This window comes from Xylocopa sonorina, unplaced genomic scaffold (genome assembly GCF_050948175.1).
Source record: "Xylocopa sonorina isolate GNS202 unplaced genomic scaffold, iyXylSono1_principal scaffold0014, whole genome shotgun sequence".
In the NCBI taxonomy this organism is placed as follows: domain Eukaryota; kingdom Metazoa; phylum Arthropoda; class Insecta; order Hymenoptera; family Apidae; genus Xylocopa; species Xylocopa sonorina.
Genome location: NW_027490090.1, coordinates 180,704 through 244,859, shown reverse-complemented (window position 1 = coordinate 244,859; position 64,156 = coordinate 180,704). Strand labels below are relative to the sequence as shown.

At 39.9% G+C, this 64,156-nt stretch overlaps 2 protein-coding genes and 1 pseudogene across 2 annotated transcripts; 1 reads left to right on the top strand and 2 right to left on the bottom strand.

Moving 5' to 3' along the window:
* Positions 1-14,596: 14,596 nt before the first annotated feature.
* LOC143431875 (histone-lysine N-methyltransferase SETMAR-like) lies at positions 14,597-15,424 on the top strand. The gene is made up of 3 exons (XM_076908853.1): positions 14,597-14,696; positions 14,740-15,328; positions 15,370-15,424. The coding sequence occupies exons 1-3, from the start codon at positions 14,597-14,599 to the stop codon at positions 15,422-15,424; spliced, it is 744 nt and encodes a 247-aa protein (XP_076764968.1).
* Positions 15,425-17,100: 1,676 nt separating this feature from the next.
* LOC143431874 (uncharacterized) lies at positions 17,101-18,236 on the bottom strand (annotated as a pseudogene).
* Positions 18,237-27,185: 8,949 nt separating this feature from the next.
* Positions 27,186-31,870, bottom strand: LOC143431873 (uncharacterized). Its single transcript, XM_076908852.1, has 7 exons — positions 31,803-31,870; positions 30,353-31,752; positions 29,975-30,243; positions 29,373-29,927; positions 28,236-29,272; positions 27,794-28,153; positions 27,186-27,702 (listed from the first exon to the last, which is right to left on the bottom strand). Exons 1-7 carry the CDS (start codon positions 31,868-31,870, stop codon positions 27,186-27,188), a joined length of 4,206 nt encoding a protein of 1,401 aa, XP_076764967.1.
* Positions 31,871-64,156: the final 32,286 nt, after the last annotated feature.

Genomic DNA, 64,156 nt, shown 5'->3' with positions numbered 1-64,156 from the left:
TTTGTAATTTTACAATTAATTCTTAATCTTTATTATGTTCATCTCTCTGCAGTGTCTTTTAATAGTTTTTTAAATGATTGGCAATGTAAAAAGTCAGCAGAGATAATTATTTTATTTTTTTAGCTTCATGTATAGTTTTTTAAAATTCAATATTGACAAATATTGTTGATAGTGTCCAATCATTAAGTCGGGCCTAATAGCTAGGACTTTTACCTTATATGACTAGATATGTATGTTATAAATATTGACTTCATTGAAACAATTTGAAAGACTGGAGAATAATTAGTTACTTAATGTGTTTCATATGTTTGTAATAAATGGAGGTTACATGTTACAAATTAACACAATTTATACAAAGGCAGAAATTACACTCAATAGTAGATACTACACTATCCTCTATTTTTTTAAATTCGTGTTAACAAAATTCTATTAAAACATTTCACAGTTTAACCTAAAACTGTTTATACCTTTTTAAAGAAAATATAAAGATGTATCAATTCATGAGAAAGAACAGTTATGTTAAAAGGGCTAACATGATTTTAGCTTTGTATTAAATAGAGACTTTTTGTATTGTAATTCTTTTGTATGTTATTTGTTGATATATGATTATTAACTAACTCTTTGTTTGGTAAAAACATGTTTATCATCTTATCGAAAATGCATGCAAGTGAAAAATTGAAACGCCTGTTGAGTATGTGACATTTAAAGATAAGCATAAAAATATTTACATTTGTTTGAAATTTTTAAAAATATATTTTGGAAATAAATTATATATTACATATATAATACCTAAATTTAAATCATAACATGAATTGATGTTCGCATTGGATATTTCAGAACCTGACTCACCTACTATTAACTATTGTTTTGTGTTTGATAAATTATGTATCTTATTTTTTCCATATATGTATATTCATTTTGTAATGGAATATTGTTATTATTGCCTCAAAATCTTTCAGCTATAGCGATCTCTTATGCATTTAATATTTTTATGGTTTGCTTTCAAGGCGTCTTCTGATGACTTTCCCACAAGTACTATTGCATTTGATATATGTAATATCTGTTGCATGAAATAATAATTTCTGCAAGATTGCCAATCTGTCGTATCTCAACTGTATAACAATGAATATAACAATCTTGTTTTATTAATTTTTGTAAACTCTATTATATTAATTTTGTTTTCACGTTAAATAACTTCTAAAACTGTAGCCAAACTGAAGATCAGTTTATCCTACTTTAAGCAAATCCTTATTTAAGTACATTAATTAATAGTCACATTTTTTTAATTGCTTCTAAATTCTTTTTGTTGAAGATTTATTTATTATGATTATCTTCCCTTACTTGCCATGTTTTAAAGGGCAAACCACTTGTGATATATCAACAATTGTTAAAGCATTGAATCAGAGATGGATAAACGACAACTGAAATTTATATTGGACAGACAATAATTGAAATTTATACTGTTGGATTCCACATAAATGGAATTATACTTATTAAATCTCAGTTTATAAATGGTCATTTAGAATAAAAAACACCTTGTGGAGGGTTATTCTATTAACCTATTCTCAGCTAGACCATTTTTTTAAATACTTTCCATACAGGCCGCTTGTGTTGTATGTGCGCCATGCTTTGTATTGTTTTGTTTCTGGCATATGCCTTACAAGGTTTAAAATAGTGCAAAAATCATAACTATCAAGGAAAGAGTGTACAGTTTAAGATGCATAACATAACAAAGCAATAAATTTATTTTGAACATTACCAAGCAAGTTGCATCCTCACATATAACATTTTTGTATCATGCCTATATTAGTTTAAAATAAAACATTTTAATTAAAATCAAATTCGTATAGAATTACAAAGGATGTTACAGTGAACTTTGTTAAAACATATAACCATATTACCAGCTAACCAATTTAATATTCCAAGAAGATCGATAAATGTTCAATTTTTAATTACACAAAAATTTTATTTCTAACATTATTTTAATATTATTAAATTAATAGTAATATTTAGAAGCATTACAATTTCAATTGCCTAATTTTTCTGCATCAAAAACAAACACTTTTCTACCTTTCTTAACATTGCTTTCTGAAATATTAATTTTTGTAATTTGCTATTCCAACGAGAATGATACTTTCTTTAATACGCGTTTATTCGTATATTAAATTAAATATATACTTTTAGACTGGTGAAGGACTTATTATGCCGTAAAGCGTATGAAAATATAATTTTATTAAAAAAAAAAAGTTGCAAAATTTGAACATAATAGTTCGAAGTTCATCTTTTACGCTAACTGAAATAAATAACCAGCAATATTTGTTCTGAAAACAATCGTTCTCTAAATTTTTAATTTGTGACGTTAACACGTCACAAACTATTATAAAGAATGAGAATAACGGTTGAAAGGAAAATTTATGAATGTAAAATAGTTAATAACTTTCTATTGTTACTATTTTTCTACGTTTTCTTATGTTCCGTTAATGCTTAATATATGCGCATGCGGAGATATAATTTTATTAAAAAAATCATTGGGAAATTTGGGCATAATTGTTCAAAGTTCATCTGTTGCGCTAAATGAAATAAGTAATCAAGTAATATTTTTGTGAGAACACTTGCTCCCAAAATTTTTAACGAATATTTCCTCTAATTTTTTCAATGTGTTTCATCAGTTAGGAAGGAACAATATATTGTAATCTTGTATTTATAAATTGTATACACAAATTGCAAGAGTGCATTTCTGGGTATTTTTTTTTTTAAATAACCGTGCACGTAATCGAATGCATTTGATTCTGGCAGGTAATCATGCTTCTAAATATTTAAAATTGGATGATGCTACAAATTCTGTGAACTCTGTAGAATTTAACGCGTCGAAAACATTTAATATCTCGTCAAGATAATTTATACAGTTCTGCGCTTTCAATGTTCCATAAATTTCATACTAAAAAATTGATTAATGGCGCGCATAAATTGTAGAGGTGTTGAATTAATGCAATTGCTGCCTTATTGTTTAATAGATCCAAAGAATATTAGTTATATGAAAAGAAGAAATAACTGGTTGAGGTCTTGTGGACTTAATTGTTGCACTAGCTTGATGAATCTGGAGATATTGTTTCTATAAACACCTTTTTAATGTTTAAAGCCTCCTTTGCGTCTTCTATTGACTCTGTTTCTTCGAATTTGACTACAACTTGAGTAAAAACAATGCTTCCTCTGTTTTTTAAATAAGAATTTACAGTTATTATGCATTATTATGCAGAGGTGTATCAAAACTCTCAAATCTTTATTTTAATACGAGAAAGAGAAACTCGATGGATATTAATTCCAGGAAGAATGATTAAAATTTGAAGTCGCTAGGTACCATTTCAGAGTTCTCCAAACGGTGGTAATGGAATTTAAAATCGTATTAGTTGTAGCGATTATAATCTACTATGATTCTTGGTTTTAATATTGATGCCCTCGTTTCAACATCCTTTTTTTTCTATATATTCGACAGAATGATAATATTTCTTTTGAGCACCTAATATATTGGATGCGTTAGCCATTGTATTATTGATTTCCTTTACTGTTCCAAATGCGTTTGTCTTATTTTGATGTAGGAGTATTTGATGTTCGAACTAGGATGAACCATAAAGTGACCTTCATTCAAATACAGTGGTTTTTTTAAAATATCGTCGAAAGTTTTTCCGAGTAGAAACAATGCTTCCTCTGTTTCTCGACTGAGAAGTTACAATCTTTATCCTTTTTGCAGATTGAGGTGTTAGATTAAGGCAATTACCGCCTTGTCGTTGAATAGATCCAAAGAACATTCTACGAATCACGAACATAACTCCTAAAGTGATCAAATACTCGATTAACCAACGAATTCAGCACGAACTCGGCGGAAAGAACGCTCAAGACCGAACAGTCACGTACTTTTGACCGACTATACTTCATATGATATCTTTTTTTCTTTTTTTTCTTTTTATAGCTACCAATCTTTAGGGCGTTTTGCTGTTTCGTCGTATTTTGTTAGTTTATTGATATATTTTAGGTTGGTGTCGTCCAGCCTGATGTTTTTGTCATATGCTATTCTTTTCTCGAAATATTTCCTATCATATAAGCAGATTAGTGGTTAATTGGATGGGTTTTGGATAAGGCTTTTTTGGTCTAGGTGTATGAAGGATTCAGGGGGGTGTGACCTGTTTGGATGATTTTCAAATGGTACTGAGGGCTTGGATAGGATTGCGAGTATATATGGCTGTTAGTTTTTATTGGGTGTATGTTAGCTCAGTGGTTTCTTATGGTTTTTATAATGAATAGGTCTAGTCGTATTATTTTTGCTTTACTGTACAGTTTGATGTTACTTATGTTTTTGTGTACTTGGATTCGGGTGCTTTGTACATGTTGATGCATATTCTAAGGCACTTTCTTTCGAATAGTTGGAGTTATTCCATTTGGTTTGCGCTGACGTTGAATCACATTTGGCAGCCGTATGTGAGGATTGGTAGGATTAGGAACTTGTAACAGAGTATTTTGACTTTTCTGTTTATGTATTTGGAGTGGAATAGACGTTTATTGATCAGGTATGCGCATTTTGCTTTTTGTAGCTGTGTTGTGATGTGATGGTTGTAATTTAGATTGAAGTCTAAGTGTACGCCTAAGTATCGTACTGCGTTTTTGTGGGGGATTTTTATGGCTGGGTTTTGGTTGTCTGGTGTTCTGAATTTTGTGGCATATTCCTTTATGTTGTGACTTGTGTAGGAGGTGCTTCAGATGCTCGATCTGAATAGGATAGTTTCGCACTTTTTTGTATTAATTTTGAGCCTCCAAGTAAGAATGTTATCCAAGTAAGTGTATGATATCTCATACAACAATGTCTTTTGTCAGGTTCACTTCTTTGTGAGCAGATGTGGCAATCCTTCTATTCTTATCTGCCAGCAGTTAAAGCATTTCACTCAAACGTGTTTATTATTATTACTAATTACTTTTATACTATTTAAAAGTAATAATGACTTACGCAAAAAATCTGTTTGGTTTTTACTTCCAACAAAGACTTTACACCATGTTTTAGAATTAGTTCTGGTCAACGAACTTAAAATATCGAATAATTTATCAAAATGATCAATTAATTCTACCGTTCTGCCGACCTAATTTGGAAGTAAACGGGCAAGAAATAGTGTGTACATACCTGCAGCTATATCGTTACTAAATACTTGTACAGCGTATTTGACTTTCATTTTGAAAAAGTTATTCGGCTCAATGTATGCTTTTGATAGTTTTGGAGCCGATTTAATACATTGTTTACTATCTCGGTTATAAAATTGGACAATATGCAAGCAGCCTGCAAGTAGCTTTTATTAAGTGTAACGTGTCAAACATGTAAGCCACACTCTGTTCATTAACCGAAAACGTGGAATTTTTAATGGATATTCCTAAATCACGGGACAACTGTACAAAATTAAAGACGCCATGCACCATAGAATGAACTGAGAAGCGCCATCGCGTTGCATCAATCTCTAGAAATTACATATTTTGTAGTATAGAAGCTGATAAGCATTATTTCAGTGTATAGAAATTTACAATGTATTTACTTTGAAACATTGAACTGAGGAGCGCCAACGCGTTGTATACAACTTTAGAACACAATTACTTTGACACGTAGACACTTAGAAGCGTCATTCTGCACCATAAGCACCGTAACCGTTCAATTTAATTATTATATCAAATATAAGATGCTCTAATATGTTACTAGGGCATGCAGACTCCACGAAACAAAAGTAGCAGTTTTGGATGTCCGGTAACCTCTACAATTTTTCGAAGCCAATTATTTCATCGTGTGATACATTATAGAGTAAGTGAGCCTTGAAACTCATTTCATCTGCACATAATAAGCAGTGATGCTTTGTAAGTGGCAACGTTTTTATTTTTAATTCAAAAGCGCGAAATAATTTGTTATTAATTATGATCTCCACATGGAAGTTACTCGACGGTTTCATGGGATAGACGACTACAACAGCAATAAAATTGTATCTCTTCGAACAAGAATTGTCGCACGTTGCGCAAAATCTTAATATGCAATTTACAATATTAAAGCTCTAAAGGTAGAACAATAAAAATTGGACGCTTTTATTTACGCTAGCATTTACGCTAGTTCTTTTTGGTTTGTTGGCTCGGTTTAATATTCGTCTTATTGCTCACACTCGTGCTGTGGAAGTGTTTGGATGTCGGGTCCTCTTCTTTCAAGATCTTCTGGGTTTTCTTAATGGGCTGGACCGTGCGTTTCGGTGTTGGTCAGTAATTGGTTCTCTCCTGAGGCTTAACCCTTTCGCTACAGCAGTGAACGGACCACCGTACCGCCGGAGTAGCGGCACTGAACGGAGCACTGCGCCGAAATGCGTGCGTATCGCGCTTAGGTAAACTGGTGTTCGAACTTACATCGTTCGGTGCAGCCTTGTCATTCTCTTGATTGTACGATTCTTTAAGTACTATACAAAAATATTTGGAGATTTTGCAATTATTATCAATATAAATGTATTTAAAAATTAACAATTACACTTTACAAAAACAAATTAATATTCTTAATAATTTAATTCACAGTGATAAATTTGAAAACAAGGGTCGACACATAATCCCACATTACAGTTTTTCATACACCGTTTCGCGTCTTCTGTCGTTCGCATGGTAAACGACACACCTTGTGAAAATGTCGTTCTGTTAATCTCAATGGATTATTATTCCCCGTTCTATGTGGATGACTCATACTTTCATGGTACTTTCCCAGTATCTCCCTAATTAGTTGCAATTGAAATCTTGCTATAGATATTGGTTGTTTCCTCTTATGTTTGTACAGACAATAAGCGTTCCAGACACAAATGTCTGTTCAAAGATTTCCGTGTCGAGTTTACAGTGCTTATGACCATATTCGCTTTATCCACTGCTCCCATTGAATTATTATAATCTAACACGCATACAGGTTTCTGGATAACTTTTTCTATTCTGTGCCTGACTAACGTTTTAAACTCTGCTGTATGCATTGTAGAAATCATATACACCTTTTTCTTATCCATCCATTCTAAGACCAATAAATTATCGGATGATCTAAATGCTGCTTCCCCCTTTTTTAATCGTTCGGCAATTTTAGGCATTACTTTTCTCCTTTTGTTTACAGTCGCGCACGCGTTTGTGCCATTATGATGCAAAAATTTAACACGTTCCGTCCCGCGTAACCCGTACTTGGGTTACGCTTTTCTTGTTCAAGTTAAATATGATTTTCTGTTGCATTTTGAAAACAAATTTATTGAAATAAGTTCTGGGGTATAAATATAGAATATACAACATGAAAATTTAAAAAATACACAAATAACACTCTATTTTTTATTAATTTATATAGGATAAGATATTACATTATACTATCTCGTATGATATTCGTTGAAACAGTCCAAGCACATCTGTGGCGATTTTGGGCAATTCAAACAATAAGTTGTCGTTTTTTTAAGGTTTTTTTTTTGCTTGTTGGCGTCCTACGTTTTTCCTCTTCTGTTGGTAACACAGTACGCACATCCTTCTTACAGGCTTGCCCTGCTGATTCTTGCGAATCTCCAAGTAGTGAGACAGATTCCTTCTTTCGTGTCTATTAGTGTTGGGCACAGTATTTTTTGAGGACAACCATTCTGTGACTAAATATTCACGGAATTTTCTTATCTCTATTTTTTTTTTGTGTAGCTCTCTGATACACTATATGTGCGTTTACGATCGTTGTCCCTAAAAGTAAATATATTGCTAATTTGCGATACCATTTGATGCCTTTTCGTATATTTGTTGCATATGACACCATCTGGTCGCTTCTGTCGATGCCCCTTTTACCAATATTGTACTCTATTATCGCCAAAGGCTTCATTTTCGAAGGACGACCGCGATGTGTAGAATCAGAGCTTCGAGTCATGATGGGAGGATGTTTTGTGGATAAGATTCTGACATCGCGAACATCTCTCCATTTTAGTACTACAATACCATTATGATCTTCTCGTGCCACCGTTTCACCTCTTTTCAACGGATACGACATTACAAAACTTGGCATATTTATTTTATTACACCTTACCGTTCCAACCACATGCGTTTTAGAATGTAAAAATTTATGTGCTAATTCATAACTAGTGTAAAAATTATCAACAAATAAAGTACGTCCTTCGTTCAATAATTTGTCTGCAAGTTCAGTGCAGACACTTTCTGCTATGCCAATTTTTCTTTTTCCGCTGGTATCTCGTCCAGAATATATTTTTGAAGACCATGTGTATCCTTCGGTGGAGCATAGTTCGAACAGTTTTACACCGTACTTATGTGACTTTGTTGGAATATACTGCCGAAATACTAGTCGTCCCCTCTACGGAACCATTGTCTCATCGACAACAATTTCTTTGCCTGGAGAAAAAACCTTCTGATAATTAACCATCAATATGTCTACAAGTGGTAAAACTTTTCCAAGTCTGTTATTTTGTACTATCGTTTCATAGTTAGCAAAATGCAAGTTTGATAGCAGTAATTAAAAACGATTGCGGGACATTATGCTGCGCGGCAATGAAAAATTGTATATAGGATCCGTTGACCAACATTTCTTTAGCGGTGTTTGTACTAGACCCATCCAAATCATCAATCCAATAAATTTTTTAATTTCTTCGGAAGTGGTGAGATTCCATTTATTTTGTCCAGCGTGACCAGTCATTTCATGTTCAAGTAATTTCTGCTCTGCATATCTATTAGTTTCTGTGACTAAAAGACTTATTACTGTTTCATTCAACAATAGCGAAAGAACTTCACCTGGGCTAATGTCAGACGGCAAATCCAACAAAAGCCCGCTTTTTCCAGTGAACGGAAATGATTGTTGCCTACTATCGAACTCGTTCCATTGGATATTGTCCAATGAATCATTAGCTGTATCCAATTTCTCTCCTTCGTCTAAAACTAGTTCTGTTAATAATTCTTCAATATCTTCACTTGCATATGATTCATCAGTATCTGAGCCTGAACTTGACGAAATTCTATTTATAACTTTTCTTCCAAAATTCACAACGTTTTCATCACTACGCTCACTATCAATTGTACTTTCGCGCCGTCCAGTGAACATTTCTGGGAGAAAAAGTATGCTTCTCAACTGAATGATCTAGGATAACTGCAGTGAGATCCATTGCAGACCTCTAGTCGAAACGCTTATCGCTTTCAAAATCCAAAATAAACTTACACATAAGATTATTTCGTAACAAAACAATTTATAAATTTCATAGGTTGATAGTAATGTAAATAAAGATAATCGACAATGCACGGACCTACTAGAGTTACATTGTTTATATTCCCGCATATCTCTCCGCTATCGTTCTAGGGGTGAGATTGGCGTTCTAGCGCGCCGACAGTAAAACTTGGGCCGACAGGAAACTCAACGAAATCACGCTTGGTACGGAACGTGTTAAATAAAGCGGGACTCGTATACCAGTTATTTACGTAAAGGGTATGGCCCTTTCCTAGATGCGGCTTCATAAGGGTTTCCACAATTGCTCTGGATTTTCCAATCTCTAGATTTTCTGTATCCACCATGGTAGATGATCCGGCATAAATTATTAGGTCTACCACGTACCCTGTTTCACAGTCGCTCAAAATAAACAATTTTATACCAAATCTGCTTCCCTTCGATAGTATGTACTGCTTAAACGAAAGCCGCCCTTTATACAAAAGCAGACTTTCGTCAATGCATAGCCGTTGATAAAGTTGAAATGATTCGTTAAATGCTTTCCGTAGTATATCAATGACGTTTCGTATTTTGAATAAACGATTATTAGTACGACCAACATCATCGATGAAATGTAGCATTTGTAGTAATTTGAAGTAACGGTCTCTCGTCATTACTTCCTCAAAGATTTCGCTACGCAGAAGTTTATCTTTGCTCCAGTACTCTGCTAAGGATAATTTCTTGTTGTGTGTCATCAATAATGTCACAGCAAAAAAACAATATAATTCGACTAGTCCTGTTTCATCTGACATATTTACGTTATTATTATTTTTTCGAGACCAATATCGATTACTTTCCCTTGCAATCAACTCTACGAGTTCTTCAGAAAGTAAAAGTTGAAATAAGTCTAAGATTTTTGCGGATCTACTAATTGTTTTTTTATTCCTGAATCCGCTACCGTAAACTTATGTATTTTGGGGACGAATGTTTTTGACGTCCATACTTGAGAGTTATTGTCATGGGTTTCAATCTGTTCAGCTTCTGATTCAGAAGTACTACATACAGCTCTTCTATTTATGCGTCGGATTACATTAATTTGATTTTCAATATCTGAATCACTGTCGAAATCAGTTAAGTCATTAGAGGATTGAATTCTTGTCGAGCTTCTCTGTGACATTCTAATGAGGAAGATACAAAAAGATTTTAAAAAATAAACTAAACAGAGCCCCGAGTAAAATTTTCAAATAAATGTTACAAACCTTGAAAACTTAACATCTGCTGTCCAATTTCTTCTAATGATTTAAGGATGATTTCTTGTTACGTCATGCTATTGTTCAATACAAACACTTCACTCTCGAATAGAATACAGAAGAAATTTGCTTTCACGTACAGAATATATACATTTTCAAATATACATATTTCACATTCAAAATATACCTTTACTCAGATTAATTCAAGACGATTGAATATTAGCCACTGACGGCTTGAATGAGACTGGAGCGCGATTCTCGCCCCGATGTTTCGAAACGAATGCATGTTTATATTTCACTTGTCTAAAGAAGCGGAAAAAAAAGATAATAACACAAATGTGATCGATGTATACTATTTGTAAAAATAAACACATCGCGGGGCTCATGGTCAAATGGTCAAGTGTTATACATTGACGTCGTCTACAAGCGACGCTCGTACACACAGATCGTTGCGCGGATGTCGTCTATAGGCGACCATCGTAGCAAAAGGGTTAAATCTTCCTGAGAGATGCTTTCTACGCCACATTTTCGCTGGCCACCTTAAGAATTTCCTCGTTATGTCAGCTTTCCTCAAGGATTCTTCTTCTGCATTCTGTGGCCTAGTCTTGGCGTTGCCAAAGTCATTGGGATTGTGTTGATTCTTCTCTGTGGGTTGTCAATCATGCGAGTTTCTGGTGTTTCTCTTTCAAAGCTTCCTTATCATTGTGCAGTGCTTCTATTGTGCTTATCTCCTGGAGGTCTTCCCGTAAAAAGGATGGTCCGTTCTCCTCGCTACCTTTCTTTTCAAGGATTCAAGGATTTCAAGGATTTCTAAGTTAAATGCTGTCATGTGGAGCGGTGTAGATATGATGCTATTAGATTTGAGTATTTTTCCAGCTCTTAGTGTTTCTGTATAAAGACGTAGATCTGCGATGACAGGCAGGGCTCTTATATCAAAGTTAGGTCAAGGAGAATCTCGTTGAAGTGTTCAAGTGTTTAATTTAGATCAAGGCTATAGTTCTCCTAATTTATATGAACATAAACACGAGCGATATGAATTAAATCTTGGGAATTATATTTGAAAGTTTTCTGCAATCTTTTAAGTAGTAGTACATTTTCTGTTTGAACTGGATGTTTTTCCAAAAATTGAAATTGATTTTAAGATATACAGGATGTGCCATGATATGTGCATCAATTAGATGCAATCATTAAAGTAATACTTTGCATTCGGCTCCCATTCAGATCTTAACAATATAAACTATTGTTAAAATAGCAATATTTTAGTACTAGCTTCTATTTTCTAATTTTCTGTTACTGGGAGACGTTGGCAATAGAAACTGTGGCTCAAGTAGCATGTTTAAATGATAGAAAATTAGAAAATACAATGTGTTGCTAAAATTAGAAATTAGAAACCTACTGCAATAGTTTATAAATTAGCAATAGCTTCTATTTTCTAATTTTCTATTATTGAAATATGCTAGCAATGGAAACTATTGCTAAGATGGCAATGTTTAAATAATAAAAAGCTAGAAACCAGGAAATTAGAACACAAAAGCTATTGCTAAAATTAGACACTAGAAACTAAAATTTGGAAATATACACTAATACTGAACTATTGCTAAAATAGTAATATTTTAATAATAGAAAATTAGAAAATACAAAATTAGAAAATAGAAGCTGTAGCTAAAATTAGACTATAGAAACCATTGCTAAATTATTGCTATTATATATAAAATAACAATATTTTAATTACTGTAAGATCTATAGAAACTGAAATAATCCCATCGTGCCACATGGATTGAAAAATGTACTTGTTATTACATTTCGAGCTCTAAAAATGTCCTACCATACATCAAAAGCTGGGACATTTTTAATCCCACTGTGCTCCAAAGAGTTAACTCTAAGTGCTCCAAAAAATTAGGTTTATCTCATGTTTCTTCTTTTAAACAAATTCTTATATTTTTTAACTGATTTGCTTTGTTGAAAAAAGTGGAAAACTAACTCAGATTGTCAAAATTTAATATCGTAATAATACGTCTACGTTCTTGTCGACCTAATTACATCTCTATTACCCTTACAATCGAAACTCTTCATTTTTATCGAACTTTTTGCTTTTACCCAGAGAAGTACCTCAAAAAATACCGCACAAATATGGACTTGCGATGGAAACGACTTAAAAAAATTCCAGGAACGAAAATTGGTATTTTACATGTTGCATATTGGAACGCTAACTATCGCGATTGTTTAAGGTCAGGGTTTCTTAAAATTTTTAATATGAGGAGACCATAATATTCACGAACATTTGTTCTGGGACCTCATAAACATTGCTGGCAAATATTTTTTGCAATTGTAGCCGTAAGACAATGTGAAAATTTTCAATAAAAATCATTTTTAGCTACTCCAATTGGGCTCGCGGCCCACGGTTTAAGAAGCTCTGATCTAACGATTATAAAATGAACGCTTGATCGGAAAAACAATTGTTTGCAAATAAAGAAAATCGTTTTACATAAAAATAACCTAGAAATATGGCTACTTTTCTATTTGTCCGTAATTGCTCGACTGCTGTTATTAAATGGTGACTATTAGTATAAAAAAAGGCGTCGATACGATTTTAATTCTCGAACGTGTAATGCAGTAATGAAACTGTACTATGAAGCATGCACCCTCAGCAAGAATAAACTGGAACTTCCTGTAGGAAGAAATGCTTCCTCTTCTATGGATTATTGAAGCTGTGTTAGAAGTAATAATAGTCCCCAAATTGATATAAGATGAATTGTATTAGCAGCAAGAGTTCACTGAAAAATACAGAATCTTGCAATCACATTTTCATTGCTATCGTGTAAATTATTGCATAGTCTGTGGAAGTAAAGAAGTAAAGTAAAGAAGAAGAATAAAGTGAAGTGTAAAGTAAAGAAGAAAAGAAGAAAGACAACAGGAATACGACATGGTATTTGGACAAAGGAGAAGATTATTGAAGATCTACTATTTTTTAAAAAGTTTTTGTTCTCCAACGAAGAGCTACTGAATAATCCACATACACAGTACAGAATAATCCTCATTGGATGAGAATAGTGGATGAATAAAGTAGTTTGAAGTCTTAATACTTACTATTTGGAATTTTTAACGATCAAATTATTGATCTGTATTTCTTCGAGTTATATTCAAGGTCTTTGTGTGGAATAAGCTGCCATATTTTGAAAAAACGTTAATTCAAGCCATTTTTAGAATGAATGGTTAGAACTTAATGGTGCTTTGAGGCGTACGCAAGGCAGAACAACGCTCGACTTCTCGATCTCAATTTTAATATATAAATCAACAGTAACAATAGTGATAATAGGATAAAATATTTATTATCGCGGGAGCGGGTGCTGTGGCTACAATTCTTTCGCATCACTATGCGACTGTATTGGAAGCTCTAAACGAACACAGAGCTCTCGACGAACTCCAAACTCTGAACGAATTCACGGTTCTTAACGAATGAACGAACTGCTCTGAACGAACTGAGTGTTCTAAACGAACTGCCGCGAGAGCGAGAATGTCACCCCTTAAAAACGCGTACAGCAAAGAATGGAAAAACCAAGAACGAAAGGATGGCTGCGCGGACGAGAAAAGTGACCGCTTCCACGAAAATGCAAGGAACGGAAATTGGTCATAAATAAACCAAAGTCAAGAATCTACCGTACACGACTGGGCAATGCCCAGTGGCGACGAATTCTTGAGGAAAACAAATGCTTGGCCTGAAGGATCGGCACAAACCAGATGGATGTCGGGATTAGGATAGCGCGTGGACCTGGTCGCCAAGTGCTATAACCCGCAGTGACCAGATCTGTGCTGAGTCTTAGGAACGCATTGTGATATAAACCGAAAATTTACGACTCTAAAAATCACGGAATCGTAACTGCCACAGTTTCATCCTATTATGAATACACTCATTATTTTATTAACAGTAAGAGAATGTTTAAACAATGCAACAATGAGAAGATGTATTAGGTTGTCCGGAAAGTTCTTTTCACGGTTGACACTCAGGACCTTATCTCGCTCCGCTTAAGAAAACAAACATCTAGATCACTCTACCGTCAATCGTATTGTCCTTAGTTATCCTCTGGTAAGTCAAGAGAACAGATTTCGACGTTAGTAAAAAGTGTATAGAGTGTTTTTTGCGTGGTACAATATGGAAGACGGAAAGGTGCATTTTCGTCATGTTATGCTTCACTGTTTTAAAAAAGGCAGTACGTCTAAAGACACTGCAAAGGAGATTTGTGACGTTTATGGTAAGCGTTCTATAACTGTTTAAACAGTCCGGAATTGGTTTAGGAGGTTTAGAGCCATCCACCACCGATACTGACCTCATCAAGGCCTACATCGATGAAAACCCAAGATCTAGTGTTCGTGAGGTAGCAGATGCTATAAACATTCCGCGAACAACAATTCATGAACATTTAAGAAAGCTTGGGTACGTTAATCGCTACGAAGTCTGGGTACCACATCAACTGACAGAGAGCAATCTTCTGAATCGGATCTCGACATGCGATTTGCTAATCCAACGCAATGAAAGAGAACCATTTTTGAAAAAGTTAATTACTGGTGATGAAAGTTGGATTCTCTACGACAACACTGCGCGCAAACGATCTTGGTCGACTCGAGATAAGTGTCCTCCAACCATAGCAAGACTTGGACTTCACCCGAAGAAAGTGCTGCTTTCAATTTGGTGGGACTGGAAGGATATTCTCTATTACGAGTTACTTCCGGAAGGACAGACAATTAACAGTGAAAAATATTGCACACAATTAGAAAAACTTAAGGACGCCATTAGAACGGAACGGCCTGAACTGGTGAACAGACGTGGCGTTGTGTTCCATCACGACAGCGCAAGGCCGCACGTTTCTTTAGCGATTTTTCTAGAGTTTGATTGAGATGTTTTACTACATCCTCCATACTCCCCAGACATTGCACCATCAGACTACTATCTGTTCCTTTTCCTAAAGAATTTTCTTCGTAACTAAGAATTTAAATCAATAAACGAAGTGAAAAATGGCCTCGAAGAATATTTTAATAGTAAACCAAAAGAATTTTGGAAAAATGGTATTATGATGCTCCCAGAGAGATGGTAAAAGGTGGTACAACAGAAGGGATCATATATCACATAAGAAAGGTACATAGAAGGAAATATATTTTATACTTACCGCCCATCAAACAAACGAAAAGAACTTTCCGGACAACCTAATATAAACAATATTTTCAGTTCGATTGATTGGACGTGGACCAATGATACCCTCTAAAATACATGAAAGAGAGAATTGCGTAAATCAGAATTGCTATAATTTTATTATGAATGAAAAGGAGAAAAGAAATTGTAATGTGCAATACAGTTTTGAAAATTCGCGTCATTATTTCGTGGGCAGCTTGTAATTCGACTGGCTTCGTTTGGCTTCGACCAACTTCGTCCGACTTCGATTGAAGGAGGACAGAGCTACGAAGTGCTGGAGGTGAAAGAGAGAAAGAAGAGGAGCGCACGCGTAGTAGCCTGTCTATCGACTGTAAGAACTGTTGAAGGTGAGAACAGAAAAGAAGGGGAATACATGCATAGTCACCTTTCTATCGAGTAAAAGGACTGCTGGAGGTGAGAGAGCAGGACAGAGATAAGGACTACTCGAGATGGGAGTAAGAAAGAAGAAAAGCGCATTCGTAGTTACCTTCCTATCAAGTAGAAGCATTGCTGAGGGTGTGAGAGGGGAAGAAGCAACACGCATGCGTAGTAATCTTCCTATCGAGTTCGAAATGCGACATAACCTTTTGTTTAAAGTATCATGAACAAATATATTAATAAAAGCAGTTGATGCACAGGTCACTATATATAAGAACAGAAACAATTGCGCTTGCGTTCAACCGTTCGTTTTACAATAATCTAGAACGATACTTCGGAACTGAAAATGAATGGTTTGAAATTACACGATTGATGAACAAATCGATCGTAATCTGTTTTAAAGCTTTTTTCGTTCTTGCGATTTTTTATCATTTCAAGTACGTATATTAAATCTTGCTAATACAAAAATGGAAATATTGCATTTAAGAAACATGAGTATAACCTTAAAATATTGAACGTAAAGATTTTTCTCTTACAGAGGCATTCTCATGAAGAATTATAATAATATCATGGGATACTCCTGTATATCAAAGTTTAATACTAAATCATTATTATCATGCGATGATATATTTAATATGAGCTGAGCATGCTAGCGATTAAGGTTATATCTACCATTGGTAACTGTTTACTTTAACAACTTCTCATAATTTCTGCTATTTTAACTACTTTTTGTTTGAAGAACTTTACTTTATTATTACAATATAAGGAGAAATTAGTCGGAGGAACCCAATTGAAGGACTCTAGTTTGGATAGTTCCTGAGGAATAGAATACAACAGTTATCGGGAGGCTTCAGAAGTATATTTAGATACAAGTAATAACTACAGAATATCTGAGCTATGGCGAAAACTAGCTAGTATATGGTTGAGGGTGACTGAGTCAAGGTACAAAGATCAGCGAACAAGTAAGGGACAGAGGACAGGATTAGTAAGCGGATACAAGATAGAAGGATTGGAATTTAGGAACTATGATTAACCCTTTGCACTCCGAATACTAGCTACTCAGCGCCACTTTGTCTATTTTTTAGAATTTTCTAAAGTACGATAACGTTTGAAGTAAACCCCAATATGCACTGCAGGCTGATACTGTGCACGTTTGATATTATTAATTGAGCTCTTTGTGCTAATGGTGCCTTTTCTGCTTGATGAAACGGCTTCGGTGGGTTGTTAGTTGTAACTGTTTGTTGTAACTGGTCGCGAAGCGTTGCCTTGAAAACTGGCTTTCACTGGTTGTCTCGGTATAGGTACTCGGTCGGAAAGGCGTTGTCATTCTCTTCTTCTCGAAGATAGCGTTCTATGTCTATCGCCTCTTTTTCGGCTTCCAACAATGTAGTTGGCTTAGTTGACAGTATTATTCTGCCAATTACGGATGTAGATTCTTGGAACTTTGCGGTTCAATGTTTCAAGCATTATACGTCTTGTTAATGGTTGCGGATATCGTTACTGATCGCATATGTCAGTTGTATATGCGTCTGAATCTGATGTTAAATGACTGCAGACTCTCGTCCCTACCTTGTTTTGAATCGCGCAGCTGATCCTGGTATTCATCCGAGGTGACGTAAGTGGCGACGTTTGTCCGTAGAGCGTCATATACAATCATCGTAAATAGAAATTGGAATGTTGCGTATACCTTGTGCTGCTTTTCCTATTATCTTCTCTACTTTGATTGCTTTCAGTAAGGGATCTTTTTCGTTGCATCTGTTTCTTATGCCACGAACCTATTCGATAAAGTCTTCAACTCCACCATCATCTTTTCCGTTAAGAGTTGGAATGTATCGCACTGCGTCTTTTGCTCTTAGCATAGTGACTGATGCTGGTAATTCGTCCTCTTCGTCCTCTGACGTGGGTGGCGGTAGTTCGAATACTGGAGTAGGCTGTTGTCTTGCAGCTGTCGGTTGGTCGAGCGGCTGCTTTTGGACTGCTGTCCTTATGCTTTGTCGACTTGACATGTCGTCTGTGATTATTGAGTAATATTCCGTACCAATGGTTGATACAGCTGTCCGTAGACTGGCTATATTCTGCGATTTTGGTCGTTCTTTTCTCGTTTCCTCCCTTAACCTGTTCTAATTGCCTTTCATATCGGCCATTTATAAGTTGTGTTTTTTGTTTTGCTTTTGCATCGCATCGACTATAGCGCGTACGTTAAGGTCAATCCATGTGGAAGCGACATTGGCGATTTTAACACATTGCGGACAGGACACTCCGATGTGCAAGTGTTCGCCTGGACGGGTAGGGGAGTATTTCGTGCGACACTAGTATACGAATGAAATTGCGTTTGCAACAATTATATAGTTCATTCCATATAAACAAATGGTTGCTAAATGATTTACATGTCTGTTAGACTTTTTTTGATAATTTCAATTTTATTTTTTAAAATCTTCTAGAGTATGATATTTCTGAAAACAGTTGCCTATACACATAAATGGTTTTTTCGGACATGTGTCACAGTAGATACGTGTTTGTTTCCTTCCTCCTTTTATTTTCGATTTGAGCACACAATGCAGTCCCTGCTTTTTCCATTATCGTCATGACGAATGATGTATAAGCCATTATTTAGACTTTTTGACTCATTAATGGTAGACGGATCCGTATTCCTTTGAGATCCATCACAAACATCGCTAAAGAGTTGATCGACGAAGCGTCGTACAATCTTCAGATGTGAAATTGGCTCTCGATTGTTTTTCGTATGTATACATTTGTACATTATACATGCATTTACAACACACATTTCGAGACCCCAAAAAACAATTTTTAGGGCTCCCGGGTCCCCCCGCATCTCACCAATCGGGGAATGTGGCGGGAGTGAGGCCCGGGTGCTGGAGAGTCATGGCGAGGGCATCCGCTGTAGCGGAGTTGGAATGCGCTCCAACTCCGTGATGCGCGCTCTTAGCGCGTTATTCTCCGCCTCTAAGGCGAAGATACGCGCGTAAAGGCCTTACATTTCGGTCTTTTCCTCTCCCATAAACGGGGAGGATTCTCGCCGCTGCTGCACCTCTTGAAGGAGGGCGAGCCATCTACCGTCGAATGAAGCTGCCTTTGACATTGCTGGACTTCGCCGCGGTCCACTTAATGTCATTGGCGATTATATAGGTCCTTTCGGTCAAGAGCCGCCATATCCTCCTCCCTAAACCTCCGGACATAATCGGCCACTTCGGGGATGCGGTTGGCCGACTTACCCGGAGGGAGCCCAGGCTCCTCCGAGTCGCGACTGAAGAACTCAGACTCTTGCTTGAGTCTGAGCCTCGCCTCTTCGACCCGGAGGAGATTTTCCTTCGCTTGAGCGAGAGCTATATAGTCCCCCGTAGTAGGGGGGGGGGGGCGACCCCTCCTCTCTCGATGCTCCCCCAATTGCTTGAGGAGCATAGCAGAGCGTGTTGGCGGGAAGGGGGGGGGGGGGGGATAGGTCTCCGCGGAGTCACTATCTTTTTCCTACCGTCCCGACAATACTGATCTAACGGTCATCTAACGGATACTGACGAGGCCCGAGATCGGCTGGGCTTGTCCAGCGTCCAAAGGCGCTATTTTCCTCTGCCCGGGACGAGGGGCGTATGCTACTAACAGCAGCAAGACGCTCCACTCCTCCGGGACAGAGCCTCTAATCGCTTGCGTCTCTCGGCGACAAGCCGGAGCTGCGGTATAGAAACGCCTCACTCCGCACTACTTCCGAAAGCGCCCTCGGGGCTCCGACCCCATTATTCCCCTCCTCTTTCTTCGCCCCCTGCCCCGGGTTTATATTAAAGGTTCCATGATTTGTCCTACGATTGGGATCGGGAAAAATGTCGCTTACAGTCGCCATACCGGGTGAAGGCTTAACCTTTTGCACTCGAGGCCGTTTACGCGCGGACCTACCAGCAACTCGAGACGTTTTTTAGCGCTTTTCGTGACTTTACTACCGCTAACATAAAATGATTACACACGCAAAGTAACATACAAAACTTTTATATTTTAATACTTAATGTATCTTTACATGTTTACAAGGATAATTTGTTTAACATTATTCTTTGTAATTTTGTTTTGTGTGATATTTTATGTAACAATTGCCAAGATGCATGCCCGGCTTATCGGGACAAGTATCACAATAGTACGTTGTTTGATGTCTTTTGCCAGGTGTACTTCGTTGAGAGCAGACTTTGCAATCCTTCCTAACTCCTGTTAGAATATTGTGCAGCTTTCCATTTAAGCGGTCGTTTTCAAAACTGGACGTTGAGGTTGAAGCTCGAGCACGTGCTTGATGAAAATCTCATTCGTGCTCAGTTCGTGCTGAACTAAGGTTTTCGCATACCTCAAGTGACAAAGCGGCTGTTCTCCTCTCTGCTGTTTAGTCATTTTATAAAGCAAATATGAATTTACTGAACAAATTTCAAGTCCCCAAAAAAATAGTTTACGCCACCATTTCAAGGATTTTCGTAAGAAACAGTACGTTCCGCATAATTGATCTGCACGATCGACACCACCCATATATTTTATATAATTTATTACATTAGGCTTCTTGACCGTAACTTCAACACCACCTCGTAACATTCTTCTCACAGAAGTCATTCCTGCATTGTTCCAATTTGTCAAGCACGTGACAACCCTTTTGTCTTTCCATGATAAAACTAATGTATTTCCCTTGCGGAATGCTACTGTCGATTTCCTGCCGAAATTTGGTTTTTTGATTTGATTTGGCAAATGCTTCCTATTTGTTAGTATTGTTCCTGACAAGTGGCATTTCAATTTCAATAACTCTTCAGCCAGGATAAAGCTGGTGTAGTACCGATCGGTGAACATGTGGTGTCCTTGGCTACCAGGTACTTTCTCCAGGAACATCGTATAAAGCTGCAGCGGTATTCTTGCAGATACCGGAAGGTCAGGCCTTATCAATTTCTCCGTGATAAGGCTTCCATAATAAGGAAGAATACCACAGATATAACCAGTATTTGAGTCTGCCATTGTGTAAACTCTAATACCCCATTTCGTTGGTTTCTTCGGATTATATGTAATAAAAGAAATCCGGCCTTTGAACTTGATAGTAGATTCATCCACACAAATTTCTTCTCCCGGTGTAAAATACTTCAAAAGCTTGGAATTTATATATTCTAGAAAGCAGCTTACTAGCTGCAACCGGGTTCTTGGACTTGCATCTCTTGTTGGGATTGTTTTTAGATGAAGCATCCGAAAAATCTGGCTGAATCTGTCTCTCGTAAATTTGTTTGAATAAAAAGGTATGTAACTGACATCATTCCGTGACCAGTACTCTTGCAAATTGGCGAGCGGCATTGTCCCCATATTTATTATAACGCCAATAAATGCCCATATTTCTTCAGTAGTCACATTCTTCCAAGTTCGCCATATCGAGTACAGTGATAGTCTTTTGTTTTCTAACTTTCTTCTAGCGTAATTATTTGTTTCTGTAACTACTTCATTTATGAGTTCATCGGTAAAAAATAGTTTAAAAAAAATCTAACGGTTCTTTCGTGTCTGCCAATATGTGCGGTCCTGCAGGATTGTTGCCGGCTATAAACGGTATTCTCTGGGGTATTTCTTCGGATTCTGGACAGCTAATCCATTCGGAACTGTCGGATTGTGGGACATCTTCAGCAACACTGTCATTGTCACTGCCACCTTCACTGTCTGTTATTCTTATTTTTCGACTTCTTACACCTCTTACTTCCTCATTCTCTTCATCACTGCTCGCGTTCTCTGTTTCGTCAAGCTCTCTGTGTATAGCTGTAATTTCCTCGTTTAGCAACTCTAAATCAAACTCATCTTCACTAGAGTTTATGTCGTTATCACGATTCATGGTAATGGGGATCAAAAACTTTAACTTTTCTAGACTCTTTGCCACGGCTGTCAGGTTCGAACTGAGACCAAAAATGCAGTCCGGTTCGTGGCTGCGTACTAATTTCAGATAAGAAAGTTTTATCTCCATTTGAAGGGATATCATTTTACACTTCATAAGATTATACAAAGAGAGCGTAGGAACCCGTGTCGAAGGAACTAAACGTAAACAACTATCGCCGCGCATCAAGTTACCGCAGCGTACGAAGTGGTGAGCGACAGTCACCTCTCGAATTGCGGCATAAAATCGCGTGGTGAGTGAGACTCACCTCTCGAGTGCAAAGGGTTAATACCCCGGGGAGCGCCAGTATCCCCGTGGTGGTCCCTAGAGACCAGTGCCCCCATCGTCCAAGCCCAATCGCGAGAACTGGGCGAGCCCCTTCGCCGCGTGCCGCAGCTTGAGGCTAGGGACTTTTTATGGAGGTTTATCCCCTCCTGGGCTCGCCAATGAAGGCAAGCCCCCCGCTCCGGCGGAACATGACCATCGGTTTACAGTATTACGACGGGGGCAACACCACCCCTGCCGAGGTATGGGATCCCCCCCCCTACCAGGACCAGAACTGGCCGTGGCCCCAGGGAGAGGGACCGCTTCAACCAATTTCACTCCTTTAACTTTGGGCTTTACAGACCTGCCAGAATTCGAAGATCCCACCGGCATCGCCCCAGAGCATCACGCAGGCTACTAAGTATCCACAATCCCCGAAAGCCAGAGCCCCGTTAGCCGCCGGAAAATTCCGGTGTTACCAGGTTCCACCACGTGGAGGTGGGGATGGCACATGTTGTCACAAACTGCAACAACTTTAGAACCCACTCCAACCTAACCTATTTTATTTTTTTAACGCAGGGAAATCCTCATGAATACCATGGATTTTTTGGGAAATCCATGGTTATGTCGGACTCTTACCGACTAAAACTCTGCGGTGGTCTCTCTGCACGTCGCGGAGGATAGCCGGGAACTCTTTCGAACACTTCCAGCTATCCACCTGTGCCCAGATCAAAGATCTTCAATCTTAAATTCGCTCTTTTTCGAGCTCGTCCTTTTAAAAGGCACCTGCCGCGCCCACCACGGTCGATGCCCTCGTCTAAAGCGAGCGTTAAATGGCACGTGCTTAACCCAAATCTGGGGCGTGTCTCGCTCGCTAAACGGTCCCTTGTTTATGACCCCCCCCCCCCCATCGTAAAACGTCTAGACGGAGGGTCGCCAAGAGTTGTCCTCTTCTTTAGGTATTTTTTAATTCTTCCACACCCGAATTCCAATTACAAAATTTAGTTATTCGTAGTTGTATTGAATTCGCGTGCGTTTTCTACTTCTCTTACTTCGTTCCTCCGTTCGTATCTTCTCGCCCGTGGCGACGAGATGGACGGTGGCGTCGAAGTTTCGCTTCCCGGTGAGTACTTTGAAGCGACTTTCACCTCGAAGAAGTGAAAGTCCCCTACCTTGAAGCAAAACGTGGCAAACATCCACGACGTCGGCCACGTAAGACTCGTCGAGCAGGGAGCGTATGCTCCCTTTCACGTTCGGCGGCTTCCTTCGCGGCCATAACTCTGTCGCAAAACAGAATTACGGCCCGCCAGCATCTCTAACTTTTCAGCATTTTTAGAAGAATGCTATTCAGTCAGAGATCCGTACCAATCTCCGCCGCAAGGGCATGACCGCAACGTTTCCCACGCTGAACAAAATTCCAATATGTGTTGCGCCGTGTCTTCTTGTTCCTCACAATGGAAACACGTAGCCGCGGCGTCTTTTCCGATCTTCTGCAGGTATTGAGCGAAACATCCATGTCCCGTCAATACCTGCGTCACTCTAAAGGTGAGCTGACCTTTCCTTTCTTTCACCCATTTTTCCAACATGGGTAGAATCGCCCCCACGGTTGTTTTTTATGTCTAAAGAAATCGCGATAGCGACTCCCTCATTTTCGATCGCGTTCTCTGCGAGAGTTTTCACTCTTTTAATCGCGTCGATCGTCGAACTTCCTTCTCGAAAGCCGTACTGCTTGTCATCCAGATCCGGCCCGACATGCGACAGGTGCTCGACGAGTCGATCGTGAACTATTCTTTCGAATAATTTTCCGATTTCGTCGAGCAAGACTATCGGTCTGTATGCGGACGAAGAGTCTTCGGGTTTTCCTGGCTTCCTGAGAAGGACCAATCTGCCGATTTTCCATCTTGTGGGAAGCATCTCGGTCTTCAAGCACATCAAGCAAATTCATTTCTTCAGTCTTGAGTCGAGGATGCAACATGTCATGAACTACGCACGTCCTGGGATTCCATCTGGTCCGGGCGCAGTGTTCTTCTTTATTATTCTTTTGATGACGCGGGCCATTTCTTCCTCGGAAACTTCGTATTCCTGTGACTAGGTGATCGGGTCGTTAATTCTCGAATTATGTAACATATTCGTAGAATTTTGGCTATTTGTCGCCGACGTTGGGTCCTCCGACGTTGGGTCTTCTGACGGGAAGAGCATGTCGACGACTCCTTCCAGGAACGAAGTCTTCATTATTTCCGTCAACGGGGGTGTCTATGGTCGTAATTTATTCATCACGATTTTATAAGGACGCCCCCATGGGTCCTCGCGCAGAGTTTCGAGCAGCCCGTCGCAGGCTCGTGCTTTCGACATTTTTATCGCGGCTTGCAACTCTATTTTCCTCTCCTTATAGATTTGATAGAGTTGCTGTCTTCTTTCCGGAATGGAATTTCGCCGTTTCCGGTATCTCGTGAAATTCCTCCGTGCGATCGTGGTGTCCGCTTGGAGGCGTGATATTTCATCACTCCACCAGTAAACGCGGTTACGAGGAGGGTTTGATTTTAATTTCGGCATACTTGCATTGCATGCAAGCGCGTCCGCCTTTCCATGCTGGTCCTCTCCTGTCACTTCAAGAATGAGGGCTCCTGTGAGAGCTTTCTTCGCCCTCACTTCTTCGATTCCAAGATCCTTCGAGTTTATCCGTTTCTTGGCCGTAGCCATAACGTCGGCATACGTGGCGGCGCTCCCTTGCGGGAGGGCAAGCGTCACGGCGGCCGTTGTCGGATTCCTTGGCGTTTTGGTCTCCTTCTTTTGGTTTTTTGTTTCCTGTGCCTGCTGCGTGTTTTTGGCGCCTTGTGTAGGCGCCTCCACTTTCTTCGGCGCGTCCTTCTTTGTATTCTCGGCCTTCTTGACTTTTCTGCCGAGGACTTGAGTCCACGGCGTTTCTTTTGCAGTTTTATCCGCAACTTTTGTGTTGGTTGCGGATTTTCCGGCGTTTTTGGCCGCCTCCCTGGCAACCTGCTTGTCTTGAATTTTCTCCATCCTCTTCTGGATGGAGGAAATTTTCTGGCGCGCGGATTTATTCTTCGCCGGCGCCTCGTCGTTCTTATTTGTCGGCGGAGGCGTTTTCTTTGCCTTTTCCGCCGTTTTGTCCGTTTTTTTCTCAGATGCGGTCCCTTTCGGTACGGGGCTTTCCCCTCGAGAAATATCCATCGACCTTTATGGTGGAGTAGTCGACTCTTTGGGCGCGAATCGAGCTTCCGCTCGTGCCCAGAAATCGTTCAGCCGGTCGCTCACCAGCTCGCCGATTTTCTCCATAAGGACGCTCCAGTCTACGTCCTTTCTCAACGAACTTGGCGCAGGTTCTTCCTGGCAGAAATCCCTTGAATTTCCGCTATTTTTCCTTGCTGCAATCGGCGAGGAGGGTCCTCTCGCCGATCGTTCTTCCAGCGCGGCGAGGCGTTCCCTCAACCGCGTGTTTTCTTCCTCCATTTCTTGGAGTCGCATACGGATCACGTATGGCTCCGTTTCCTCGTTTGGTGGGGGACGTTTTGTCCTCTGAACCACCACGGTGATCGCCGCGCGTAATATGCGCGCGGCGATCCTCATTTGTCTCTTAATCGTCTCGTTTAACTGGGACGATTTTGCGGCCACCATCTCCACCTGATTTGCGGCTTTTAATGCGGCAGCCGCTAAATCAGACGTCGACATGCGTCGCGCTTCTTCGTCATATTCCTCCTGCGGAGGAATGGGATTTGTGGATTTTCCCGCGGGCGGCTGGACGCACTCTCCGTAGAGAAGCTCTCTCGAGAGAGCTAACTCCGTTTCTTTTTCGATCTCTAGCTTTACGGCTTTTTTTGCCTCGGCTAGTCCGATGTATTCCCTCGTTGTGGGGGGACGCCTCCTCTTCACGGACGATCTGGAGGACGTTTCTGACGATACCGTCAGGATCGACGTCACAGAAGCGTCCGAATCCTCTTCTTGGATTATCCGCCGCTTGGCCTTTGCTCGTCGCGGGAGAACCGTCCTCTCGAACTTCCTCTCTTGGAAGTCCTCCGTGTCAGAGCTGGTCCGGGTCTGGATCCAGTCTGAAACATGACCACTAGGGCCTGCTCCCTCTCCCCCAGTCGCCGTGGTCGCGTAATCGCTCGAGGCCATGCTTGGCGCGCCAAGCAAGGTGTCGCGCGTTTTAATTTTACGCGAATCGGCCGCGCACAGGGATATTTTCTCCCGGGAGAAAATCACTCCGCGCACTGTCGTTCACTCCAGTGTGGAAAAAACCGCACTTTCCACCGAATTGTTCGCACTTCTTCTACTCACCGTTGCAGCGTAATTTCTTTCGCTGGGCCAAAGATGGCGCCACCTCTGTCCACGTTCGGCGAGCGTTTTTCTCCTTTTTTCATTGTTCTTTCCCCGCGGAGGGTTAAAACAACGTCCAAACAACACTTTTTAAATGGTTTTTGACACTCTAAGTACTAAAAAATCACTCGAAAGGGGCGAGAGAAGCTTCTTTAGTCGCAAAACGTGGTGGCGTGGCGTACGTGCCACGCCCGCTATCCAAGATGGCGGCGGTTACGCCCTGGCTTCTCTCAGCTGTTTTTCGTAGATTTTTTTACTTTTCTTCACTTTTCACAGTAACACGTGTGATACATCGTCTGTTGGGTGTCCTGGGAAGCGGCGAAGGTCACTTTCCGGCACTTATTCGCGGCGAAAACGTCACTTTCGCGAGGTTTACCGCCGCGCCACGTGGCAGGGGAGACGCTTACTCGTATTTCCCCTTTTTTCCTCTTAATTTCGCTACTTGCTCCTAGATTTTACTCTCGGAGCTTTCACGAAACACACACGAAAGGATGAAATCAAGGTTTCACCCTTTTTCAACTTAGAGTCGCGTTTTCACTTCCAGGGCTTACGGAGCCCACCGAAACACGTCCGTTCATTATGGCGGCTCGAACGGGACTCCCACTTAACCTAACCTTTTTTTTTTAATGTAGGGAACTCCTCATGGATCCCTCGGAGCTGGAGAACTCCGGGAAGTTAAGGCAAACGTCTACGATGTCAACCACGCAGGACTCGCCGAGCAGAGAATGTGCGCTCCCTTTCGCGCTCAGTGAAAATCTGCGTCATTCTGAAACTTAGTGCACCATTTCTTCTCTGTAACCACTTATTGATTATTGGACATAAGGCTCCTATAGTCCAGTGATTCGTATGGCGGCTTAAGACCGTTTTCCACTTCGTCATTGTTATTTTGCGCGCGTCTGCACGCAAATCTCTGGTGTTTGGACCTCTTCTTACCCCTCGCAGATTATCGTATACGTAAGAATCTTCTTCTGCGAGGAGTTCGATGGGCGCCATTCCCGCCAAAGCTATAGCTGCATCATACGATATGGTTTTATATCCTCTTATTACCCTTATCGCGATTCTCCTCCATGGTTTTTTCACCCTATTGATATTTTTCTTGCTTGCGGTAAGGGCAGAGCACCATATCGGAGAACCATACATAGCGATGCTTCGCACGACGCTAGCATACAGTCTTCGAACATTTTCGTTCGAGCCACCAAAATTTGGCATTAATCTGCTAAGTTTAAAGATAGATTTATCCAATCTTGGCGCCAGGCGGGCGAAGTGATTCTCAAAATTCCATGTTTTAATCTCAACCGATTTACCGGCTACTTTTACTCTCTGCCCGCAATTTGAGCTCCTTTTTCTTTCGAATGCGCTTACGAAAAGGAGAGCTTCCGTCTTGTCGACAGATTAGTTGTAGCCCGAGTTCCAGGAATTTTGACGTTACTGCCGCTATCCCCACTTCAGCTCGGCTAATGGTTCCATTCTTGCTTTTTCCGATGGAGAGCAACATCGTGTCATCTGCGTAACACGTAATGTGTACCCTCGGCGGAACTGACTCGCAAAGAGTTCCATTGTAACCAATATTCCACAGTAATGGAGCCAAGACTGATCCCTGTGGAACTCCGCGATCTGTGATTCTAGTTATCACTTTACCGTCGCGATTCCGATAGATAATCGCCCTTTCGTTCAAATAATCAATGAATTATCGCCCGTAAATAATTAGGAAATTCATGCATTAATAATCCTGTACGGATGGCCGACCATGAGAGGGAATTGAATGCGTTTTTTATGTCAAGCGACACAGCGAGCGCAATTCCTTCCATTTCCGTGGCCGCTTCCGCGATAGATTTTACCCTCCTTATCGCGTCTATCGTGGAGCGGCCCTCTCTAAAGCCAAATTGGCAATCTGCGAGGTCTGGTCCATCCGATTTCAGATGCTGGACGAGTCTGAATTGAATTATTCTCTCGAAGATTTTTCCGACTTCGTCCAGGAGGACTATCGGGCGATACGCGGACGGTGAATTCGCGGGTCTTCCCGGTTTATTAAGCAGAACCATTTTGCCTGTCTTCCACATTTTTGGAAACTTTCCGGTCTGCAGACATTCTGTATAGATTCTCTGCAGCCGGGGGCCGTAAAAAACGATCGCTTTCGTCCAAAATCGACCTGGGATCCCGTCCGGACCGGGTGCGGTGCATTTTTTCTTAAGTTTCTGCACCGCACGCGCGATATCCACCATTGTCACTTCCTGATTAATGTCACGGAAATTTCTAAAGCTCTCCAGCAGGTTAATATCACCACTTATAGAGTCTGTATCTCCTCGTGGGAATAAACTGTCCACTACCTCCTCGGGAAGCTCGTTACTCATCGTTTCCGTGATAGGGGGAGCCCATGGTCTTAATTTGTCCATAACTATTTTATATGGGCGCCCCCATGGATCTTTTTGCAGTGTGGATCGCAATTGTTCCCAGGATCGAGACTTTGGTTCCGAAATTCCGAGTTTAAGCTCGTTCTTTTTGCTTTTATATTTTTCGCAGAGCTGCTTTATTTTTTCCTCGCTTCTGCTGTTCTTACGACCTTTCTCTCTTTTGTATTGGCGGCGTGCGAGCGTGCATTCGGCTCTGTTTTTCGAAATTCCTTCCGTCCACCAATACACGGGTCTCCTCTGCGGGATCGATTTAATTCTCGGCATGCATGTATCGCATACCGAAGATAGTGATTCCATCGGGTCGTCTACTTCCTTTTCCACATTTATCGGACTTTCGTCCACCGTTGTCCATGTGGCAGCGATGGCAGCAGCCTGCAACAAATCCTCGTCCAGTTTTTTAACGGCCCATTTTTTTCGGTTGGTTATTCCGGATAATTGGACCGTGATCCGACAGGCTCTCTGTTAAGTCGACCCTCCAATCTGCAATTTTCCTTGCTGCGAGAATATTTCCGAAGGAGATGTCCACTATACTTTCCCCCTGTGGGCGGGAGCAAGTGGCCACCGCACCTTTGTTTAATAAAATTAATCTCGCAGCACTGGCCCACTCCAGAACCAAGTGACCTTTTTCCGTTGTATTTCTCGAAGACCACGCAGCCGCGTGTGCGTTAAAATCTCCGAGAACGAGCACCGGGCGATTTTTTGTTTCGTTATCATTTAAAACCACGTCCAGTTCGCCTAAAAAATGCTCGAATTTGGATATCGGCCAGCTTGGCGGTGCATAGATGGCCATAACCAACCACTCGCACCAGTTTACCGCCACGAAGCCGTTTCCTGCAACCAGGGGCGTAATTGGCTTGTATGCCGACAATGTGCACTGCGCGATTGCGACTTTTCCTGTCGTGTCTCCAATCCAGTACGGACTTTCAAGAATACGATATGGTTCAGCGATAACAACTAGTTCGATCTTGCGATTTTTCATTTCGCTGATAATCAAATCATGAGCTTTGGCCGCATGATTCGCATTTATCTGGAGGATATGGCACGTATCGGCGAATTTTATGCCGTATCCATCGCCTCCTCCTGGCTAATTTCCTTCTCCTGGTTTTCCTCTTCTATTTCGAGCGCTGCGAATCTATTTTCCACGGAGATTCCTCCTGTAGCGAGCTCGATTTTTTCCCCTCCACTGGTTCCTTTGCTTGTGGAGGGAATTGCGTTATCCTTAAGTATCATGGTTGTATCGCCGGTTTTGTGGAAGAACTTGGTGATCTTTTGCAGACCGTTTAACCTCTTGTCTTTGTCTTTGTTCTTGCTTTCCTCGTTTTTTAAATTTGTCGTGCTTCTTGCTGCAATTTTTGCAGATTTTGCTTGGTTGGCCCGGGCCCCGCACGCAGTGCCCCCAGCCCCAATTCGCCTTAGCGGCTCTGCACTCGCCTGCACGGTGTCCTTGCTTACCGCACCTGTAGCATAGTTCGCTGCGATCTTCCAGTGCCGTACACGTCTGCGCGACGTGCCCGGATCCCCAGCACTTATAGCACGCTTCTTTCCTGGTGTTTAATATCTGCACTTTGACGGTAGTCCATCCTATCGTGATTTTGCCTTTTTCGGCAATTTTTCTAGCTGCCGCGATAGGGCATTGCACCCATACGGTGTTAAGGCCCGTGTAGGTGCGTCTTAACGGCCCGGTTTTAATGTCGGTTTCCGCACATTCGCCAATTGTTGCTAAATTCCTGAGGACTTCGTCCTTCGAGATAGAATCCTCTATCCCGTGCAAACGAACTTCTCCCTTCTTCGTTGGTGTTGAAATTGTAACACCGTCTTCGGAGAGCGCAGCCCTCAGTTTCTCGGCCAGTATTGCGGCCTTGGCTTCGTTACTTTCTCCAGTTATCTCCAGAATCAAGCCCCCTGTCCTGGCTTTCTTCGGTTTGACCGACTGGATGCCAATTTCCTCGAGTTTTACCCTTTGTCTCGCCGCAGCCATGGCCTCCGCGTAAGATTTTACTTTAGAATCGGCGTTATTCACAGGAACTGTGATGACCACCGCAGCCGTTTTTGGGACTTTTGCCAGTTTTGGCGTCTCCTTTTTTGTTCTATTTATTCGCTCGGTCCTCGATGAGGCTTTTGTCATCAAATTATTATTATTATTTGATTTCTCGGATCTCGTTATTTCCACCGAGCTTGCCGCACTCTTCGCCTTTCTCCCCACGACTTTGGTCCATTTCGTTTCACCGGCAGATTTGGAGGCTTTTTTCGCCTCCTTGACTTTATCCTCCGCAACTCTGGCCGCCGGAGATTCTCTCACTCTTCTGTGGATGTCTAACATCCTCTTGTTTAAAGGTGACTCAACTTTCGCCTTCGCCAACCTTCTTTCTTCTTCGCGCTTTCCTCTGCACACCTTTGCGTTTGATACCAGGTGCGATGCTCTGTGAGGCGCCATTTTCTCTCGTATTTTGCTTGTATCTGCGATTTCTGTTGTTTTCCTCGCTTTTAGTGTGCTCGAGGCCACTTTTGTTTGCGAGTCCACATTTTTCTTCTTGACTAATTCATTCTCAATCTTCTCGAATCTACTCGAAATGAGCGTATCTATGTGCTTGAGAATTGCGTTGAGTGGAAAGTCCACTGCCCGTGCTGTTCCGTCTGAACTCGTCGCGTGTGATTTTTCCTTGCTTTTCTTCGGGCTGCCACTCGGAGAAGAACGGCTGTTATTTTCCTTTCCTGTTCTGTTTTTGCGTTCGTTCGCCATTTCGGAAAGTTTATCCGTTAATTCGGATAGTTTCGCACTCAGTAAGTCCACTTGCTTCCTTAATTGTGCCTTTTCCACCGCCAGGGAGCTGATTCCCCCTTCCATATCATTGCTTAAAGAAAATGGTTATAATGAGAGGTTGGCAATAAAGAAACCATATACCATAATGGAGTGACTTCATTTTCGTCGACGAATCGAAATTGAACGCATCTAGTTCGGATGGACGACATATGGCGTGGCGTATGCGAAACGAAACTTTAAAACCAAAAAATTTGTTACGAAGGACAACAGTGTAGCTTTATTTCAGTGCTATATTTATTATATAATGTAAACTGTTACATAGTGATGGATTATGTTATACAGACATTTGTACGTACCACGTGTATGTGTATTAGCGTATGCTTGTTGGATTATTTCAACGTGTGAATGTAGAACCAAAAATGAATCTTGTGTTAAGAAATAGAATCACATCTTTTATGTGGTACAATATACGAGTATTTTTTCCACAGATTGTATGTATGTAATCAATAATATATAGTATCATTATACACGTTCACTATTAATCTATGAACGCAAATAGTAAGGTAATCCGGGAGTTAATTAGGCTGGATCAATCACAAGGTACTTCTGTACGACTGTAACTGTCGAATGCGGAAAAACAACACCGATATTGTTGGAAATGGGTTTAGAATATAACTAATGCCAATTTATAATTTATGATATTCTTTACCTTTTTTAAACTTTATTTTTTTTAAGCCAGAGAGCCGATGACTTGAAACATTGGAGACTAATGTTGGAGAATTTCAAGGCTCTATCGTCTTTTATATAAATGGAGCTTAGTAATACGTACGTCGTAAAAAGTCCCATCTCATCTCATTTGAGAATAGTAGACTAATTTTTCTATTTGATTTCGCTACTGTCTCTCGTGTTTCGAGAATACGATGAAAATCCTTATTTACATATAGTAAGGCAATAAAGTAAACAAATCTCGCATCATTACAGGTATGTCTTATTATTATAGTAATTTTAGGACAATTTAGCAACAGAGCAATAACGGTTTAAAAGCTAACTGCTTTCAGCCTATAGTTATACTATTTACGTTTACTACATACTATTGCTATTTACTCTTTACGTTTCAGCATATATTCGTGAACGTTCGAAATATCGTTGACGTTTGAATGACCTAACTCGTTATTATCTTTAATTTCCATGGGTATCGCCTTAGTAAAGATGCGAATGGAGTTTAAATCAGCGATCAGTTGATATCGTTTGCCTTTATATGATATTGTAGCGGTAGTCACGTTCGTTTTATCCGACCGTTCCACCGCTCGATCAGCTGCACACGCAATCATATACATCATTGTGCCAGATACGTTACACTTTGTACTTACTACCAACTTTTCGTCGTCCTCTCTAAACGCGACATGAACATGTTTACCGGATGAAGCTACAATTGCCCCGGTTAAATTTGGTTGGTTATAAGTATACGTGGTCCCTGAACTATTAATCTTTTTCCGAATATAACTAGTATCCTTTAATTCGTGGGCTGTGGAAATGCTGGAATTTGATGTCTGGAAACCTTTCTGATATTAATTTTAATCGTTCCAAGTAATTGTCGGGTATAGTATCAGGTCCGTTTATTTTCGAATCTATAATGTCCGGCACTTTATTCTTCCTGGATAACAGCATATCGAATATCACGTACTCGTTTTTTTCTTTGAAGATAAGTATCAGATTCGTTTGTATATCCTTTTCGATGGTTAACGGTAAGATAACGAATTGATGACCATCGTGTACCAGTATAACGCAACGCGTGACGAGTACAACCGTTCGTTTGAATTTCGACACTTGAATTTTGACGTAATTGACATCGTCAACATTTTTTTTTATCAGTCTTGCATACGGTGTCTAATGTTTTTCAGCTCGTAGTAAATGGTCATAGAGTAATTTAATTTCATGTTGCACGATGAAGCGTAAAGCTTGTATGTCAGCTGGGAAACGATTCTAAATCTTTCGTATATTCCAATAGTATACCATCAGGCGGCAATGGGGTATTACTTCTGTCACGTTTTTCATCCCTTTCAATCGTGTCTGGTTTTACTAAATCGTTAAGCATGATAAACCCGGAATATGTGGCAAGAAAGCACTTTAACGCTTCTTTTGAAAATTCAACAGCGATGTTTGCAGTTTCGATTTCGTTTATGCATTCCAGAGTTAGTTGTAACATCACTCTTCTTTGTTTTTGTCCCTTAGTTCATTATTCTTAAGGGCTGTAACAGATTTGCTACAGTTAGCTTTGATGATTCGTTGTCTTTTGCTTCGGTTCAGCAGTTCTTCGATAAAGCTCAAATAGCCCAACTATTTATATTTTGTATTTTGAACTATCGTCTCCTTAAACTTTTTCCATATTATTTGAATTAATTGCAACAAAGATATAAACTCGGTTCTGGATTTTCGTTTGTTGATACGAATAGTATCTATTTTCAGAGCCGGTTGCGCGATACTGCTCGGCAGTACGTTCTCGCGTTGTGTAATGTCATTAACGATCTCTATATCGTTATTACCATCCCTTATCACCACTGACTCTTTGACGGGTGTAAAGAGTAGTTTAATCAACTCCATCAAATATAAGTTCTCTGCAAGAGGATAAGAAATACGTGATGTAACTGGGCACAGCGCGTCCTTGGCGAAAAGGGATCCGTTTGGAGTAACTATTATCACTTGTGCTTGTGCATATGTACATATGCTTGTTCGTAAACGCTTAGACGATAAAATACTACACGCGAAATTGGAACTTCGATTGGGAATTTTGTTATTACTATCTATATGACAAATTCTTTAATAAATAGGGAGATTAATCTGGCCAAATGTAACAAGGACCAAACGTACGAAACTCGGATAACGATCATGCAGCTCGGAATATTTCTTTTTATACAGATAATATCGATTGTTTCATGTATAACAATGCAATTTCTTCCATTTCTTTTTCATAATTTCATTCTAATTTATCCGTAATGATTCTATCTATGAGCGTCTTCTGTTTCTTTACATTGGTCACAGCTACGCTTACTCGTTTACCCATTAGTGATTGGTAAGTAACAGCTGTGTTGTTGTTAGCGGAACTGGTCGACGGTTGTTGGCTCATGACTTGCTTCATAATAAAATTCTCAATTTTATCCCCTATAGACTTCGTGTGAAGCATGCGTTGGTTCTGTTCGAACTGCTCCATCTATAAAATAGTAATCCTGTCCCTATCTACTTTCTAGCGAAGACACCGCGGAAAAACGATCGCCGTGGCACTGCTGGGTTTTTCCTCTCCTGATCCAGAGGACGGCTATTCGTTGGCAAGTGGATAGGAAGCACATTCGCGGATACCCTCGTGGCGTGGTAGCAGGCTCGCACCCCCTCCAGGGGCCTGATTCAGAATAGCCCATCTATAAAATAGACGAAATCGTGATAAGTATAAAGCACAGGGTTACATGACTATGTCTTATACTATTCGCGGATTTGCTTTCCACAGCTTGTATGTATGTAATTTATTCATTTATTTTTTTTACTATATTGCATCTACAACTAGTTTCATTGAGCTAACCAGAAAATTTGATGGATTAAATGATTCGCATGCAGTAAGCGCTCATAGCGATTACCGTGATCATTATATGTATATGATGTTCCTATTCTTTACTTCTGCAGGTTGGCTTGTTCCTTTTTAGTCTTCCGTGTTGCGGAATGTAATTAAGACTCTTGATGATTTCGTTGGGGTGATTTAATATTCGTTTCGTGATACCTTTTCGTTAATAATAACAGCAGTTCCTCCGTTATTAATGCTATATAATTATATAATAATTAACGCTATATATTTTGTAGTTGTGAATATTAAAATATCTTTTGCCGGTAAAATGAGTTACAGAAATTAGGAAAATGTGTATCTTATTTACATTTAGGATTAATTCTACTTCTCGTTTGCGTTGATGCAAGCCGTTAACATTCCTCTAACTCGCTCTATACTCAATCGCTTTTCACTCTTCTCCTCGATGTGCACTCCGTCGCTGTTCGCTAAACACTGACTAATCTTACGCTATTGCGGCTCGCTAAATACTGAACCTCTTGCTCCCACAATTCACCCTGTTCATTCCTCCGGTATCCATTCCTCAGACTATCGCGGTCACGTACAAACCATTCCTGACATCCTCAGTCACAAGATCCTGCCACTAGGCCCTGCGGAATATCATTATTAAAAAAAAACATTATTACCGTGTCATTACTGCCGTGTCATTAAAGAAAGCTTGTATACATTTGAAAGCTATGTTTTATTAACACAATTACGATGTAAAGAATATAACAATACATAAAAATAACAATTATCTTTTAAAATTCTTCATAGTATGATACCATGAAAAGCAATCCCCAAGATGCATTCGTGGCTTGCCAGGACAAGTATCGCAATATTCACTGGTTTCATGCCTTTCACCTTTCTTCAGATGCAGAAGATGAAGCTCTCGATCTTTCTTGTCGAAAATCGTTAACTAGTTGATCTACTAGCAGTTTCACATATTTCAAATGTGTCAATGGTTTCTCATTTCGATTTTTTTTTACAGTCTTATATATAATATATGAATTGATCACACAGACTTCCATGCCCCAAAAAAACATTTTCCTCCACCACCTCAGTGATTTTCTCAAAAAACAATACGTGGCTGCGTATTGATCGGCTCGATCAACGCCGCCCATGGAAGCTGTATAGCTTACAATTGCATTAGGTTTCCTAATGTTTATCTCCTTCCCTCCTCGCAGAATTCATCTTGCTGTCATCATTCCAGCATCATTCCACGTGCTCAAAAGGGAAACGACTCTTTTGCCTTTCCAGGCTAAAAACATGGCTTCCCCTTTTTTTCTAATAAAGATTTCCTGCTGTGAAAACTTTTTTTTCGGTAGCTTTGGAATACCTTTTCTATTTGTTTTTATAGTTCCAGTTAAGTGGCACATCATTTTCATTAATTCCTCTGCCAAAGGTATACTGGTATAATACCTGTCCGTAAACAGATAATATCCCTCTGCCTCGGAAATTTTATTTAGGAGTTTCTGATACAAATGTAGCGGAATCCTTGTCGTAACCGGTAGATCCGGACGAACAAGACGTTCCGACGTGAGACTTCCCCTTAAACTGCACTATCGATTCGTCCACACAGATATTGTGCATAGTTATTCGTTCGTCTTATTATATCATCAATAAGATCATCCGTGAAAAAAAGCTTGAAAAATTGGATCGGTTCAGGAGAACCGTACGATAAATCAGACTTAGGCTCAATAGCGGTGGTCTGGTCGCCTTTCAAATTTCATTTTTTTGTGTTTTACGCTGACAGACAAAAATACGATTGAAAGAAACGGAGCAAGCTCGGTCGCCAGACCGATGACACTTATCGTTAGCGCGTGCCGAAACATCTTCCTACCCGTATAAAGATACAATGTTGCCTGTAGATGCTGGCGTGCCGTGTCGCCGCAGCGGCGACAACGGAGTGCTATGGGTTAATAATGCTGTTGAAATACATGCAAATGATACAATCTTGATCCATGCGTGATCTGTATAGAGGAGAGATGAAAGTGGTAAATATAAGATTGCGAGAAGGAGCAAAATATTTTATTCCGAGAATAATCGTAGCGAGAAAGAGTATAAGGAAGTTTTGGTTTTTTTTTTCTACGATATATATTAATTTCTTACTGAAGAGGAGAATTACTCAGCCACAAACCTCAATATATCTACAAATGCTAATTAGGTGGATAAATTATTTCCCCTTAGCAATTTACCCTTACAAAAACATTCTATTACCGTTTCATTAGCTACCATTACTTTTAAATATTTTGCTTTTAACATAAATGAACTTGTACCACTTTCAAAATGAACGGCTAAGTGTCGGGACTAAAAGCTGATTAATAGACTATCGGTTGAGTAAGCGTCGACTAAAAAACGATTAATAAGCTACCCTCCGAGTAAAAGCATTGGAAACAAAAACCAATTACTAATAGGTAAAATATACCTACAATTTATATCACAAATTTCTAAACAACGTCCAAAATAAATTTCTGGTCGTAAACAAAATAGATTAAATTAAAAGCGTTGAGATACGTTGTTAAAATTACTATAAAAAATTAACTAAGCCACACCATTGCATCAACCTTAAATATTCAGGCGCCATTAGATTGCAGCTTGAAGTGCGTGACACAAGTAATTCGAGGCCAACTCAAATTACAAACTTGTAAACGCTGAACAAGAATAGTACTGCACTTTCATCATGTATACCGTAAACAATTGAAATATAATAGTGAATGTACTTGCTTGATATGTGCTTGGAAAACAGAAAATGAATGAATGGGTTCCCGAAAATCCCACACCTGGAAATTACTGACCTCGCTCGTGACGTGTCGATACATGAGAAAGTTCCTGATCATGTTCACGTAACGTATGAATAATTTCTCCAGTTTGTACGGCATTAAAATTTGCTGTCTATCCCAAGACGCTGTAACTACTTGTTCCGCATCAGGTAGTCTGCCTGCTACACTTATAATCATCAACACTTGCATGGCCTAGCAATTCTCCTACCAGAGTCCTGAAACATTTCAGATTATAATTAGCTATCAAGTTTTTCGAATTTCTATATCTTTTATCTATGAAGTGGGAACTTGGAAATCTGAAGCAATTATGTGCCACAAATTACTGCACAATGTATATATAAATTTCTCTTAATAAGTTTTTTAAAAAAGATCGAACTCAGCACGCACTATTGCCGTTTAACACATTGCAAGCGGCAAACAGTGATCACGGTCTAAGAAAAACAATAGCTGAAAGTAACGAACTTTAATCTCCGTTACATGACACTGCAGATAGGAGACTTATAATCACAGTTCGAAAAGAAATAAACGTTGGAATCAGGGGACCTCCAATTTCAGTTACGCGATAGACAACAGTTCGTCTTTTAGTTACAAAATTCAGTTTCTTCGTAAATTAGCAAGTTAACTACAGCACGCGAAAAAACAGAATTTGCCCGGTGCAGTTTGAAGAACGTGAAAACCGTAACGTTTGAAGTGCCAATAATACATACATTTAGTAAAATCTCTGAGTCACATTAGCATTTGTCTAGTCTAGGCTAGCGGTTAACAGTACTATAAGTGATACTGGAATTTTCTATGCTAAAATACTATGCTCTAATACTTCTTTTATTATTTATATTAGTTACATTATATTATTTATATTAATTAATTATTGTATTACATATACTCTCTATTTGCCCATTAAAGATTTAGAACACGGACATGAATGAAAAAAACAAGAAAATTCGACGAAGAGGACATCAGATTGATCTCTTCCTGATCGGTTCTTAGTACATTAATCTCTTTTTCTATATCAACAAGTATAAACATTTGAAACTGATAATGAGATACGTAATCTACACGTCAAGAAAGCAATGCTATAAGTCACTTTATAGAACACCTTGTATGTTTAACATAGAAGTTGGTCTTATAGTGAGATACTTAATGCCTTGTATGTCTTCTAATACCAACTTCAGAAGAAGATCTTCTATGAAACGTTGTCTGCTGTTCTAGTAATTTGGAAAATAAAATACATTTATAAAAAAATTCTAATTATTAATATTAATATTATGATGCAATTATAATAAAGTAAATGACACTTCTTATTTAAAAAAACAACGCAGAATTCATTTTTATTTTAAATAAAAAATTGAATAATTCTTTTAGAATAAAATGTATGTATAGATCACATGTTCTTGTATTCACATGCATGTAAGAAAATAAGTAATTGGACACATCCAGTAATTGCATTCTATAAACGTTTAAAAAATATGTCTTCCACACTTTACTTAATTTGCATTTAGTATTTTTAAATAATAGTATACATATAGTTCATATATCTGTATTTTATTAAGATTTTGTACATTTTAACTATTATTTATTTTACAAATTCAATGCAATGCTGTTTGGCACAATTGACAACAATATCTTGTTTCGCACCTTTTTCCATTGCACGAACAAACTTTACATTGTTTGGTTGGGAACTTTTTTTTGCCTTTACTCGTTATTGGTCCCAATATATGCCGTTTCATATTCCCAGAGAGTCTCCATGGTGGGTCGACACGTAGGTGATTTGTTGTATTTGGAATAGTTTGTTCTACATCCATAAATGTATCCGTTGATTTTTCTTCCGTCGTCCACAATTTCATCACGGCAAGTAGAAAATCTTTATATTTAATTTTTTCATCATTACACGAATTATAAATCTTCAATGCATTGAACAGGCCGCAGTTGACGATATACAATATTACCTTTTTAGGCCATTTAATTGTTTTTCTCAATATTGAGTAATATGATAGATATTGATCTGCAAGATCTACACCGTTCATATTTAAATTATAATCAACAATGCATTTCGGTTTTTGTATAGTTTTATATTTTCCAGTGCATTCAACCATTTCAAATTTATGAATTGTCGAAATCATTCGAACCTCTCTCTTATCTTTCCAAATTTGCAACAAAATATCACCTTTCCGTTTAAAAACAGAACCGTTAAAACTAAAAAAAAGGGGAGACTGTTTTCAAACATTTTGGCAATCGATTGGCGCGTATTGTGCCACATATTCGTATTTTATTTTGTAATAAATGTTTGGCAATGTTCAAAGTATTATAATAATTATCCATGTAAAGATGGTGCCAATATCCAAAATACGGTGTAAGAATCGTTGTTACCGTGTCTCGCATTTTTTTGCCTTGCCCACAATAAATTTCAATTGCATTCAATTGCATATGTATCCCGTCTGACTCTCCGACAATACTCGTACGAGTATTCCATATTTAGTAAGTCTACGTGGATTGTACGTTTTAAATTTTAATTTTCCCCGCCAAGGGATCATGGCTTCGTCTAGCGAAAGGTTCTGATGCGGAGTATAAACGGTTTTAAATTTTTCTAGTAGGTAATTATAAACAGGTTCTATTTTGTAGAGCCAATCACAATTTTCATTCATTTTCGTATTATCGTTGAAATGTAAATACCTCGTAATCTGATCAAATCTGTTCCTACTCATTAATTTTGAAAAAATAGGTGTTGTCAAATATGGATCCACGGACCAGTATTCTTTGATGTTATCCTTTCTTATTTGTCCCATCAAAATAAATATTCCGAACAAATTCTTTATTTCGGAACATGAGACATTCCTCCATTTTCCTTGTTTATGAATAGCCTTATATTTATGTACATTTTGTAAGTAATAGCGATTTGTTTCGTCAGTAATAATTTGGAAGAATTTATTGCCAAATATACAATCAACAGCTTCTTTCACGCTGCAGCTTCTTTGTAAGGATGTTGTACTACAAAATCTTTCAAAAGGTTCCAGATTTGGAAACGTATCCACATTTGTCCAATCTTCAATTATATACTCATCAGCCTCCACTGGCCAGTTAATAGCCATTTAAGAATTGACTCGCTTATGAATTAACAGATAGCTAATATTGATTTATACACACTTTGAAAATTTCTCGATCTGTTTAAAATGAGAAATTAAATTTTCTTTAAATGTTTCCATGTGTAATTTAATTATTTATTTTGTTTGTTGTCCCTCTCCATCGCATGAAAAGAATTTTCTTCATTATATTATAAAAAGTTATGTGTTAAGCTATTTATAAAGTTTCCAAATAATTTCTTTGTGCGGTTTCTTTTGTTCTGTCTCTATTTACTGCACAATAACAAGTTCGACTGTACACGCAAAAATACCGTAAAACAAAGAATAACTTTCAGAAACAATACATTGTGCTGCTTTAATTTGCTTGATTTGAAGGTATTTACGAGTATAATCTACAATGTAGGTATATGTATTATATATTATATTGTTTCAATGCTTCTGCTTATCTTGACGCTAGTATTTCCTTTTATTAATGACTACTTTAAAGTAGTATACATTTTATAAACTTCCTAGCAAATCAGACTGTATGAATGCAAACAATGCTTTCTATTCTGGTATCGTCAAATCTATATTGTCCAATTAACAGGTTACAAATTTTACTCACAGATTTCAACAATGTATTTGAAGGGCCATCAAAGACTTTATGTAAATAATAAGATAATTGAAGAATAAATATATTATAGAAACTAAAATTACATGTTGGTAATGCTTTTTGCAAATCAAAGGAGGAAGCAAAATAATAATCCGAATTACGTGATACTTGCTCCTGAGCTTGTTTTAGTGAATTTCTAGCTGATTCTGCTAGTCTTAAATGGGCATCGTGTTCTCCGGTGAGTTTATTCTTTTCTTCATCGTTATTCGATGCTTTAATTTTAATGTTTAATAAGTCGCATTTTTGGCATGTATCTTTGCGCGGTTGGTGGAAATGTAAATTAAAATCTCTTTTAAATATTTTCCTATAAGTCCACTCATTAACGGCTTTTATTCCATTTTCCTCGCAGTGAAGCACGTATAAATTAAACATTTTCCTGATAGTTAGATCTGGATGTAAATAATTTCTATTAGGATTATGAGATCTGGTATAATGGGATTCAAAATTAGGGAAACTTTCAATATGTTTTTGGACGTGCTTTTTCGCTTCTTCAGATAATTTTCTTGATGATCCAAGCATCCTCCCACGTATATCATTGCCCACATTTGCAGAGTTCAGTACTCGTTTTAAGCGTCCTTCGCTAAGTTTAAATGTATCCAAAAAGAATTTTTTACACACGGAAATTTTTCCGTTTCTAGAACGTAACAAATATCTAAAACTAAAATTTCTTGGTGAACCCTTTCCATTCGTTGGACGTCTTCGTTCTACAATTTTACGCTCGACAGCTTCGTGAAGTAATACATTTTGTTTGTTAAGATCTGTCAAACCCCAAAACTTCTCAAAAATATTCCTTCTTTCTACTTCATTGTAATTTTTTATGCAAGCATTCCGACAACCACAATCTTTGTTTTCGAAAATTTTTTCAGGAACAATATTTCCGGTATTAGTGCAATACCCTTTTCCCGAATTTCGTCTAATCTTTCGCACTTTTTGGATGTATGGTGCATCAATCTTTTCTATATTATTATTCGGATCTTCATCCTCTGAAGACGAATATTGTTGTACAATTCGGTTTCTTTTTCGATTTTTTTTTTAAATTATTAATTACTATTTCCTCTTCACTATCTGAACTAATTAATAGTCTTGTTCTGTTTTTCGTCATGGGTGAAATGATCTCTAAAATTTAATATAAAATTCTAAGTTTTATATTAATTAAACGTACAGGTTATTCAACTAACGCAATTGTCCCAAAAATTAGGTTAACTTGTAAATACTAATTATTAATTGGAATTACCTTCATCACTGCTTTCCGACATTATCGATAGTGAATATGTTGAAGTAAGACGTATAAATGGAGTTGGGCCATTTTCAAACTACACGGCTCAGTTATCTAATTAACTCCGAAAACTTATGTGTGAAAAATTTATTGTATTTGCTCTGAATATAAGCAACCTGAAATGCTTCACTGATATATAACATAAAGTTGTACATGTAACCATGGTAACCTTCGAAAAGTTGAAAAATGGAGTTAGGTCACTTTCAAAATAAACGGCTCAATTATTATGAAGTATATATTTTGCATTTCAAATGTATTATGTAACAAGATAAACAATATTACATAACAAAAATAAAAGAAGAGATCGTTTGCATAGTGCGGGCGATAAACGGATTTTATTTGCTGCAAGACAAGCAATTGGTATAGGTACTACAACATTGCTGAAACAAAATTTTACTATCACAAATATTGCTATTTGGTTATCTAGCTATTGCAAATATGTAACATTTCATTTTTATAACTCACCCAAATCATTTGCGTATTATAGCATTGATGTTTGCTAATACATACACCGTGTAACCCTTTACCGCAATGAATACAAATTGTGCGTGATCTTCGTACAGGCCCATCGTCCCTCCTACTACAAACAATGCAAACTTTTTCTCGCCTTCGAGGAAGTTTGCGAATACCTGGGCCTGCGGTATTGCCCGATGTTTCACACACTGGCCTTTCAGCATTACTCTTTACCGTCATCCATTCGGTTGTTATTGATTGGATGATACCGGTTATAAATTCCAGTCGGGTCATAGCCGTTCCTTCTGTGTTCAGTTGATATAAAATATACGCATTCAGAACCATGCGTGAAAATACGGAAAATACAACTTTTTTCCAATACTTCACTGCTCTTCGTCCATCTAAATATGCAAAAACCATCATGTCTGAAACATCTATACCTTCCATATATTTATTATAATCAGTTACGATAGCTGGTATTTCTCCTTCTCTCTCCTGATTGGACCTTCGCCTTGATCTGGTTGTATTTGCGGCTGTTCCGTGTGTTGATAATAGTAACACATTTTTTGTTTGTGATTTTTTTTCTCTATAACCTAATAATAGTAATTCACGATTTCGCAAATATTTAGATTCGCCCACATTTAGTTTTTGCTTCATCTGCAGTGGGATATATTTCCTGTTACTTCGAATTGTTCCGGTGAAAAATGTTTGCTTGCTAAACAGATATCTTGCTAACGTCATACTGGTAAAAAAATTATCGGCTATTATATGGTATCCCTTCATCAAGTAATTACCCATATTTAGTAACTTGTCTATTACGACATGAGCAAGGCCTTTTTGTTTTATTTCAATTTTGTCACGTTCGTCTTTGGCTCCTCGATAGCAATAAAATGAGAGACAATAGTGTGTGATTGCATCAGTTAGCATCCAAAATTTGATCCCCCATTTATGGTGCTTCTTATTCGGCAAATACTGAGTTAGTGATGATCTGGTCTTTGTGCCTACCAATGATTCGTCTATGCTGAGCTGTTGATTCGGTGAATAACGTCGTAGTCTGGGCTGTTCCGTGGTGCTAAGGTTGTATTGTCCACAGTATGAAAGAACTTACATAATAATTATTATCTATTACGGCTAAACATTTGCCCAAACCATGGAATATACCTATGGTTTGTTGACCAATAACTAAACATTATATAAAAGCTATAAAAGGCTATAAAAGCCTTTATCTCTGGAACTGTTGTTTTCTTCCAGTCCATTGTTCTAGATGCAACTGATATTCTGGGCGTGCTGTCGAAAAATGCTTTTGCGTACCGATTTGTTTCTGTTTTCAAGATCTCAAGAAATTCAAGAGTGAAGAATAAATTGATATAAATAATAGGTAAAGAATTCTTCGGTGGCATATGTTTTGGACCCACAGTTTCCAAAAATAATGGGCGTGGGTTATATTGCGTATCATTTTCAACAGTAACTTCAGTGAAATCCCTAAAGGATTCCTCACTATCGCTAATATGTACATCTTGCCCCTCTTCTTGGTCAGTTTCACTATCGCTTAGTATTTGGCGAACATTCCGTCGTCTCGGTACACATAACTGATCACCACTATCAGAATCTTCTTCATTTATTTCAAGCTCGCTAATAAACCGAACTATTTCTTCGTCCTCCATATTTGGAAAAGGGCACAGCTTTTTCAAGAAAACTGTTGAAAAACGTGTCGGTTTTTGTCACAAAAGAACGTCACAGCACACGGGTTAGAAACTCTCTCTATAAAAGTCAAGCAAAGACTGAAAGAAGGATCTTAGCCTCGATGAAGTCGTGGCATACGAACTCTCAGATAACTATCATAAACAGTTCAACTTGGGGGCTAGAAGAGTGTCTGGCGTCGAGTGTCCATCTTATCGCTCCAGCGTAAACGGGGTCCCAGCACACTCCGGTATAGAATGTGTAAAATGTCAGACTCAAATCGGTTTACAAATTCTTTGTCAACGAAATTTGATTATTTACAATCAAATTAGATCATCTATAAATTTATTAACAGACAAAGTTGTCTCGCAATGCGAAGAATAAGACGTTATTACACGCACGACGATATATCGTCGTCCGGCACTAAAAGGGTTAAAGACAGATTTATCCAATCTTGGCGCCAGGCGGGCGAAGTGATTCTCAAAATGCCATGTTTTGTCAAGATAAAGTCCTAGATATTTTATCTCGTCTCTAATCTCAACCGATTTACCGGCTACTTTTACTCTCTGCCCGCAATTTGAGCTCCTTTTTCTTTCGAATGCGCTTACGAAAAGAAGAGCTTCCGTCTTGTCGACAGATAGTCGTAGCCCAAATTCCAGGAATTGACGTTACTGCCGCTATCCCCACTTCAGCTCGGCTAATGGTTCCATTCTTGCTTTTTCCGATGGAGAGCAACATCGTGTCATCTGCGTAACACGTAATGTGTACCCTCGGCGGAACTGACTCGCAAAGAGTTGCATTGTAACCGATATTCCACAGTAATGGAGCCAAAACTGATCCCTGTGGAACCCCGCGATTAGTGATTCTGGTAATCACCTTACCGTCATTCAGAAAATCATGAATTATTGCCTGTAGATAGTTGGGGAATTCATGTATTAATAATCCTCTTCGTATGGGCGACCATGAGTCGCTCTCCTCGTCTCTCCTCGTGGAAATAATCCGTCCACTACCTCCTCGAGAAGTTCATTCTTCATCGTTTCCATAATGGGGGGAGCCCATGGTCTTAATTTGTCCATAACTATTTTATATGGGCGTCCCCATGGATCTTTTTGCAATGTGGATCTCAATTGTTCCCAGGCTCGAGATTTAGACTCGGAAATTGCGATTTTCAGCTCGTTCTTCTCGCCTTTATATTCGTCGCACAGCTGCTTTATTTTTCCATCGCATCTGAAGGTTTTTCTACCCATTTCTCTTTTATATCGGCGACGCGCGAGTCTACATTCGGCTCTGCATTGAGATATATCTTCGGTCCACCAATATACTGATCTTCTTTGCGGGATTGATTTGACTCTTGGCATGCATGTATCGCATACCGCTGTTAATGAGTCAATCAAATCTTCGACCTCTTTTTCCACATTTACGGGTCCTTCGTCGACCGTTATCCATGTGGAAGCGATGGCTGCGGCTTGCAACATATCTTCGTCAAGCTTTTTAACGGCCCATTTTTTCGGTTGGTTATTCCGGATAATAGGGCCGATTGATTGGGTCGCAGATACCTGTATTCGAATATATCGATGATCCGACAGGCTCTCTGTCATGTCAACACTCCAATCTATAGTTCTTCTCGCTGCAATGGCGTTTCCAAAAGAGATGTCCACTATACTCTCGCCCTGTGGTCGAGAGCAAGTGGCCACCTCTCTTGGTTGTTTTTCTTGAATGCCACGCTTCCGCGTGTGCATTAAAATCTCCAAGAATGAGCACCGGGCGGTTTTTAACATTAATATTGCTCAAAATCGCCTCCAGTTCTTCCAGGAAGTGCTCAAATTTAGTTATAGGCCAACTCGGTGGTGCATAAGTGCCCATAACCAACCAGTTGCTCCAGTTCACCGCAACAAAGCCATCTCCTTCTGCCAGGAGCGTAATTGGCTTGTACGTCGTTGGTGTGCATTGTCCAGTTGCGACGTTACCATCCTTGGCTCCGATCCAATATGGATTTTCGGGAACGCGGTATGGTTCAGCAATGATAACCAGCTCAACGTTATGGTTTTTCATCTCGCTGATTATCAAATCGTGTGCTTTAGCCGCATGGTTTGCGTTCACCTGGAGGATATGGCTCGGAGCGGCGAATTTTATGCCGTATCCATTAGCCTCCTCCTGGCTGACGTCTCTTTCTCTGTTATATTCCTCAATTTCGAGTGCAGCGAATCTGTTTTCCACGGCGATTCCTGCCGCATTGTCTTCTATTTTTTCGACGCGAGTTCCCTTGCTGGTGGACGGAATTGCGCTATCCGTTCTTTCTCTGGCCTCAGTCTTGCGAAAAAACTTGGTTATCTTCTGTAATCCGTCAATTTTACTGTTCTTATTCTTCACAGGCTCCTCGTCTTCGGGGTTCACCGTGTTTTTAACAGTTATTTTCTTCGAGTTGGCCTGGGCGCCGCAGGCAGTGCTTCCGGCCCTGTGTCCCGCCGGGCGCCTCGCTGCGCTACAAACCGCGGAATTAGCCTTTACGGCTCTGCATTGACCTGCTCGGTGCCCCTGCTTCCCGCACCTGTAGCTGAGCTCGCTGCGGTCCACCAGTGCCGTACACATCTGTGCAACGTGTCCGGATCCCCAGCATTTAAAGCAGGTTTCTCTCCTTGCGTTTAGGATCTGAACCTTCAATGTGGTCCATCCTATGGTAACTTTACCTTTTTCGGCGATCCTTCTCGCTGCTGCAATGGGGCATTGAACCCACACGGTATTAAGTCCCGTATAGGTGCGCCTTAACGGTCCTGTTTTTATCTCAGTTTCCGCGCATCCGCCGACCATTGCTAGATTTTTGAGAACTTCATCCCTGGAGATGGAATCTTCTATCCCGTGCAGGCGTAGTTCCTCCTTCTTTGTTGGTGTGGAGACCCTCACACCGTTCTCGTTCAGCGCCTCTCTCAGTTTTTCCGCAAGCATTGCGGCTTTCGTCTCTTTATCTTCTCCTGTTATTTCCAGGATTAGACCGCCTGTCCTGGCCTTCTTTGGCTTGACCGCCTGTATGCCAATTTCCTCAAGTTTTACTCTTTCCCTTGCAGCGGCCATCGCCTCTGCATAAGATGTTATTTTGGCGTCACCGTTATTCGTTGGAACGGTGATCACCACTGCCGCTGTTTTTGGTACTTTCGCCAGTTTCGGCGTCTCTTTCCTTAGTACCGTAGTTTTTTCCATTCTTACTACGTCCTTTTTCACCGTCTTTCCATCCAGCACGGTTTTCTGTGTCGACTTTGTCGGATTTCTTACTTTCCTCCCCACCACTTTTGTCCATGGGGTTTCATTGTCATTTTTGGAGGCTTTTCTAGCCTCCTCGACTTTCTTCTCGGCTACTTTCGCCGCCGGAGATTCTCTCACCTTTCTTTGGATGTCTTGCATCCTTTTGTTTGAGGGTGAATCATCTTTAACTTTCTTCACCCTTTTTTCCTCTTCTGTTTTCTGCGCTTTCACGCTTGTTTCCGGGCGCATCAACCTGTGAGGGGCTGCAACTGCACGTGTTCTGCTGTCTTCAGCAATTTTTCCTCTCTTAACAGAGTTCGCCATACTTGCGACAGCTTCCCTCTGCAGATTTTCGTTCTTTTTGATGTTTACCTTCTCTCTTTCTAGCTTCTCAAATCTACTAGAAATGAGAGCGTCTATATGCGCTAGGATCGCACTTAGGGGAAAATCCTCCGCGCGCGTCGTCTCTTCTTGCCTCACAGGCGGTTTTTCTTTCCCCTTTTTTGGGCTTCCGCCTGGGGAAGATCGGCTGTTATTGACTCTTGCCGTTTTGTTCTTTTTTTCATTAGTCACCTCGGACAATTTGGACAATTTGTCCGTTACTTCTGCGAGTTTCGCGCTTAGTATATAAATTTGTTTTTTAAGCTGCACGTTTTCGGCAGCTAAGAAACTTATACCGCCTTCGGTATCGTTTCCCGTCTCATTATCGGTTGCTGTCTCGCTGAGTTTATGTGCCAGCTCATCTGTAATGACATCCATGTGGATGGCATTCACACGGATGTCTTTTTTGACCGTTCCTTTTAGGTTCGATGAAATATACGCTGCTCTTTGCAGTTGCGTGGCGTTTCTTTTCGCCCACGCTCCTAACTCAGCCAAGGATGCCTTTCTGGCCATAATCCTCGCTTGGTTTTCTTCCTCGGTTATCTCTTTTCTGTTCGACTTCGGGGAAACAGCGGTACCGAAGACAATTTCCTCCTCTTCTTCGGACCATTCTTCTCCCCTGTCCTTCCCGACATACGTGTCTTTTTCATATTTGTTGTATTTATCGGCGTTTCTGGAGCACTTTGATTTACTCGATGTGGCTCCTGATTTCCTTGGGCTCGCCGTTTTGCTCCTTATGACCACGGACTTAACCGACTCCTCGGAGTCGCTGGTATAAGCCGTGGTAATTCTTCTTTTCGGGGCTTTCCTTCCCCTTGCTACTCGAGACTCTTCCATGTATTTCTCTTCTTCCACGTATAGTTGTTCAGAGTCCTCTCCTGCCTCTTCTAATTCATTTGTGCCAAATCTATACAGCGGCGGAAACTCCTTATCGAAGTCTTCCCCGCAGTTAAATTCAGTAGGGTCGTCGCTGACTTCTTCCGTCTCCGGACGATAGGACGACGGGGAAGCCATGTTTCTGGCTTTTTCCGCCTCCTTTGCCCTCTTTATTATGCTTTTTGCAAAAGGAACTAAGGTTCTTTCTGGGGAGTTACTAGCTTTTAAAGTTTCAACTATTTGCAGGCCGCTTTTTACGTTGTTGCATGTAAAAAACTTTGCATGTAAAAAGAATTGCAGTTAGCGTTCCACCACCTGGAAACACTTCGTACAGTTATTATTTATACGCAAAGTTTATTATTCCACAGGTAAGTCCGTTATACACCACAGGCACCCAGTGTTCGTGTTATACACACTCTAGTCTTCTTACACGAGTGTTTAATAACTATTTATGTTGATTTCGCCCTTATTAAGTATACAACAGTTTTAACCTAATTTCTTTCAGCCCCTTCACACTTCCCCTGAGTTGTTGCCTTCAATAACCCCTTAATGGATAGAAGGTACTCTTTGGCGAGCAGTACTGACCAACAATAGATGCAATAACACAGTTTGTTGTTCTACTACCCTAACCCTACTTCTTAATTTATCACTTACTTTAATTTCAAAGTTCTGAGTTTGTAATTTACGTCTTCTTTCTTTTCAGGTGCTATTTTATATGATCAGATTGCAGGTCTACCACCGTTCTAGTGCTCACAGGTCGCAGATCCAGCCAATATATCAAATAACACCTGTCGCACATATGCATAGTACGTGTACGCTTCCTCCTCTTCGGTTGTCCTACCGCATATCTTTCTACGGTAAGCTACCCTACTCTCGTAACCACCTTTTCTCACTTAGCGTTTATTATGACTTTATTTTCTCCAGTTTTAACTCTTCGTTATTTTTGTTTTGTAGAGTTAACAGATTCTGTATGTTTATTCTACCATAACCAGCTTCCTTTCTCCTGCGTTATACATCGTTGGAGTTTGTGTTCTCTGCAGCTGGCATAGATGTAATTGACTGTATCGTGTGCTTCAGTTCGCGTTTAAACCCTATTTACTATTTATTATTATTTTATTACTTTTAGTTTAAGTTTTAAGGTTTCGCCTTATTTATATATTATTATATATTAGTCTTAACCACCAATAGTGTATTAGATCTTTAGGTCTCTGGCGATTGGATTGGCCTAGTTGATTGAGAGCACTTTTTCTCTGACACTCGAGCGAGGCGGACGTCTCCCAGGTCAGTGCGAATTCCAGGGAAAGCTAAGGTAATAGAAACCGATCAGTAGTGAAAGCGTGAGGAAAGAAAAAAAAAGAAATTGTTATCCGAAAGGATAAAAAAAAAAAAAAGTGTCAGTGCAGTGAAGTGCCGCCACAATGAAATCACAGTGTTTTGTAATTACAAATAATAATAATCTCTCACATATATACACAAAAAACGGAGGGCTCTCTGAAATAGAGAGCACCCCCCAAAGGAGGAATCCCCTCTCCCCAGAGAGGGGAAAACTGAAAATGCAAGAACAATGAAAACAAGCAATACATCAAAAAATACAAGCAATAATAAACAAGAAGAGATTAAACTAGTAAACCTGACTAAACTAATCAAGGAGTCTAAAATACCAGAATCAGAAAACAGCACACAAGCAACACATCCTAAATCAACAATTAAAAGGAAAAAAACAAATAAAAAGATTGAATCCAGCGCCCAACCTAACTGCAAAAAGCCAAAAAGACAGCACAGAACCGACCGAACCAATGGAAAAACCATCACAACAACAGCAATCAGAAGACAAAGGAGAAAAAACCACCACACCAACCTATGAAGAATTATTAAATGAAAATAAAAAATTAACAAAACTAATAGAACAATTATCGCACCAAATACAGATACTACTGGACGAAAAACACAAAAATGAAAAAACACCTACGCCCCTGGGCGAAAAAACTCCAAACATAAAAAGAACCAAATCCTCAGAAGAAATGGAATTTCAATACCTGGACTCCCAGACAAAAGACCCAAAGGACACATCGTGGACAATGGTTACGTCCCCAAGGAGGACACCCAGAAAAAGCGTAGAAAAGGAATCCTCAACAGGCACAAAGAGGAAAGACGGAAACCCCCAGCAAAGCTCTCCGACAACGGGACAGGCATCAAACGGGCCCGCGGCCGACAAACCCCCTCCCCCAACAAGCCTCAAAAAGAAGGTGCGACACATCCTCGCAGCAGACACCAAGCACAAGTACCCAAACCCACCAGCCGAAGACTTCAAAAAAACGTGACAACAGGACAAGGTATACAGCCCACATCCCGAACAACCCCACCCGCGATCTCGAGCGCAAACACAGACACCAGACCCCCCCCCCCCCCCCCCCCCATCATCATCCACAACGCCCCCATTAAAAGAACATTAGAATTAATCTCAACAGCTTCCCGACTTCCACATTAAACGCATTCACACAAACAAACACGCATTACATACTAAAAACATAGAAACCTATAAGGCTGCTTATAACATTCTAAAAAACAACAACATAGGATATTATACATTCACCCCAAAAAATGAAAAAAATCAAACTGTACTGCTAAAAGGACTTGAAAACGATTTCGAAGCAAACGAAATTCTCACAGCTCTTCATTGTTACCTTCTTCTCTTGCTTCTCTGCGTTTTACTGTTATTACGTTTTAATATCAGCGTGCACTAACGTCTAATGCTTATTATTATTGCCAGATTCTTTTTCTCCTCTAGTCTTAAGTTCTTTCTGTGTTTATCTACTTATTTGTTTAATTTACACTTATAAGGACTTTGTCGCGACACCTCTCACTGCCTCTTTGCTGGTGACGGTAAGCAGGCTTCTTAACTTCTTTACACTGATAATTTTATTCTTTATTTATTTTTATTATTATCGTTCCAATGTTAATATTTGAATTAGTATTTGTTATCACTACTGTCTCCTGCTCTTATGCCCGTTTTAGCGTCGCGTACCTCTTTTCTGGTTTTACTTTATTTTATATTGTAAGTTTTCAGATTTTTAGTTTCTACCTTTTAAGTTTTTGCTTTTAGCTTTAACTTAGCTTCTATCTTTGACTAATGTACGAGATTTATAACGTACCGCGAGGCGCTGTTATTATTCGCGTTTCCTCGCAGATTTTGTCAAAGTCTCGTTCACCGTTCTTGATACCGCAATTATGTTGTAATTTTTTATGCTGGTCATTGACCTGTTATGTAAACAGTCGCTCACGCGGTCAGTGATCCCGTTATTATGCGTCCTGCGTTCACGCCCCTTATTCTGAGTTTTTAATGCAAATTGTGTTTCTTATTTGTTACTATTTTATTATTCTTTATCTGTTTTTATAATAGTAAAATTTTACGGTGTTGTGTCCTTTTTCCCCCCACCCAGGCCCTCAAGGGATCCAAAACTTGGGTTATTTAGGGGAGCAGAAAATTATTTTATCCCGCTCAGTCTCCAAAGAATCACGTTTATTTTACAATTTATTTTGTCATAAGTTTTTTAGTGAAGTTTGCTTTCGTATTGTTCTCCGCGTTACAGTCTCTCTCTCTCTCTCTCTCTCTCTCCCCCTCTCCTTCTCTCTCCCCCCTCTCTCTCTCTCTCTCTTATACCTTCGTAGACAAGGCTTTTGTTTTCGAGATTAGAGTTTAACACAAGTGAACGCGTGTTGGCGCTACCGTCACCTTTTTACTCGGTTATTTATCAAAGTTTGTCTCACTTTTAGCTTACTATTTCCCCTTTTAAGGATTTAGCAATGTTTAGCGTTTTTACACGAACTTATACAGTCTCAATTCTTTTGCAATTTAGTACGAATTATGTATCTACCGCGTTACACACGCACGCACACCACGCCACAGCCGTGCAATGGCCGCGTGACGTCACAACACCTTTCTTCACTTTTTCCACAGTTTGTTGCACTTTTCACACACTTTGTACTTCCTTGAGTTGCTCAGCTGTCTCTTGATGATACTTACCTTCCTCTCGCCTCCTCCTGTAACCCTGCAGGCCTCCTCCTCGACTCGAAAACGATGTTTCGAATCGCGAAGTGACCACGCACATGTCACACCCGCGAAAATAGCGAATTCGCGCACGAAATTCGCTATTTTCCGCCCTAATTACCGCGCGATTACCAGATTTTTTCGCCTGGTCTCCCCGCGATACTTACCTTTGCCGTATCAGTACTCGCTTGAGTTCTGAAGTTTGCGAATTCTACTCGAAAATCGAAATTATGCGGAGCGATTATAAAACACATCCGTACTCTTCCGATGTCACCTCGAGAATCCAACCCAACCCAACCTTTTCTTTTTGCATCTGGAATGCTGCAGAGTATATATACGTACACCTTACTAGCTGTAGTGGTTGGACTGCACTCTATTGTAGTTAGTATTTAAATTATCAGAGAGAAAACTGAAATATCGTTTCTAATATATTGCCCTGTAATTATTGTGCGTCGTTATAATGAATAGATTGTATAAAAATTGTTTTTACGCGAGTTGACCGTCTTTAATGTAGTAGTGCGTACTGGTTCCGTGTCCGAACTATATTGTAGATGGTTTTTAAACTATCGGATGAACGGCTGCAATATTGTTATTAATGTGTTCGGCTATAGCCGGTTTTAAGACTGTTGGAATGTGTTCTAAAATGTTATTTGTGTTGTATACGACTAATGTTATTCTATATGATTTCAAACGGTTGGTTAGATAAGAAATTGTTTATCCGTAATTAAACAGCCTAGCTATTGCTAAGGTAAAATTCAAAATGTTATTTGTATAGCACTGCCCAAAGGTTATTCTATCCTATTTTTAGTTTTGCTTTCCTTTTTCTTCCTTTCTCACCGTTGAGTATTGTGTTGCCCCGCGTTCGTGGCATCGCACACAATAGGCGTAGCCGCAGCCGGGCGGTCTCAGGCAGACGAGCGCCTACCAAGGACGCGGGGCAACTTTCCGCTCACAGGAGTGGTGGGCAGCGTTATTTATCTACCTGCTCACCGTTCTTGGGCGGGTTACCTAATCTAACCTTTATTTTCACCCTGGGAAATCTTCATTGCTACCATGGATTTTTTTGTAAATCCGTGGTTATGTCGGACTATTCGGAACTCGGTCCCAGAAGGGGTCACAAGGACATACGCGACTGTTTATGTCGGACTCTTATCGACTAAAACGTTGCTATGGTCATCCTCGCACTTGACAGCAGAAAGCCGGGATCTCTTTCGAACACTTACAGCCTTCCGCCTCGTGCCTGGATTAATGAACTCCTGCACTTATCTCTTAAACCAGAGTTTTAACCCTATTTCTCAAAAAAAAACCACGTCGCACAATCACTGCACCTTCTACCTACACTAGGAGTCTCTTCCCCCTCAGAGCATGAAACACCATTTTGAGGTACCTGAGGTGCATCTCGATATCGTCGCAGAGCTGGAAGTAACACGATGCAACGTATACCAACACTTCCGCACAAACACAGTGCGCCGTACTAAGCTGCGAGACAAATATCATTTCGATAACAGCCGCCACTGTCATACCGATCCCTAATCCACAAATAGTATGCTTCACGCCCAGTGTCCTGACGTATGGTTCCTGCAATAGAAGAACGTGTAGGCACTTATGTGCAGTGAGCTGAAGTACCTGTCCTGTGACTGCAGCTGAACGTTGCATATTCAGCTGCAGTATCCTAATTCCCGTGACCGCAGTACGGATCGCGGACGTCGACGTCGACGCCTGAGCTACATCAGTAACGGACGTGGACGCGCTGGGGCATTGTGGGATCGCGATCGCGGAGGGGTTCGCGGAGCTAACATTTCTAATTTGATTTCGGTCCCTATTTGTATTTGACTCAGCCAAAGATTCCGGATCTGATTTGAGTCTTTCGTCGCATCTACTTAACCGGATTACAACAGCGCGAAGGCTGAAACCTAGAGACCTTTCCAAAGTCTCGCTGGCCATGATCGCCTCGCCTGGCTCTGCCCTCACGATCCGAATGGAAGACTATTTTACCTCCGGAATATTTAAAGTTGGGTGTGGCTATCATGATAAATTGGATTTCTGGGAGGGGGGGGGGGGGGGGGTGGTGATGCTTCATACATGGAGTAAAGGTGTGGTCGTCACTTCCCATCGGCGCGCATCGAACGCCGCTCTGCTTCTTGATGCTTTTCTACCTCGGGACGATGGGATCGTTGCTCCCATCAGCGCGCACCAACGCTGCCCTGCCAGGACCGCTGTCTCCAGCTGCTAGACGCAGGGATACACTCGCTAGAGCCGTTTCCGGCAGATTCTATTTCTGCAGTGAGCACTGTAGAGATATACATGTCAGGGTCTCATTCTGCTGGTATTACAGAGTGAGGCCTTTTTTGTATTTAGATCGTCGTTAATTATCAGTCTTCAACGATTTGCATATCTCTACTTAGGATTATGTCCCTGATCTGGCTTCGGACGCTTAATGCGCCTGATCGTAGTCAGCACCCGTACGATGTCTAGTCTTAAGCTATACGCCTTTTAGATTTATCGTTGAACCTTAGGCTCGGATGATACACTTTAGTTGTTTCGTCGAGGCTGCGGTCTCCTAATTCGGGACTCGCGCAGGAGCCTCATTGGCGACTGCGGTCCTGATGAGTTCAAGACTCTCGTTAGAGTTGCCGGTTAAAACCGCGGTCCTGTTCAGAACAAGACACTCGCCAGGGCTTTTCGCACTCGTGTTTGTGTTCGTGTCTGGTGTGCGTGTTGTGTACCTCTTTCCGATAGTGAACGCTGTCAAGGGTACACGTAAATCGAGTCTCCTCTTTGTTTCTTAAGCCATCCATGGACGGAGTAGGGTCAAAACTTAAAGTTGTGGGATCCTCCAGTCGACCGTTGGTGCATCAGAGATGGTCCTCCGGTCGATTGAGGTCCTTTCGATGGTTTACAGCTCGTTATACCGTCTGAGAGTATATTTCTGACCACTTGCCCTTGTTTTGACTTTTCTTTGTATTATCTTCCTAGTCTGCAGCTGGCCAATTTCCTCTATTTTGCCATTATTTAATTGAATTCTATCGATATTCAGTCTCGCATGGCTAGATGTTAGTGTCGGAGACTTTCCCAGGCTTATATGGTCCCGAGACCTCACTTGGCGAGGTGTTAGCGTCAGTAGCTACTCCAAACACCGAAAAAGTATTACTTTTTCTATCATTCGTTTTAAATATTGGCCTCCTTGATTTCATACATCTCAGAAAACAACTGGGAGTCGGAGCCTTAAATTTTCAATTCAATTCTGAATTTACCAAAATGGAAAAGGCGGTCAGCACCCGGAGTTAGTCCGAGCACCAGCGGCCTACCGTTTTTCAATTTCCATTAAGTATTTTATCTGACCAACCGATGGAGAAACAAACTCTTCCCAGGCGATACCTGGAAGGTCAACAAGTTCTTGAGCGACTTGGAAGACCATTCCAGCCTGGGGTACTCCAGCCCTTAAAATCCGAAGCAGCGGAAGCAGCTGCCGTGGTGCACACCACTCAACTGGCCGTCAAGATGTTCGGCAAGCACAGGTGTGACGATACCGTCACTCTTATTGACGTTGCCGATGCACTCAAGGTACATGGCTAAGGGCAGGGGTAGCGAAGTCATCATATTGTTGATATCCTTCAGTTCTTCAGCTGTATAATACCGTCGTCCCGGAATTATCAATATGGGCCTTATGCGCGAAAGCAAGTTTAGCTTCTGAGATGATCAGCATAGCCTTCGCAAAGATCTGCCTATTTCCATGTACGTTCAAGGCCTGGAATGGACGCGTCCCAATGGCCTCCATGGAATCCCAAGTACGCGTGATTAGCGCGTGTTGTTGGCGGAATGCGATGGGAACGGTCGTTGGATGACGTTCCTTATGGATTTCAAGAGCTGTGACAGCTGTGGGGTCACTTATCCCTAATCTCGCAAAGATGCCAGCTGTAATAGCTTTGTCGGTATCATCATTCTTCTTCAGACGAAAAGCATCAGTCCGTCTAGAACGAGATCCCGATCCAGTCTTCGCGGGTTTCTTCTTGGGCATTGTGTCCACAGAGTCGGTAGGCTCTGACTTCTTAATGTCGTTGGATGACATAACTAAGAATGAATTTTAGGCTCGGCTACTATCAGTCGAAATAAAAATTCTATCAGTTATTTTTTGTTTTATTTCTTTTATCTTCGGACAACCTCTATAGGATGCTGGATGTCCGTAACTTTTACAATTTATGCAAAAGGGGCGTATTTCTGCACCTTCTTCCATTGAATTTAAGGAAGCAGAGAGGGGGCATTCTCCCGGGTTATGCTGCACGTTACATTTTACACATCTATATTGCAGATTACAATTTACTGCCACGTGTCCGATACGCTGGCATCGCTTGCATTGTAATCTATCCCTTCTGATTATTTTCTCCCAGGAGATGATGCAGGAGGGTTTTCATTTGTTTTAGATTTTCTGTATTACTATCCACCGAAAGTTGAATACGGTAAATAGGTAGATTCCGTCCGTCAATTAGCGATTTACGTCTGTGAAATTTCCGTGCCGACAGAAATTTAACGTTTTCGATTTTTAGTTTAATTAACTCTTCAAGAACGATTTCAGGTTCGAAATCCCATTCTAGATTTTTCAGCAATATGGATTTCTTTTTTTCATATTTAGGGGTGTATGAGAAATATTCGATGTTATTTTCTTTCAAAATTTCGCGTGCCCTTTGGTAGGTGTCGCTATTGTTAACGTATAACAGGTGTTTACTGTTATTTATTCTTTTAACATAAAAGTCCTTAATACTACTCGCGAGCGCATTGATGGTTTGTTTGCTTGGGTTGTTATATACTATTATTGGGGGTGGCCTGTTTTTTGGTGGTGATTGGTACTGTGGTGGGGGGGTTACCTCGGGTGCGACTCTTGGTCGTTTGCTGCTATCTTTGCTGTCCTCGTCCGTTTTAGTTCGGGTTGACGGGCCTCGTTTTGTACTGTACAGGGTTTACCTGTTTCGTGTCATTTTTTTCAATCTTCCTTTTGGAAGAAACTTTTGTCCAGGAGCCTTCATTTTCCACCGGCCGGTTAGGGTCCTTGGTGCGGTTGAGCTGAAGGGTCGTAGTACCTGCGACGTTGGGTCTTGGGGTTTTTCCTTCCAGGGTCGTTGCTGTTCCTGTTTTCTAGACGATTCTGGCCTTCCATTCTTCTTCTAGTTGTTTAGACAAGTTCTCAATCGTCTTGTTGAGATTGTTTATCATTATTAATAAGTCCTCATAACTAGGTTTGTCGGATTCCATTAGCGCTGGTTTAGTTTGAGAGGATTGAATACCCTCATCCATATAAGATTCTGTGTTCTCTTTTTTCATTTTTTGCATCTTTTTGTAAGCACTTGTTGCTCCCGACGCGAAATTTAGCTTTTTTGGTCTAAGTTTGCCTTTTGAATTTAACTTCATTAGGGCAATAATATTATTATTTTCTCTGTTTAATATGTTTTTTCGTTTGATGAACGTAATCAGATCGTTTATATTATCATCTGATCAGAGCATATTCTGCACGAAATTTTTTGCGCATCGATTACTCTCGATATTGTATAGCCTCTCATTTGGTAACTGGGACGGGAGGGCCACTCTTGGGGCTCTCCTCTTCGCTTTTCGTGGCTATAGTTGATGATTCAATTTGTGATGATGCTTACACTCTGTACCAGTTTTCTGCCGGCTACTTTTTAATTTTCAATTATGTTTAATCACCTTAATACACTGCACTTCACCGTTGCCGAATTTGTTCAATGCGTATTACAATAACTATCAAGATTTTTCGAGCAACTCACTTTCTCTACACTTTATGAGCAGGTAGCTGAGCAACGCGGTTAGGGTACGTTCGACACCTCCGTACGTCAAGGGTCGACTGGTGAGTTATGCGTGGTATGATAGTTGACGAAAGTGAAGCAACAGATGTCGCCCTTTCTGTCTAACGCTGCCAACGAGTTGTTTGTCATGCGTTGTCTCCTCGTTGCCCGCACTTGTAACGTTCTCCTGGTTTCGAATGGATCACGGCAGGACGCCAGTCCTTGTCAGTCAGGTACAAGACGACGCGAAGAAATAAAACTAGTGCGCCAATGCAGGCGTCCCTCTTTGTCGTGGACGCAGCGAACGCTTCTAACCCCTTTTCGCCCTTCGATCGCGAAACCAGAGGAAAGCGGATAGAAAATGAAACGCAGAACGGACAAAAAGGTAAGAAGAGGCTAGAAAAAAAAAAGGTGTAAGCCAAAAACACGTGGAGTTACCAAGCGGTCACCCATCTAAGTACTCTATCCACGCCCAACGCATCTTAACTTCGGTGATCGGACCGGTGAGTTATGCGTTGTATGATCGTTGACGAAAGCAACAGACTGTAGCGGCTAGCAGTACGGCAAAACAAAAGGCCTCCTGTTAAAAACAACTAGTACTGTATATGGTATGTGCAGCAATTAAGCCATTTTTGCGGAACCGTTTTAAGCTTTTAACATTTTCCGGGTACGCGATAATTAACCCCTTGCACTACTTTGACGAGTCTGACTCGTGATGAAAGTTTTGTGCCAAACATGAATATCACGAGTCTGACTCGTTATCGATATTTGGTGCCAAACATAAATATCACGAGTCTGACTTGTTATTGACATTTGGTGCCAAACATAAATATCACGAGTCTGACTCGTTATCGACATTTGGTGCCAAACATAAATATCACGAGTCTGACTTGTTATCGACATTTGGTGCCAAACATAAATATCACGAGTCTGCCTCGTGATCCTATTCTCGGGTCAGCTCAGGTCCATTCTTGATTCTCTTGAATGGGATTATATGTCTCCGTATAAGCAACGTGTTATCTAGGGGACAGATAAGTGCCGATAGAACAGAACTATATGATTTCTTGTATTAGGTTGTCCCATAAGTTCTTTCCTTTTTTTGATGCGAATTGAATACGCAATATTTGTTGTTTAAGGTGGATTTATTATGTTATATATGAACGGTTCTGTGGTAATCATCTTGATTAAATGCTTATGTACCGTTGTCTTGGGAATATTAGTGACATTAACTATGCCACGCACACTATATTGCGGATTTTCAGTGAGCACAGTCTTGATAATATTGATAATGTCCGTTGATAATGTCAACTCGAAATTGCCAGGTCTAAATTTTTTAAACAAATTGCGGACGGTCCTAATAGTTGTAGAACCACTCCCGTAAACGGTGCAAATCTGATCTGCAGTGTCCTTTGCACTATTGCCTTTTTTTAAGCAATCAAGCATAACATACCGCAAATGCTTCTTTTGCCTCTCCATATTGAACGGTGTAGAAAAAATTTTAAAAGAGACTTTGTCACCAATGGAACATACTTTGAAAAAGCTCTGGGATCACTGAAACCGATACCATAAACAGTTAAGAGATAAGTCTGCATGTTTATATAAAAGCAGCCACTTAGAGTCACTCATAGCGCGGCGCGGAAAGAACTTATGGGACAACCTAATATAAACGTGGACACACAGCGAGGAGAAAAATTCCTGCGGTACTTCAGTTTGAACCATTCTGTCGTACGAGGCACATACGTTTCGAACAGCCTTCTTCACAAAAAATCCTATTCCTTATTATTTGTAATATTGCCAACCCCATCACAATGTATAAAAAAAAGAAGCAAAACTGATAAAAAAACACGTGGTTTGCGGGCAAGTGAAAATAGTGAAAAAGTAGAAGAACGAGTCATAAGTGATGAACATTCTGATGATAGCAGCGTGATTGCGCCAGTGGTGAATCGTGCACGAAGATTTATTTTATCCGATACTGATGAAGAGGAGAATCTTAGACCCGGCTCGAGTGTTGACTGGAATTGGAAGGAAAGTGTCGCCACTATACAAATTTGGAAATATTCCGAATTGCATGATGTAACAAACGATGTTTTAGATCGATTAAATACACGTAACGTATCATTAGATTTATTTTTTACACTTTTCGACGACAATTTTTGGGACATAGTAGTTACACAAACGAACCTTTATGCCGAACAAGTAATGAGCAATGGGAGAAGACGAAAACTCGATGGTAGTTGGTTTCCAGTCACCAAAAATGAGATGTTGGCTTATTATGTTTTGTGTATTTTAATGACACAAGTAAAAAAACCGAATATTCAAATGTATTGGAGTAAGCGGGAAGTGATAGAAACCCCTATATTTAGTAAAGTAATGCTGTTGAAGAGATTCACACAAATATCACGATGCTTACATTTCGCAAATAATGAAACGGACCAAAGCAATAACCGCCTTCATAAGATCAGACCAATTATTAATTATTGGAACGAGAAATTTAGTAGCATTTACATACTAAATGAACATGTAAGCATCGATGAGTCATTGATGCGATATAAGGGTCGATTGGCCTATAAACAATTTAATCCATCCAAACGAGCCAGGTTTGGCATCAAAATATATAAGCTGTGTGAAGCAAACACTGGTTTTTGCAGCAAATTTAAAATATACATTGGCCAAGATAAAATTGACCGAAATGATAGTGCATCAGAAAATGTTGTGATGGAATTAGCAAAACCGGTACTAAATAAAGGATACACACTGTATATTGACAACTGGTATTCCTCACCCGCTCTCTTTTTAAAATTGCACAATCAAAAGACTAACGTTATCGGTACTGTGTGTAATACCAGGAAAAATATGCCGAAAGATCTTGCAACAAAGAAATTAAAACCAGGAGAATGTGTATACAGAACGTGCAATGGGTTGTTATGTTGACAACCAAACACACATTGGTAGAATTTGCAAGACAATTTGCAGACAAACGCAAACCAAATTGCATTCTTGAATACAACAACGGAATGGGTGGCATTGATCTTAACGACCAAATGTTGGCATGTTTTCCTATTATGAGGAAATATCTGAAGGGTTATAAAAAACTCTTTTTTTACATGTCCGACATGGCGCTATTTAATACATTCATTCTAAAAAAAACAGTTACAAGATTCAGGAAAACGATCGTATGTGCATTATAGAATTGATATAGCAGAGGAACTTTTAAAATATGTTCAGCTGCCGGATTATACAAAGCGCCTGACAAGTGCAGGATATGAAACACCAATGCGCTTACAGGCACAATATTGGGCCCATTTTGCAAAACATATTGCTCCTACTCCTGCAAAGCAACATCCAACTAAGGCATGTAAAGTGTGTTACAAACACATACGTCGAAGTGAAACCACGTGGGAATGTTCGAAATGTAAGGTGGCCTTGCATGTACCAGACTGTTATATAGCATATCATACAAAGCAAGATTACTAATTTCAGACTCAGCGGCCTTTTTCTATTAACACGTTAAGTGCGGTGCCGATTTCGCTAGACTTTCAACACTTCACTGGACCGAAAAGTATAAACAGAAGATTACTTTATTTCACTACTTGGTTTGAGGTTTTGGCTGTGAGAATGGGACATTAATGCCCATGTATGCAATTTATAAACATAAGATAATGGGACGGGGAATGCCAGAATGGCCAAAGATCGAACATCAAAAGACGATCAGTCGGAAAAAGCCACAGGAGTATAAAGGTTTGCTACCCATCAACTAAAAATGTTAAGAAAACAAAGCGATAGTGACTCATCGAGTGAGATATTAGTACTACGCAAACGTGGGCATGCAGTACCATTGCCTTCTTCAGGTAGTGACGGTAAATCCGATAGTTCACTAAGGGATATCGGAACTAGTGATCCAGACGAGTGGTTTGAACCGCGAGGCAACCAACCAAATATTATTGTATATCTTTCACAAGTCCCCATGGTGCCAAACTTTCTAATGAACAAGTGCGACATTGTAAAAAAGTGGAAGATTTTTATGGGCTTGATGTGGCGGAGACCATGTTTGAACATATAGCAGAACAAACAAATATTTATGCTACACAAAGCAGAGTGGAGTCCTAACGTTGCAATAAATGGGTGCCAACAGATACAAATGAAATAAAGCGGTTTTTTGGACTAATTTTGTGGATGGGATTAGTAAAACTCCCATCTTTGAGTCTATATTGTTCCCAGGATCTAATGTTTGGTCACACATTTCCACAAAAAATAATGTGTAGAGACCGCTTTCAAATTCTCTTGAGAATGTTGAATTTTGCTGACAACACAAAAGTTGATGCTTCCAACCGCCTGTCAAAGGTTGAATTTGTTCTAAACGAAATGAACTCAAATTTTAAAAAATATTATGATCCCACCGAAATGTTATGCATCGACGAGTCGATAATACCATTCCGTGGACGGATCGTATTTAGACAGTACATGAAACAAAAGAGGCACAGGTATGGGATTAAAATATTTAAATTGTGCTGCACTAATAATTACACCTACAGTTATCGCATCTATACTGGCAAAACATTGGACAAAGAATATATAACACCCACAAATGTTGTTCTGAATCTGTGTGAAGATTTGTTTGAAAAAGGCCATACTTTATGTACAGATAATTATT

Excerpts from the sequence above, each read along its gene's own strand:
- LOC143431875 (XM_076908853.1), top strand. The coding sequence starts at position 14,597 with ATGGAAGACGGAAAGGTGCATTTTCGTCATGTTATGCTTCACTGTTTT. Across the intron at positions 14,697-14,739 it reads GGAGATTTGTGACGTTTATG|GAGGTTTAGAGCCATCCACC; the intron begins GTAAGCGTTCTA and ends GAATTGGTTTAG. Across the intron at positions 15,329-15,369 it reads TCTTTAGCGATTTTTCTAGA|ACATTGCACCATCAGACTAC; the intron begins GTTTGATTGAGA and ends CATACTCCCCAG.
- LOC143431873 (XM_076908852.1), bottom strand. The coding sequence starts at position 31,870 with ATGTCGTCCATCCGAACTAGATGCGTTCAATTTCGATTCGTCGACGAA. Across the intron at positions 31,753-31,802 it reads AATGAAGTCACTCCATTATG|CAATGATATGGAAGGGGGAA; the intron begins GTATATGGTTTC and ends ATTTTCTTTAAG. Across the intron at positions 28,154-28,235 it reads GCATTCAATTCCCTCTCATG|GGCGATTATCTATCGGAATC; the intron begins GTCGGCCATCCG and ends TTTGAACGAAAG.